This window comes from Pocillopora verrucosa, chromosome 13 (genome assembly GCF_036669915.1).
Source record: "Pocillopora verrucosa isolate sample1 chromosome 13, ASM3666991v2, whole genome shotgun sequence".
Taxonomy (NCBI): domain Eukaryota; kingdom Metazoa; phylum Cnidaria; class Anthozoa; order Scleractinia; family Pocilloporidae; genus Pocillopora; species Pocillopora verrucosa.
In genome coordinates this window covers 10,242,875-10,314,963 of record NC_089324.1, presented here as the reverse complement: position 1 = coordinate 10,314,963, position 72,089 = coordinate 10,242,875, and the positions used below count along the sequence as shown (strand labels likewise).

The 72,089-nt window shown below is 38.0% G+C and overlaps 2 protein-coding genes across 7 annotated transcripts in view; both read right to left on the bottom strand.

Annotated features, from left to right (window-relative positions):
- Positions 1-24,436, bottom strand: part of LOC131788618 (uncharacterized) — a 30,872-nt gene extending 6,436 nt beyond the window's left edge. For 2 of the 4 annotated variants that reach the window (XM_066160652.1, XM_066160654.1), the window contains exons 1-11: positions 24,239-24,436; positions 23,431-23,514; positions 20,237-20,467; positions 19,757-19,960; positions 18,726-18,887; positions 9,062-9,215; positions 8,241-8,464; positions 4,363-4,582; positions 2,959-3,215; positions 2,667-2,829; positions 1-1,532 (exon numbers count right to left, since the gene is read on the bottom strand). The exon at positions 1-1,532 is cut by the window's left edge and continues 729 nt beyond it. In XM_066160652.1, the coding sequence (XP_066016749.1) occupies positions 1-1,532; positions 2,667-2,829; positions 2,959-3,215; positions 4,363-4,582; positions 8,241-8,464; positions 9,062-9,215; positions 18,726-18,887; positions 19,757-19,960; positions 20,237-20,431 (3,111 nt within the window). In that variant the 5' untranslated portion in view covers positions 20,432-20,467; positions 23,431-23,514; positions 24,239-24,436. The other 2 variants (XM_066160653.1, XM_066160655.1) reach the window with 2 other exon arrangements.
- Positions 24,437-51,445: 27,009 nt separating this feature from the next.
- LOC131784213 (uncharacterized) lies at positions 51,446-71,264 on the bottom strand. Of its 3 annotated transcripts, none has more exons than XM_066160257.1 (15): positions 71,081-71,264; positions 69,487-69,718; positions 69,028-69,231; positions 68,565-68,723; positions 66,041-66,194; positions 63,003-63,211; positions 62,058-62,277; positions 60,841-61,100; positions 60,086-60,248; positions 56,957-59,193; positions 55,448-56,681; positions 55,159-55,254; positions 54,094-54,350; positions 53,207-53,474; positions 51,446-53,083 (listed from the first exon to the last, which is right to left on the bottom strand). In XM_066160257.1, the coding sequence occupies exons 2-15, from the start codon at positions 69,679-69,681 to the stop codon at positions 53,079-53,081; spliced, it is 5,661 nt and encodes a 1,886-aa protein (XP_066016354.1). In that variant the 5' UTR covers positions 69,682-69,718; positions 71,081-71,264; the 3' UTR covers positions 51,446-53,078. The 3 variants fall into 3 exon arrangements, with proteins under 3 accessions (XP_066016354.1, XP_066016353.1, XP_058956995.2); XM_066160256.1 differs by having other exon boundaries at positions 69,487-69,702; XM_059101012.2 differs by lacking the exon at positions 55,159-55,254 and having other exon boundaries at positions 69,487-69,702.
- Between the last annotated feature and the right edge of the window lie 825 nt (positions 71,265-72,089).

Sequence of the window (72,089 nt, the reverse complement as noted above, 5' to 3'; positions counted from 1 at the left end):
AGAGTTCCAAACATGTTTGAGGAGGTTTTCTTCCAAGATTCCTTTTTTCTCGAGTTTTTCCCAAAGAGGAGCAAAGTCTCTGTCTTCGTGATAGGCCCTGACAGTTATGACATTCTTGAACACGTCAATCAACCACTGGATATCCAAAGTAACTAACTCACTCAATTCCGGAGAGTCGTCAAAGTGAATCAAAACTCGCAGATCGTGCAAAAAGGTAAGCACTGTCTGTACTTCGTTGTCTTTAATGTTACAAAACTTGGAAGCGATTTTTTTCGCTGTCGAGAGAGAGATAAACTTGTGATCCTTTTCCTTAAGGACGCGAAGAACTTTTTCGTATCTTAACCACTTGATTGGAACAACCTCGTTTACGTGTGGTAACTCTTTAGAAACGACATATACGGTCTCTCGTAAGCGCATGATTTCTTTACATTCGGATTCATTGCCTGACTTAGTGTTATCAACGCAAAACACGTCAAACAAGTGAGCACCATATGGCTTGTTCTTTAAGTCGCCAAATATTTCATTGGCTAGTTCAAATGGATTATGATCGCAATAGGGCTGATCAGCATGTGTGCACACCAGGTAAACGGCGGGAAATTTCTTGAATGGCTTTAGCTTTTCGGGTTCCACTTGCTGGCAATCACTCACTAAGGAAGCCAAAGAACTCATCCAAAAGTCTAAATAATCCAAGTTCGTTTTCAAATTATATCTATCTTCAATTTTTCTATAAACTCCCTGCTTCACTAGCGACGTGGCTTTGTCTCTTGGATTTTTACTCAAGTCATAAACCAAAAAGTAGATTGCTCTTCTTGTGAGAAAGAGGGGGTGCGTCACGTAATACACTGACTGCCCAGCAAAGTCCCACATCATTGTATAGGTGTTTTCTTTGTCATCTTCCCCGCTGTCTCGGAGAAAATGGGAAATTAGCTTCGTAACATCGTCGAAATCAGGCAATTTTTCCAGCGTTGTGGTGAGAAAATCTTCATCTGGTTCTAATTCTGTAGGATTTCGTACTTCCCTCGTTGGTAAATGTGGTTCATCGTCGGCGGTATTGGTTGATACTGGATTTCTAGATGGTTCTGGAAGGTCTGCGTAACTTGGAGTCTCATTGGGTTCAATTTCCTCTGGGGTGTCAAATAGTTCAAAATCATAGCTAGATGACTCGGCTGAGCTTGTTCTTTTATCTTCAGCAATTTTTTCACGCGCCGTCAGTTTGTCTGCAATCCACCGTGCTGCACTATGCTCAAATGAAATAACTGTGGTATCAATGTTGGCCTCCTCGTCTTTTTCTCCTGTCTTCCATATTTCGGTGGTTACTTTAAAATGATAACGATCGACCTCAATTCCCAGGGTGCTGTCTTCATCAGGGTTGAAGCAAATTCCTTTCAAGGACTTCTTCACGCTGGTTTTACCAGACCGATCTTGCCCAACTATCATTAGGGGCACTCTCTTGACACAAGCTTGACCTTCGGCCAGTGCGTTGCTGTAGGCTTCTAAAGCTTGAGGACCGCGAGCACGAATCTCTGGAGGAACTGTAAATGTGACAATCGAGAAACGTATATTAAGAAATCCCAACGATCAAAATCGAATTAAGAGTGAATCAAACAAACAAGAAATCGGTAACATGTAAACAAACAAACAAGAAATAGGTAACATGTTAACAAACAAAACCAAATAATCAACCAACCAAGTCGAGTTTTATTCTAAATACAAATAGGTTATATCTCCTCAAATTCATTTGATGGATTAAGTAATGGGGAGAAATGATTGTTATCGATGGCGTGAGATTTTCCCTTTTAAGCCCACAAATTTGCAATTATTCAATGCATCGAAAAGATAACTCCATGTTTCTTCTGTACATGTGTAGGATCGATCTCAAAAAAGAGAATTACTTTTACTTGCATTGGGGAAAAAGGGTTGTTGTCTGATTATAACTGAAATTTAAACTTCTTTTTTTTACGTTTTATTTAAATCCTACAAGTCAAGATCTGTATTTGCTTATGGGAACTGTCGCGTTCTCGACTGCAATTGCGAATCAATCAAAATTAACAGCATTGTTTACATTTACGGAAGTAAAAGTGTACTGTAAACAACAACAGATGTTGTTGAGTTTAACTTGGCTGGTGGTAAGTATCGGTATAATACTAAGAAACCAAATTAAAATAGAAATTTTGAAGCTCAGGAAACTTTCCTTTTTGTGTGCCATTTGTAGACTGAGACAATTATTCATTAATTTGTTATTACAGCAATACCGCGCAAGTCTATCCCAGAAATGTATTATTTTTGTCAAAGGAAAAGTTAGAGTCGACGAAGTATATTCGAGTTTCAGATATTGCGTACCATAATCTATGACTTCATTAAACTGCAAAGAATCCGTGGATGAACAAAGAACCAATTCGCAGGAGTTAACCAAGTTAGCTAAAGGTAATACTGGATAGCGGAATCTGGTCTGGTGTTCAAATCCTCGTACTGAACTCAAATGTTTCTCTCTGTCTTACGTTCGTGGCAAAAGAATGGCAGCTTTATTAATTCATTTAATCGCCTACCTTTTCTTTTAAATTTTTTCTTTGTCATTATTATGACGAATGTCCAGCGACGATAATTCAGTTTATTTCACTAAACATAATTAAAGAATAGACTCAGAAAAAGTCCAATTTTCTATTTACCTATCCTTTCCAGCCCATTTCTCATTATCTTTCCGGCAACAAAGCCTTGAACTTCTTTGACAAATTCAAGAAAATCGGGTAACTTGCTGACAATCATCTCTGCTTCCCACTGCCCACTCCTGAGTAGCCTATCCCACTCGTCACAATGTAGATGTAGATCAGTCTACAGAAAAGAATGAAAATAAAAAGGATTCATTATATAACCAGCTGCTTCTTGGATAATGTTAAAAGAAACCTCCTTGCTTTCATTAAGCAATGAGGACTCGGTTTGTCTTTATCTAGTAGTCAATACCGATTCTCTGGATCTTTTATCAGTCACAACAAGGCGCCACGATCGTTCCCTCGATAGAATTACACTGAAACCTGGTTTGGACTTGTACACGATTCGTTTGGAAAACCGCTTGTGGGTCAAATGGTATCCTTCTGGGATCTCTTCCGGGAGTTTTAGTCCAAAGGAGTCGTCTTCCTTCAAAGTCATCTCAGAAAGATAATCTGCCAACACGTGTATGACATCTTCTTTGGGTACATGGTCTATATCTGTGGTATTCCCTATTTAAACACAAATGCACACACAAACTGCGAACATTAACAAATACAACAAAACTTGATTCTTCCAGAATTTTTTTTGGCAACGATCATTTTGAGCAGTTTTCCATGAAGATTAACTTGTACTTTTCATCTCCTCCACACGTACGGAAAATTCATAATTTACATCATAGGAGGGTCTCATGCACTCGAGTGATGGCTTTTACGGCTTACGGATAAGATTACACAAATTTAATGATTAATTTTCATTTCTCTAAAACTCATTTACTCGCTCGCTTTAACCATGAGAATCAAGCGACGAGGATAATTCCAGATAAAGCTGCTGTTGGGTTGATATTCAATGTAGAGTGATTTTCTGCAAGGCTGCTGATTTTCACAAGGCGAATAAACTTCAAGGCTTATTAACCCTAACCATAAATTCTTGTCTTGGTCGTTAAAGTCAAGAACAACGATCAGAATAAAATACTGAAATAGAGCGGTGTTCTTCTTGGATTTTAATTCGTGCCTTATATCTTCCAATTGGCTTTTCCTCCCCAGCTCGATACAAACTAATTACGCCTTTTAGAGCACCCATCACTCACAAACTTAGTGAGGAAACTGAAGATCCTAAAACTAGTCAACTTGCTTTCAACTCTTTTCACGCACGGAAAGAAGACACTCCTGCATGTCCTGGTTCGCGGAATATGACTGCGGGACCTGACTCGAAGGTCTTTGTTTTCGGTATCAGGATAGAATGTGTAATCGTCACAACCGCATTGGCCACAATTCAAGAGGCATAACATTCTGGGATTTTGACATTTTGAAATGACACATCGTAGATAGGAAATTTTCACGCCGAGTTAATTTTTTTTAAAACTAACGGTTAAAATTTGTAACTTTTCCACCATTTTCTAACCCAGTTGATACCTTCTCATAAAGCCTTTTGTGATAGTCGTAATTGGTTTCCGCGGTTTAAAGCACGTAAAATCCTAAACATCGCATAGAAGACTCCGACAAAGAGAAAGGTTGAAATTCCTCTGTGCTCTAAGGCTCTTAGGACTTATAGAAGCAAATTATTCCTTAGCCTTTTATGGCATCAAAATTTGCAGACCCTGGTACCTGACGTGATGGGAAACCAGCTATGCAACGAGAGTATTTCCACGGAACCTACCTGTTCGTTCACGTATGGTGAGTCTGCAATCAAATTCACACCCGGGAAATAAAATATCTGCTTGCAAATATCTTCGCGAGGGGAGAACTATCCAGCCTCGACTTCGTGACCGAGTGGTTTCATCGGTGAAGTGGATTTCCTTCAGGATGTTCTTGACGTCACTAAATGGTACTGGAATGCCTTCCAATTTTTTCTTGAGATCCTTTCTAGCCACCCAGACCTAAAAGCGCACATTTAAAAATATTTTGTTGAGCTATACAACTCAAGCTTTCATCGAATCCTTCTAGTTACGTCTTTAGAAATGAATTGCTTATGTTGTTGTTGTTATTCATATTCAAAACAACCTTATTTGCGATGGAAAAAAAAATAAATGCAACTCGTGAGATTCAACGAGAGTGCCAGTAGGGAAGAACTCAATCTTCAAGCCAAAATGAACCTGACCTTAACCCAAGAAATTACTGAAAATAAGATATTTTTCATGTACGTAATGATAAAATAAATTTCCAGAATGCCTGCGTCAGAGCTTCCTAAACTTGCAAAAAGGTTTTTGCTTCGACAACTTGGCGAGGCATTAAAATTATTGATGTGTCATAACCCTGGCAAATGCAGGAAGATATTTTATCGGGAAGAGGGTATTGCGGCATGATAAAAATGCAATATGAGTTAATGTTGTTACTCGTTTAACTGAACTGTTTCGGCCTCTCTCTGCCTACGCACTATATCTGCTGTGACAAATGAAGAATTTATCAAAAAATATATGGCTTTATGTTCGGAGACAAAGAAGTGGCTGAGTTTAGATTATTGTACTTTTTGAGGTTTTAAAAAATACCTCCATCGAGATAGCTACTTGGACAACCAAGATGGCGGGTGGTCGTGGTCTATCGGCTCCTCGTTCTGTCTGCATTGTATTGTATTTTTATCTCTGTTTTACCAACTACAGCTTTCAGAAATCTAAGCAACATCAAAGTCAAGCATCCTACACTCCTAGCGTTTTAGACTATCAAACACGAAACTTCGGTACGACGAGATCGAATGGACTTGTTTCAAACTCAACGCGAGTTCTCCTCGGTTGCCGGCTAATGCTCAAGGATAAAGAACAGTTTACTGCTACTTTGAAAGAAGTGCCTTGGGATTGCGCGTTTGTTTTCGATGACCCCAATGACGTTGTCGACACCAGGTATGAAATATTTAATGGTTTTGTTGACAGTTTTCTTCCTCTTAAAAACAAGCGAGTGAAGCGGAAAACCCAGCCCAAATGGTTTAATGACAACATCGTAGAACAAATCAAAGCGCGTGATGAACTTCTCACCAAAGCCAAGAAAAGCGGAACAGACAACGACTAGCTAAATTTCAGACGTGCGAAAAATAGCGTGGCTAACCAAATTAAGCAAATAAAGCAAGCATACTTCTCACTCTCTGAGAGCTGGCAAGACTCGCGGAAACTTTGGAACTTGATCAAAATTCCTGTCAGGGAGTGACAGTCACGATTTTAGTCTCCAGCGGCTAGTTGATAACAGTGAGATTATTTCGAACAAAGTGGAAATTACCGAGACACTGAACAGCTTCTTTGTCAACCAGCAAAACAACCTAAATCCCCAGCCAGAGCTCAAAAATGATTAGCACTGCCAAAACTACTAAGAATTGCAGCACCAGCCAGCGCTGATTCCCTCCGTCAGCTAATCAATTACTGCATCGACACACAGACATCCCCTACAAAGTGGAAAGTCGGTAAAGCGACCCCCACTTACATGGAGCAAGAAAGTTGTGATGACTAGAATAATTATCGACCGATAACTGTGCTTCTGATACTTTCTAAGCTATTTGAGAAGTATATTTGCGACTACTTGTACGACTTCCTTGAGAAAAATGCATTACTTCATCATCTCCAGTCCGGATTCCACAAATTCTACTCAAACGAGACCGCCCTCACTCGACTAGTCGATCAGCTGTTCCTAGACTTGGACAAAAACAGAGCAACAAGGCTAGTATTTATTGACTACAAGAAAGCATTTGACCTAATAGACCTTGATCTCCTTCTGACAAAACTGAATGTCTCTGGGATATATGGTAACGAACTAAACTTACTACGAAATATCTGAGTGGAAGCAAACAGTACGTAGTCATTGACGAATGTCGCTCCTCCCCAGCAGCTCAGCGTTCTACCGTCGACATCTATGCGGATGACACCACTCTCAGGTTCTCATCCGACGTGACAAATAGACTTTTTGGAATCACATCAGCCCTTCAAGAAGACCTAGATGACTTTTCGTTGTGATCGGCTGCCAAAAAGATGGTGACGAACGCCGCCAAGACGAAATGTCGGTTAGTGATCAGGAAACGCCTTGCAAATAAGATCGTCGATGGTTCATTAACTCTTCATGAACAGGTGGAGAGTCAGAAACTCCTAAGGCTTACCATTGACCCATACCTAAACTTTAATGTTCACTTTGAAGAACTGCGTAAGAAACTATCCTAAAGAATAGCACTGCTTAGGAAGATAAGAAGATTCCTCCCCATTGAACAGAGGACATTATACTACAGCACAATGATAAAACAACTAATGTTAAGTGGATCAACTGCTTGGTCGAACTGTTCAAGTGATAACATAACGAGAGTCTTTAAGCTTCAAATCGCGTTGCCCGAATTTTCTTGGAAGCTGATACAAGGTCGAACAGCGTGAACTCTTTAAGAAATTAGAGTGGCTTCCTTTCTATGACGAAGGTAAGTTAAATAAGAGTACTTTAGTCCTTATGCATTAAGGAAACTGTCCCACTACCAAGTACGATTTACTCAAATTCAATGCAGACCTTCACACACGAACTGTTTATTATAGTAAATTAAATCTCATCTGACCTCGTTTCAATCGCGAAACCGAGGGAGGGAGGACCTTTAGCGTATCTACCACGAGATTGTGGAACCAGCTATCCATTAACTTAAAGAAAGAGGCGACAACAGTAACTTCTTACAGAGAGGCCTTTGACAGACATTATTAAACGAGCTATGATGATGTAGAACATTTCAGTCCGAATGCGATTTAACCCGACCCAAGTGGCATATTTCATTTTATCTAGTTTTTAGCTTGTATTCTTATGGACCTGTCGACAAGTTTTATAATCCTCGAATACATTTTAATTCTAATTATAGCACTTTTAGGATCGAGGGCCACTAGTTCATCAGTTTGTTGAGTTTTACCCTCCTTAAATAAAGTTGTTTGTTTGTATTAACGTTTATAGCATAAAAAATGTGAATATAGAACCATTTAACACTTTGAATTCTTCGTTAACATAAATAAGAAAGTGAGATGGGCTAACAAAAGTAGCTAACCGACGATGCTGACACTCTCCAAAACGTACAGTAAAACAGCAGAATGGTCTTGACGTAAATGAAGTTAATTTGTACTGCTTTCTTTGCAGCTATAGTTACACCTAACTAAGCGAAATATTAATTTTTGATACAGTCTCTATCGGATGTGTCGTAGCTGGCTGTATCGGTATTGATAAGTTAATCATTTTTTGAAAATTTCGCATCTTGAGCCTGAACTTTCTATCGCCACATTGCTAATTTGTGCGAGTTCGGCTGGGATAATTGACATCTTGTCAGGTAAACCAAGCAAGTCTTGATAAGCGGGCTAGGGGCCATTTCTCGAAAGTTCGGTAACTTAACGGGCCCATAAAGCTGTTCTGTTTTGATTCAAGATAGCGGTTCAAAAGGTTTGAAAATTATGAGATAAAACTGTAAGCTAAAGAAAAAAATGGACTTGAGCCAGAATCTGCCTCGCTATTCTTTAAACTTTGATTCCGGGCTTCAGGCTCGTTAAGGTACCGGGAATTATAAAAACAGGCCCCAGTCACGTTAATCGCTACCGTAAATAGACTCACCTTACATCTCACTTGACGACTGCATGGAGTGAGAAATGTTAAGTCATATCTTGCAGCGTAGTCTAGGTATTCTTTTGGTGTTTTGTCATGATAATATCCACTGAAAATATCCTCAATGAAATTCACGCCTTCTTGAAAAGTAACCTTCCAGTAATTTCCTTCCTCTGACGACTGAAACATTTCTGTTGCATCATCTATGCTCCATTCCTCTTTCTCAATGTCCTCTGTAACGGATAACAATGCTTCTTTAGGCAAAACTTTTAAACCAACCAAAGATCATTACTCAGGTAAAAATCCCTGAATTTCATGGTCATTAATGTAGTAGGAAACGAACATTTTGTGTTAAGTTAAATATAAAGTAAGGAGGAATAAAGGGTGTTATAACGTATAAACAGGTACAAATTGAGGAATTTAATCGACGTTTAAGTATCGTTGTGACATCACGGTCAAGGTCACTGAGCAAAAAATGTTGATGTTATAAAGAAATGAAAAAAAATTAACATGACAATAATAACAACACTCGTGCTACTTGAATGTTAACCCCATACTGGCAAAAGGTATTCATAAAATATTGCCACATCCACGAGGCATAATGGTTATTGTTCTGTGAATTTTTGTAAGCCACAGAAACAGCAAAATCTTTTTGCTAATGGTGCACCAATGATAGCAAACTGTCCGTTGATTCGTGTAATTATAACGTGCCTAGGAGGCTATCTGATTTATCGTTCCACAATATGATGACTGCAATATCATTAATATAGTAATTAGTATTTTGTAGTGAAAGTTCCTTTTGACCTGAGCTTCCAGGGGTCAGGTGTTACCTTTACTGAGCCCACCAATAGTAGCTAGGCCAAAATGACACCACATGTCAGCTTCTAACTGGTTGCTTGAATCCTTTTTAGCTTTCAGATTCCGCAGCGATTCCAACGTGGCGTCTTTGAGTTTTGATAAATAGCCTGAGTCACTCGCACATTCCTATTCAAAGGAAGATACATGAAGAAGTTAAACATCATCTAACTATTTCACTGGATATCACTGACCTTTGACAAAGACAAAGTGCATAACAAACTTGGCGTGTTGTTCTTTATTCAGATATGCGCACGCCCTATGAGATGTTGTCACAGTTGCACGAGTAACCTATGAATAATTTACATAAAGGTGCGGCCAATAATGTTACTGGCTTTGGTTCGGTCCACTATGAAATGAATAAAGATTCGTAAGAGGGTAAAAAACTCAAAATACAATACTTGGGGTTCAATTTGCTGAGGACGCTCTTCTTTATCCCAGTTTAACTTTCAAAGTGCAAAGAAGTATACAATAACTTATACCAAAGAGTGAAAAAGCGATAAGTGAGTTGGAAAACAGGCTTATATTGCAGCCATGAGAAATTACGCGTTACCTTTAGTTGCTAACCACGACCCAATTTCGTTCCATTTAAATTGTCAAAGAATAAGTAGTACCCACTTGTTTAGACCTTAAATTATAATGTGCGCAGCGCGCCCAGCGGCAGCCCCATAATTATACGAAATAGTAGTAACTTATCAAGCCGAAAAAATTGGACTTATGACCGTGCGGGCATCCGTAGAGGGTGCTACTATTAGCATGCGCGGCCAACTGCACTGCGGGCTCTATCTTAGCTATTACATGATGGAAGGAAGAAGATAATGCGCTGGCGCGATTGCGTGCGTAGCTTGGATGCCCCATCAGTGTGCGCCAGGAGACACCACCAGATGACAATGAAGGGCGCATGCCTGAGATCCGAGCTTTAGTGCAGTGAACCGCGAGCACACGGTTAGATATTACACGAGGGCTTCACGTGGGATAGAAGCTTTGAAGCCGCGTTTTGAGCGGGAAAATGTAGTTGAACAGTAATTCTCAGTATTTTGCACTTTCTAATCAATTCGCAAAGCAACAATACCGGCAGAGGCAAACTGTTTTGTCAACCGGAGGAAATTGCTATAGTTCAAGTTCGTGGAGAGAGGGTTTGAATGAAAATAGGCCGGAAAGAAAGAGACAGAGCAACCAAACAAAGCAAGAAGTAATAGGCGTAAAGCGAGTCGAAAAAAACGCTCAAGAAAGTTGGAAAGGTCACCAAAATAGGCAGAATGCGACGAGAGGGACGCGTAAGAGAAAGAGAAAAGGCGTCGAAGATGTGTTGTTTTACCCTAAGAACGAAGTAATGGCCTTTCCCAAAATTGAAATAAAATGAGATTGAGTCAGCAATGTTGTTTGCATTAAGTCTGACGCGGTAAAAATTTGATTTTGACAATATTGTCAGGCGAGAACCCGTCAAACATCAGAGAATTTAATTACAGACCGCAAATGTGTGGTGCGAACAAACTCACGGATAACATGGAGTTAGTTCTATCACGGGATGAGTACTTTTCAGCGCCATGCTTTCATGCTGTATACTCGATTCGTTCGAACTTCAGGAAATGGTTTGTCTCACAAAACATGGAGCCACTTTCTCTTCGCTCAACATCTCAAGGCGTATTTAATGCACGGGTATTGATGAACATGCTTGCGATACGATAATTTTTTCTTAATGCTGGATGTCATGATATTGGTAAGCCTCCATTTCCGACCAGCGATCATCATATTAGTACCTTGGTCACTGCATATAAAATGTAAGCATTTATCACTATTCACGTGTGATATGATTAAGTGTAGTGTTCTTCTTGCTTCTGAATAAAACTTGTGTGTCTTACAATCTACGCCTCCTGTTCTTAAAACAAGAACCACAACAACTGAAGAATCAATCTCTGAAATTAATAGTCATCACATTTTGCAAGAAGCGTCCGAGCTGTGATCATGTAATTAAACGAGGTCTTGGCAATTTGAGCTCACACGCACGCCATTAAGCACATGTTTAAAAAAAAACTTTACGCTATTGACATTGCTGATCCTAGCAGTATGCAGGATGCGTTTCATATGAACTTCGTAATAAACCCCGCTCACCGAAGAGTGTCTGTGGCTCAGTGTTAGAGCATCGGAGCGCAAATCCGAAGGTCTGAGGTTCGATTCCTCATGGGAACTCAGAATTTTTTTCTTTGTCCCACGTTAGTGACATGACGAAAAAACATCTTTCTTAATTCTTCACCGAGCTCAAAACTTACCATCCCTACTATTTCTATCCATAAAACATAACGCTATCGACATTGCTGATCCTAGCAGTATCCAGGTTGCGTGTCATATCAACTTCGTAATAGATCTCGCTCACCGAAGAGTCTCTGTGGCTCAGTGGTAGAGCATCGGAAATCAAATCCGAAGGTCTTAGCTTCGCCGAGATCGAAACTTACCATCTCTACTATTTCTATCTAAAAAACATTACGCTATCGACATTGCTGATCCCAGCTGTATGCAGGACGTTTGTCATGTGAACTTCGTAATAAACCTCGCTCACTGAAGAGTCTTTGTGGCTCAGTGGTAGAGCATCGGAAATCAAATCCGAAGGTCTTAGCTTCTATTCCTCGTGGGGACTCAGAATTTTTCTTTGTCCCTCGCTCGTGATAAGACGAAAAACATCTTTCTTAATTCTTCACCGAGCTCAAAACTTACCATCTCTACTATTTCTATCTATAAAACATTACGCTATCGACATTGCTGATCCTAGCAGTATGCAGGATGCGTGTCATATCAACTTCGTAATAGATCTCGCTCACCGAATAGTCTCTGTGGCTCAGTGCTAAAGCATCGGGGCGCAGATCCGGAGGTCTGAGGTTCGATTCCTCGTGGGGACTCAGGATTTTTTTTCCTTTGTCCCACGCTCGTGACAAGACGAAAAAACATCTTTCTTAATTCTTCACCGAGCTCAAAACTTACTATCTCTACAACTTCTATTTAAATGATTGTTGTTTACAGTTTTCGAATTAAAGAGCAGTTTTTGAGAGTCCGTTTCTGTAACCTTCCTGGATATTATCTGTTGAACTCACTGCGGTATCTCGGAATTTCATAGGTGATTATGAACGATAAACTCGTATTGGCACCATAATATCGGGAAGATTTTTTTATTACATAAACTGCGGTGTTATACAGGGATTTCCGGCCGTGAGAAAAGCCGTAACAACACACGTGAAAAAATATCGTACCTGCAAACAGTCAGAGAGCACGAGGTTAAAGGCCAAAACATTCCTGGTTATTTCCACAATCATTTATGTTTAGTTTTATTGATGTTAAACAGACTTAAGGAAATAACACTGTTTAAAGTATAGCTTCCTCTGATTATTGAGGGTAAGCTACATTATTTTGCTTCATTGTTTTTTTCCACCTGTTGAAAAATCCTTAATTCATCAAGGCACATACATTATGAATGTTTTCTTCTTACACACAGGCTACATGCACAATCTTATTCCAGACGCGTGCTAATAAGCTAATTTATAGCAGTGTCTTCTCACGCCTATCGTTATTTGGAACTAAAAGGAATGCAAATACGAACACTTAAAATTAAGAAACGTACCTCTATCACAGCTTTTAAAAAAGTTTGCATCTTCATCTACTACCGAACCACACGCGGAGCAAAACATCGTGAGCTCGAATCAAAGTGCTCTGTGAGCAAACTCGTGAATTGACTGATGACTTACATGGTTTTTTGGATTATGTTTAATGTTATCTGGTTTAGGGAATTTTGTGATTGATTGTCATATTTAGAGTACGAGTAGTAGTTCACTGTTCGCTAATGTAGCAAAGAAACAAAGTAACATTGGGATAAGGAGGCATTGCAATTGAAATGATCATGCTATTACATTTGACAAGGGTGGATGATGTCGTGTTTTAAACATATATCATTTTTGTTTCTGGTTCAAAAGAAAAGGTTGGAAGTAAATGTGGGTGAAAAGTGAAATTTACTGTCTATTATGGTAAATATTGGAAAATCAACGCAATACTGTCTTAATGAAAACACTAATGATTCCCTCTTTATTAAATGAGACAAACGGGAACGAGGTTTGAGGGATATAACTAAGCCCAGATTGTCACCGTCATTTTGGATTTCCGCCTGGATAAATTTTGGTCACGTGCTAGGCAACGTATAAACGAGAACAAGATAGAATTTCATTTCAGGCCTATTTTTTTATTAATTTTGTGTTTAACTTTGGCATTTTTGTACGTAATATTTATTTTGAATCTTCAAATTGTCTTGAAACTTAAACGAAAATTGTTCTTTAAAAATTCACTGAAAATCGGTAGCCAAAATTATTTACAAAGGTCGCCATTTCGTTTGTTTACTGTTACACGACGTACCAATAGAGTGCAACTAACAACCGCTGACCAACTCGTTTTTTCTGTTTTGCCGTTAGTAAATTTTGTTTTGCCGTGAGTTAATTTTGTTTTGCCGTAAGTAAATTTTGTAGTACCTTGACTTTTTGTTTTGCCGTGACAGTTGTGGGCCACCGCATTAACAAGGCACCCTTTAAGGAGGAAGGGTAGAGTAAAATTGGTTTTAAGACCGCATATTACACCTGGCTACATAATTATGTAGATAATTGCTTAAAAAAATACCTATTGTAGCAGTATTAAGAAGAATAGTCATGAAGGTAATATGCTTCTGCTTTATTTTATTGTAGGGGGTTTCTTTTAATGTAACATTTATCTATCCTTTAATTTTATCCTTAACCTGCCTGCAACTGATTAAATTTCATGTTTTAATTTAAGTGTGAGAAGGTAAAACAGAAGTGTTATAGAGTTCTCTTTCCAGATTGAATTCAGATGAGAACATCAGTAAACTAGTTAATGTCATATGCTTCTCCTGAATCTTTAATTTTATAACCCTGGTTTTTTCCCACAAAGCCTCTTTAATATCTCTTTGTGCTAGCCAATGAATAAAATCTCAGTGAATAGGTATGCCATATTTTAGTAGTTTTTTAAATTCCATCCATAAGTTTGTGGTATTTACTATTTTAAAATTCATAAATGGCATTTCCTTTTCATCCTTGTAAAGAGTTATTACACATTTCTTTAACAAAAATCTGAATCATGAAGTCAACTTAATTTCAATAAGTTTGAAACTTCATTCTACATAAGAACACTTTACTGAAGCATAATGGTATATATATTTAATTGCTGTCTTTCTGGTACATATATGTCTTAAAATGGGGATTTCATTATGTTGTAAAGATTAAAATATTCTTATGCTTTCAAATGTAACTAAAAATGTGATGAGAAACTGATGCTATGATTTAAATGAAACTTTTTGGTGTGGCTGTTTTTCTTTGTCGATGTTAGTAACTTTTTTGCGCTAAAAATTGTATACAAAAATTTTTATGTACACGAGACACCCTCCAAGGTGGGAGAGTAGAAGACTATAGATTGATGTTTACTAGGCACTTGCACTTACTGCAATCATATATTCAAGCCATAATCTACTTATATTAAACTGATTACATGATGTCTTTAACCATTTACACCCAAAAATCAGTATGCATATTCTCCTTACTGTTCTCTACATATTACTTTATTTGTTGGCAAGGAGAATTTGTTTAACAATCAAGAGGTTCTTCTGTTGATTATCATTTCCATTATTCTCGTAACCTTTATGTTTGATTCAGGGGTGATGTTGAAAGGAGGAATTAGATGCTAGTCACTCTCAGGGATTAAAGGGTTAATAACTGTACACATTTTATATGCTCTTTGCATTTGTTGGCAACAGTAGTTCAGATTGTCAGGAAAGCAAACAAACAAATGAACAGAAAACAGTGAAGTGAGAGAAACTGTGAACTTAACCGTATGACAGAAAAAAAATCACAGAATTCATCAGAAGGGAAACTTAAATTGTGCTAGTTAATATCCTCTATTGCTCTTCATGTTTTTGATCAAATAAAATTTCATCAGTTTTAGGGTTTGCTTGCAATGTGTCAAATTACCAGAGAGAGTGGACCTGATTCTTCTCGGATGTCAGCTGGTAAAGATAGGTACTACAAATAGATGTCCATAAGAAAAAGAACACATTATCAAAAAAATCACACTGAATTGGTGGCATTATTGATTTGTGGTATTTAGAATGACAGAGGCAGGAAAACACATTGAGCTTTTTCCTATTCACCAGTAAGTTAATTGGATTTTGGATTCTACATTCAAACTGGGTGAGATTAAATTTATTCACATCATGCTTCATTGGGGTTTGTTTTACGTGGAAAGGTAATTCTTATTATAGCTTCACAGATGTTTTTGCCGCTGTCGCAATTAACTTTCATAACAAAGCTTCATTTCACATGACATGTTTCAAGAACTTTTTCCTTTCCTCTTCAATATCATTTACTATTTCTGGAGCACAATTAAAGGAAGCAGGTTATTAAAAAAACATTGATTCAGGTAATTATTTGAATATGTGAGTAACATTTGATGTTTTCATATGTAACAGGACAATCAAGCTGAAGACAGCCTCAAAAAGAAGTGAACTCCACTGTAACGATTACGTGTCTAATTTGGAAACTTGAGCACTTGGTAAATACACCTTGGCTTGCAATTCTGACGGTTACAGTTTGCTGAGGTAATTAAAATGTCAGTCCCCATGCAGGAACCTTCTTGATGACCTGTAACTTTAGAAAAATGCATTTGTGCTGGTAGAACTATTGTAAGTACAGTACCACCTAGTGACAAAAATTAATGATTTCCTGTAAGAATGAATCCTGATGTTTGGGAGAAGTTATGGTGGCAATTGACCCATTTTTGTGAGGTTGCATAGGGTCTAATGATTGCAATGTATATCTTTTAGCTTTCAGACTTTTACCTTTATATTAATTGTAACTGTTTACCATCTCTATTTCTCTGTACCCTAAGCCCTCAAAAGTTGAAGCAGGTGAGTCAATAACCTGACTTCCTTTGTTTGGAATTGTGTGACTATATAATTTTGCAGTATAAGCTACCACATTGTAACATAATATTTATTATTTAGATTGCATTTAATACTCTTGCTCAACCTTTCATTAATGCATGGTGTTTCTTGTCAATGCTCATACCCAAACTAAACATTGATAACAGGAATTGGTCATAAGATAAGTGAGTTTTAAAGAGTGGGATTCTGGAAAAGCAAAGATCCTCCATTCATTAGGACTGAAATTAATGGGGGCCCTCCTATTTTAATTCATGTTTTACTCTGACCTCCTTACTCCCCTGTAATGTTTAGGGCACTTTGATGAAGAGAACATTTTTGGTATTTTGACACATGAAAGTTAAATTTATTTGTGTCCACTTAATGCATGCATAAAGGAAGAATGTAAATGCCTTAGCTTTATAGATTAAAAAATTGAAGTAAGAGAGTTGTGCAAATCTGGATATTTATTCAAATAACATAGTGACTAGTGACTAGTGACTCCAGCATTCACTCTCACTTTCCACCGAGTTTGTGGAAAGATGATAACCCCAGTATTTCTTTATATGAAGAAAGGAAAGCCTTCCCTCTTATCATAGATAGTTCTTTTGTGCATGATCAGTACAAATCTGGTCTAATTTGTATATGAAGGTGATTGCTCCAGGTAGGCTAGCCTTATAAATTAGTTCTGGAAATTTCTTGAACCTGTTGTGGTATGAATGCGTGACTAAATTTAACCTCACTAACCTAAACTGAATAAATAGAAACTCGAAATTTACTTGTTGTCCTTTTGAGGTGTGCATTACAATTTCAAAGTCATCACCAAGCTTGAACAACAGGTTTATAGGAAATCTGCATATCCATGTGTTTTCAATGTATAAAACCGGGGTGATGGCAACTTAGAATGACTTTACTATGTGCCATACAGGTACAGGCAGGTGTTGTAAGAAAGTTTGCTTAGCTTTTACATTAGTACACACTTCATTTTCTAAGAATTTTGTTTATCTGGCCTATGCTGAATTCTAATTTTTCAACCAAATTTCCTTTTCTTTTGAATATTCTCAGATCTCCTAGTATCAGTTAATATTCATGTAATTAAAACAATTGTATGAAAACTTGCAGATATATGGCATATTATTTTTCCTCCAATCCTCCTAACATTTTATCATGAGTAGGGATTGGTATTGGCTATAAAAGTATAATCAAATTAAAGTTTTGTGCACAGCCTATGCATCAAACTTATGTAATGAAATATTGTATCCTTCTTAAAACTAGTTTATAATAATGAGTTACCAGGCACAACTATGGCTTTCACAATGATAGTTTCCGGGTTTGAACAAGGTCACTGCCTACTAAAATTCTTAGTTCCTTTGCCCTGACAGCTCAACCTTATCAAAACATTGGAAACAGGAGCAATTAGCAAAGTAATGATACAGACGAGAGTCTATTCCCACATACACCCTTCTCAATCCAGTAAGCTTATTATGGACATGGCATTTCAAACGTGGTGTATATGCCACAAATTTTCCATTTCCCTGACTAATTTTTATTTTGTAATGGTGTTTAAAAGTTGTGGAAAATTGTTGGGTTACAATATGATACAAAGACTTGCCAATAGATAGTCAAATGAAAACTATTTACACATCAATAAAATTTATTGTTGCGTCTCATCTTAACATGTTGCAACAACTTCACCTTCCAGCAAATTCAGTTATTTAAAAACGTGAGAAAATACCACCCAAAAATTTTCAACCTATTTAATATGGCCAATAACAACATCAACTGAACTTTTAAACGAAAGAGAAAACTTGCTTGATGTTTGGATTGATTTTTGTGATGTAAAATGAAATCCAGGTATTATCTCAAGTTTTCTAAAAGACACCCAAATTATATGCAGTTACAGCAGGTAACCGAACTAAATAACAGAAAAAATCTCGAAAAGACGCCGTGCATTTCCAGCCAGAGGACAATCTTGAAACAAGAGTATCAAAATGAGAAAAATGTTTAAAAAAACTACAGGTTCTGAAACGACTTGAAAATTGCTTTTCTTTTTAATTTTCTATGCTAAACAGAGGAAGTTGAAACGTTGGGGGAAAATGGTGGGGCAAACAGTCATACCTGGTAACTTCAAGAGAGGATATAGGAGAAGCCCATACGATTCTAGCGTATTGTTTTATTGACTCACCGTTCCTCCTTCCTGTATACTCTTCAATCGACCAGTGATGTATTAACGCGAAGTAGTTTACAGTCGTTTCTTTCAATTTGGTTCATTTTCCCAAACCGGAACTATGAGTAACACTTAATAAAATATAATTTCAACTGATGCTGACATCATACACTTCATCTGAAGAAGAAAACATTCCCAATCTTCGAAAATTTGCTCAAAACATCAGAAACAACAACGAAAGTCCTAGGCTATTTGAAGAACCACTGACTAGCATGCGTGTTGATCGCCTTGCAAGTTGTGAGGGCATCGTTCCCAGGTTGCAGACCTTGTCAATTCTTCTCCCCCTCCCAACCACCTGGACTGGTTCCTAAATCCCCTTAAAGAAACTCTTCTAAAGCCAGTGATAAAGAGTCTCGTTACAGTTTTTGTTCAGTATAATAAAGGGCTCGAAAATAAGCTAACAAGAGCTCCGCTTTTAGGCTTGGCTAAATCTATACATAATATAATTTCAAACCTGTAAGCTGGACTCTCTTGAAGACTGTAGTCGAAACTGCACCTGCGAGTTAGGGAAGACTCGCTCCAGGTTCAGTTTACAGTTCTCGGAAACATTCCAACCGTCGATAAAACAGCAGACTGTATAGCTGTTGTTCTTCAAGCCCCTGAGTCGTGCTAAAGCCTGAAAATGATGAGCTCATTTGTACACTTTTTAATAAAAGAAAGGGGATTTGAGGTGGTTGTCAAATGTTACACTATTCATATTTTGCACCTGCAGTCATCTTAAATATCTGCCAACACAGATATACATAGTAGATGTAGCAATAGATTAAAGAAAATAATAGCAAAGGGGGAAAAGAGAAAAAAAACGCACACGCATTGTTAAACCTTGAGGAAAATCCTCTCGGGCACTCAGATAGAAGAAATAAAGTGACTTGGTTCGAAAGCCGAATAATCCCATAATGAAGGTACGTAGTGAAATTTGTACTGCTCTGCGTAAAACCTGCTTTAAAAGCAATATATATATAAGTCTTCACCATGGCTTGCAAAAGATGAATCTCTATAAAACATCCACTTTCCTTTCTTCTTAAAATGACACACCATTATAGGTTGTCAAGCTTATGAGAGATTTTTGGAAGTTGCTATTGAGTAAAGTCTGTCATTTCTTGGAGCACGTGCAACAATTAAGAAGGAAACAGTTGTTCATCTCTTAACTTTTGACCTTGAGCATGTGCAAAAATATCTGGAACACGTACAAATAACACAATTGCACCTCCGGTAATGGTATTGCGAGAAAAATAATAACGACATTGTCGTAATAAACAAAATTGGTTAAAGCTAACAAAAAAGACACAAAGATGAGAATTTTCTACCCTGCGTAGCTGGCAATTTTTTTGCACTTTATCTGAGGAGTTGAGTGGCACACTTATGATGGTGAGAGGCTTGGAAGGTTGCCTTCACTTCTTCGGGCGAAAAAAAAATTACGCAGGTTAAAGAGCGACTCAAAACTTATTGACTGAGGGGAAACAAACATTTATCCAAACTACCTACCACTCTGCGTTTGATAAGCAACTTAACGTGATCCCTTTGTTGCTTGGTTCCCTGAATAATATGAACCTTTCCTCTTATACGGGTCACTTCTGCCCCTGTTTCTTTGCTTATCTCGAGAAGATTAGCTTCGTGCCTTCCTATCACCGAACCGTAATATTCGGTTGGAATCTCCACTTTCTGCCACCTGGTTAGCTTTATTTCCTCCTGTGAAGGAAAATCTAAATTAAATCGTAAATCTAAATTAGACAGCATTCGTGGACACTCTGTAACGTTCGAATGAACGAAACGAGTTTAATTATGTTCATAATCACCTGCGTTCATTAAAGAATTCATACGATGTAGTTACCTTTTAAACATCTAATCTGGAAAGTATATAGGCTATAGAAACTAATCTGGAACTAAACGGTATGGTATCCAGAATGTTTGTTTGGTTTTTTAATTTTTGTTACCGCATCGTTTATAAGTAAAACATCAACTCACCACTTTTTCTAAGATTAGTCTTTTTGCAGTTTCTCTCTGCTGGTCATTTCCACTGACAGTAAATCCTTCTTCTTCTCTATATCTGGATGTAATTATTGCTCCGGATCTCTGTCTTATACTATTCAACACGCTTCCATCCCTTCCAATGACACGACTCTTAAATTCTTCGGCTACTGGTACATATTCACTATCCATTTCCAGCCTCTCTCCTCTTGCGTTTCAATTGATCAACTGAAAACCAGAAAATTTCTAATCAGCTGACAATTTCTATAGCCTCAAGCAATGGAAGGTTTATTCGCGACAAATCAAAAAGTAATTAAACAACAAACAAATAAAAACGAATAACTAAGCTCTCCAATCGTGATTCCTGAGCGCCATAATCCTTTTACTAATTTTCTAACTTTTCCAGCCATGGTTTATTTTGATTTGACATAGACTAATAAGTAAATTATTACGTTGACGGTCTCCCGCGAAGGTCAATTCTGATCCAGCCATAAAACTGGGGGGAAATCCATAACAGACAGAAACTACCTATCTAATGCAGCATAAGAACAACAAGTCATGGCAATGTCTTCATCAAGAGATCTAAAAACATATCCTAGCATCCTTGATCGTGTACTCTGATCGTCATGGCGAGACTAGCCCTGGGAAGGACGTTTTGATTAGTAGTGATATTCTCACAATCAATCATTATCCTTTTGATAGCATCAGTATGAGTGAGACATGGCTAGAAAACAACTAACAAGTACCTGACCGTATGTCTCAATATCTGGATACGAGAATGTATTTCAAACCGAGATCAGAGAGAAGCAGGCGGCGGACATCAAGTTCAAGCGTCTTCAGGACATTAAGAAACTAAAGCCAGACATAAAGTGAGATCCCTGGGCTAAGTAACAACAGAGGTTTTGAACAAATACTGCTAAAGAGTTTTAAAACTATGCTAGATCATCTCTCTGTTCACTGAGATGGACTACTTGTGATAACAGTTTTCAACAAATACTGCTAGAGAGTTTTAAAACTATGCTAGATCATCTCTCTGTTCACTGAGATGGACTACTTGTGATAACAGGTGATTTCGATATTGATGTGCCTAACTCAGACGCGACATTACCTATGCAATACACTGATATTCTCTGCATACACGATCTACCGCCGGTAGTCACTCTAAGTCAACACGAATCACAGCCAAGTCGAAAAATCCAATTGATCACTTTATTACTAACTATGTAAACAGACTGACAAACACAGATGTGCTACCGCGACCACTGATTAGCAATTACTATGTACCGTACGTCTGCGGGAACGCACGATTCAACCGATTTGGACTGTGATACAGGTACATCAGGAATGAACGACGCTTCTCTGAATAGACTGAATATGCCTTTATTGAGGATGACAAAGGCCTACCAATGAGTGCAATATACGGTGTTCATGACCCAGATGAGAAATTAGAAATGTTCGACACAATGCTGTTTGACTGCATGGAAAGACATGTTCCTTTGAAGGGTACTAAGATAATCCGTCCTCTTACGTTATGGCTAAAATATAAGAACATACGCTTTTTTTCTGTTCTAGAAAGATGCAGCTATACATTGGGTAGGACATGCCCTTAGAAGAAAGTCTGAAGCTTCTTAATGGCCAACACGGTATCAAAGAAGATAATTTTCTTCGCTTACTTAGTGTTATAAGACAATGGTCAAGGACCCCTCAGAATGTTTTTTATTCGCAAATGATTTCCGACCCTGTCACTGTTTCAAACTTAAGTTTACATCTGCACCTTTAAATAGTCTAAAAATTATTTTTAATCGTGTTATTGATACATGGAATTATTTGCCAAAATAGATCGTTGAGGTGGACAATTTAACATTTATAGGAATAGACTCAAATACCATCTTACGGGCGCTTTTTGCGAACATTTAGTTACCTTAAGGTTCGACGTATTTCTTATTTCAAAACAGATACAAATTTTTTTATTACTTTTACGAGGAGATAAACCAGAAAGCTATAACTTCTTTTATCTCCTTTTCGCTTTTTGGTTTAATTGTGAATAAACAATAGTTATTATCATTGTTATTACTATTATTATCATTATTATTATTATTATTATTATTATTATTATTATTATCATCATTGTCCATAAAGTTCGCTTAGATTTAAAAATGAACTATAAACGCGGAAAAAATATATTCAAAAAGTAAAATCAAACGTTTTCCACGTTAGGTCATCATCATCATCATAATCGTGATTCATGATGACTTAGCTGTCGAAAACGTTTGGTTTTTATCTTTTAGATATATTTTTTCCATTTAAATTGCTCTTTTTTAGTTGTTATTATTATTTTCATTATTATTATTATTATTATTATTACCATTAACAGTTCGAAAAGACATACTTCTGCCAAAGTCTTTAATAGCCTCCCTAAGGACATTAGGAACATATCAGACAGGGACTGTTCAATTAGGAGAAGGAACCATTATTTTAATACTGTTGCAAAAGATAGGCAATGATTCATTTATTCCATTATTCTATTTTTAGTAAATTACAGGACTCATATAGAAATATATTTATATACATTATCGCTTTAAGACTATCTAAATTGTATTGAAGTTATTTTTAACTAGTAGTGAACTATGACAAGTCTAGGAATTGTGTGACTTTAGATTCTGGATGAAGAGCAAGAACTCATGGTCTGGAAAACATAAACAAATCATTTTTATTATTTTCATTATCATTTATACTCAATTGGCGTAAAGCCACTTACGTCTTACAGGCAGTAACTACAAGCCAAAACTAACCAATCAATTTACACTAGGCGGACTTATAACACTCGCCTGACAACAACTCTACGCTCGACTTTGATAAGGACTTCCGTCGTTGGAGGAGGTTGTCGAAAAGTCAGTCGCTACTACCAATATGGTCCTTCTTAGAATTACCCAAACCACACGGTCAAATCATATCAAACCATTTCAAACCAGTTCAAACCCTTTAGTGTATCAAGACATGTACACTTTTAAGAATGATTTTTATCGAGTACAAACAAACGTGGTGAGTGTAAATCTTTGAATAATAATCTTGACAAGCAATGACCCAATCGAAAACAACTGTGATGTTTCAGCTGAAGTGCTAAATCGTAAGTTATAATGCTTCTCAGGTTATATCGAGCTTGAAAAGAGAATAATTCAAACAATTCTTACCGGAACTTGATTAAGCGTTCGAGAAAATTTGAGTACTTCCGGGAGGGCGAACGATATTATTCAGCTGGTTGATTCTGCAAATAACTGGAAAAGTAAACCAAAAATTGGCAAGTCAAATATTACTGCCCGTTTCAGTTGCATGAATAGGTAGCTAAAATATTGGTAAACTTACCTATTCACCGCAACTAACGAAAAATTACAAAACATGACCATAAGATTTAGTAAATCATTGCTTGATCATCTTCGATTAAAGTTAACCTGTCGATCGCTAACAAGTACAATATTTTGTTATGATTTAAGATTTTCTTAACTAGAAAAAGTCGCTCAGATGCGAGAGAAAAAAACTTCAGTGATTTACATATACGTACATTCATCACAAATAAAGCAGTTGTGAAAAGCCAATTGCGTGATCACAAATGTTATTCATGCTGCCTAATTTTTTTTTTAAATGACATCATTCAGCGACTAATGCTTTACTAATTCCATTATCATCAAGTTCGTTTAAATATGAAAATAAAAATTGTCGAAAGATCAGGCGCTTAGTAAAACTCAGAAATCATGTTTTAAATATTTTGAATGGCGATGAAGATCTGAGCGTCCATCGTTAGAGAAATGTTCTCAGTTATTCATATTTAACAACGCAAAGGAAATGCTGTTCGAATGTCAAACACATCTGTGTATATTCCTGTTTTCGTCAATGAGATTTTTTTCTCCATGGTTTTAAAATACGAATGTGAAATGATTCTAGGTAAACAATGCAAGAAGTTATCATGCCATTTCCTTATCCTTAAGTAAATTTGTAACTTACCATTGTCTCTGGTGGTGGTTTATGTTTCATTCACAAATCGTTAATTTGAAAACGGCTGAAAAAAGCTCTACGGTCGATCGGTTTTCACTATAACCTTTTGTAGCTTAGTTTGCTGGGAAACGGATTTTTCAGAACTGAGATGTTTGAGAGAATCGAGCTGTGTCGCAACCAAAGTACTTTCGTCATGGCCGATGTTGTGCTGGATTAGACAGCAATGATGTCTGGCGATCGCAAGGCATGATGGAATTATTGCATTTTGTCAGCAGGAGACAGTTATGTCGGATTAATATTTATTCCTCGGAAACACTTCGAGCTCAGTTTCCCAGGAACAAATATTGATCCGTTATGTCCGTGCTCAGCGTGATTTTGAGTTCACCTTAAATAGTCTGTTTTATTTTCATGAACTAAGAAAAGGTCCACGCAGTGCCTTTTTTAAAGGAGTTTGCATAGATCTGTCAAAGACATCGATCATCGCCTTAGTGGGATCATTTACAATACTTCTAGCACGTTCCCCGGAAGAACCTCCATCATCCACTACAGAACTACCGCGGGCTCCGGTGAATAGGTGCATCAGGAGCTCTGACTAATTTCCGGCTTATTTTATGTGACTTTCGCTTTCGCGGTTTTTGTATTTTCTGCACTGCAGGGAAACAATGACAGAGGATAAAGATGGAAAGATGATAGATCAGATGCTGTTTGCTTTATGAACCGTTCAGGATCTACCCCAGGAAATGGAGACTTAGTTTTTCGTAAATATTTGTTTAAAACACTCAAGAATTTCTCAAGCTTATCTTACGCAGATATGTTGTCATTATTACATTGTTCACGTATTTAATTTCTTCACTGTCGACATTACATTTGTAATTGATATGTACAGATCTGCCATGAGGCTAATTAAGTAAAGAAATGTGTTACCTCTTCAATCGATTGGTGTTGCTTAAAAGAGAAAGGTTATCTGCAATTTCTGTCTCTCATCTGCACGCCAAAATTTCATGTGCCTTTGGAGGGGACATTAGAAGTTCACGACTTACCACATGTATTTCTCATGTTCTCTGCATGCTGCCAACACAAAATTAAATAGGCTGATGCAACGTATATTATCAACACTGTGAGTCGCTCTTTATGATATTTGCTGATAAAGTCTATTGGAATGCACATGTCTACGTGCCAAAGAACATACTATAAACATAGGTTAGTTAGAATTCAACAAATACATGTACGAAATGAAGTCTAATTATTTTTTAATGGTCAAATCAAGGAAGGACAATGTCCTGAATTAGTTAGGTATAGACTATATGATAAGCTTAACTTTACTCGCATTTTGATACAGCTGCATAGTATAGTTGCCCTGCTTCTGTTCAGTAATAAATCATGGAAGAATGAGGTAAGACCATCTGTGAATCCATTCGTCGATATGAGACCTGGCAAATTTATTGGCAAAATGGCCAACTAGCAAATTTGACTCGTTGAGAGTTCAAAGTTACGTGGACCGGCAAACTGAAATTAGTATAGGACATGTTCCTGATGACGCTTATACAGCGTGATATGACAAAGTACTCCCAGCGGGTACTTTATGTTTCATGGCAGACATAGCTTTTAAAAACGCATTTTACGTTTTATTCTCTGAAATTTGGCGGCTTAAATTAAGATTGACGACTGAAAAAAACAGTGAACGACTTAAATACTCAAAGACATTTAAATAACATTTCCCACTTCGTTTTCGTAAAGTTATTCTGCAATCAAGCTCGCTTCTGGAAGAAAAAATGTCAGCCTGTAGAAATCTACGATGGAGGGGTCAGCCATCCTCGACACCGCGAGCGTGTTTTTTAATCTTCGAAGTAAATTTCTTCGAATATATTTTTGACGTCGCTAAAGGGGACTGCCTTCTCTTTCACTGTTTTGTCAGAGTCCTTGTTCAATACACATAACAAAGTTCATGTTACGACATGTTAAGGAAGCAATAGTAAGCAAGTAAGTAATGTCCTAACTTAATGAAGGTGACACAAAAAACTGATAAACTAGTGGCCCAATAACTTCCGGTAAATCATTCGTTCGATTCATCTTAAATTCCATAATTCATGCTTTAGGTTACCATCTCAAACAGAGTGTCATTCTGCAATCATTCAGCCAAACAAACGTGGGTGCTTACATCCAATGCAAGGGTTTGAAATATCTTCGTGAATTTTGAAACGAGCGTAACTGAACTGAACTATGTAAAGGCTGCTAAAAAGTGGAATAGTTTTCTCTGAACCATGAATTTAGTCAAACGTAGGTAGTTTTGAGAGATGAAAAATCAACCATTAGGTCCAAATTGGGGTTGAAAATCAATCGTTTCATATTATCACTACTGCAGGTTTAGCCGGGGCCGATTTCAGATCTTAATGATTAGGACGCCACCAGCGAGTTTTGAGTACATTTTGATTATTCTTATCATCATTTAGATATGTGATCAGCAAAGCTGGGAGGTAAGTGCAATAGATTTGACTTTATGACAAATCAGTGCATATTTATTACATTTAGGTGGATACTTTCAAACAGAAGATTCAATACTCATAATAAAGAGAGAACTGTAATGGTCTTTTGTAACAAATTATAATCAATAAGTTAACCTACATCAAGTCCGCGGATAACTACTTTTCCGAAATGACACCACATGTCGGCCCTCGACCCCTTTTCCGTTTTAATTCTGCGCAGAGATTGCAAAGCATCTTTTTTTAGTCTCAACTCGTATGCCGTGATATCACTGCAACTTGACTCCTTGAGCAGAGAAAACAGAGGAAAACTTTTACCGATTTTCCCTAATGATTAAAAACTATTCACCTGAGTGGAGGTGGTTAATGGGGGAATTTACCTCACCTCTTCGAGGCTCGATAGATATCCACCACTAGCCATCGACACCGAGGCGAATAGTTGTTTTAGTATATACTTGAGGTAAAGTAACACAAAAAGATAATTATAACTCACCCATTCCTACAACAGTTACGATATTTTCGGGCGCAAATACGGCGCGAGCAAAGGATATCATGAGTTTGAGTAGCGAATCAGAGCGCCTCTTCAACACTATCCGCTCTTTTAGTATATACTAATAGTATTTAGTGGCCCTCCCTGCCATCCAAATTTCCGTTGTAACTCTAAAATGGTGAGTATCTAAATCGATGCCCATAGTGCTTTGTTCTTCTTTGTCAAAACCTATGCCGTTTAACGAATTCTTCAAGCTAGTTTTTCCAGATCGGTCCTGTCCAACCAACATCAGCACTGCTCTTCTGTCACAGATTTTTTCCTTCACTCAAGACACGGCAGTAGACTTGCAAAGGAAAAGGCCCTCTTGCAAGAGGTAGAGCGTCTGAGGTACAGAAGGTCCGAGGTTCTACTCCTGTTAGGAAAACACAGATTTTTTTTCTAAGAGCATGCCTATTTCATTTACTGAAAAACACCTTTCATCACTTACATCGCCAGGATTAAAATTTACTATCTTCATTCATATCATAATTACGCATAAGTATCACATATCGACATTTCCATTCTCGCAAGATACAGGAACATTGCCACCATGGACTTAAATGACTTAGCTTGCGACGAGTCTCCCATAGCTTAGTGGTAAAGTGTCTGAGGCACTAATTGGAAAGTCGTAGGATCGAGGCCTGTTATGAGCACTCGGAGTTTTTTCTCGGAGTACGCTAATGACATTCACTGAATAACATCTTCCCTCACTTAAATAGACAGGCTTAAAATTTACCAACTTCATTTAAATCATCATTGCGCATTAGCATCACATATCGACATTCCTATCCTCTCATTATGATGGAAGTTTGGTAGCATAAATCCATAATTAAACGGCTCAGCTAGCCACGAGCTCAATTGTAATGTATCCTGTAATGAGTACTCAGAATTTTCTTTTTGCCACGGGCTCGAGGGTTGGGGGGGGGGGGGGGATTGGAATATCTCAGTCCTCTACAAGGATTTAAACTTCAGATTTTAGTATTTGATGATTCAGGCTCTGAGCTACAGTTTTGTATTCACTAGTAAAGCACAGGAAAAGAAAATCCGAAAAACCGAGTAGCAAATGTCGTTTTATTATCAATTTATTTTTTAGTCTTTTTGTCTAGACTCATTTCGAACGAAAAATAGCCTCCTTTGCTCGATGACTGAGATTAGAACTTGCCAATCTGCTCTATCTTAAGATTATGAGTGCTTTGGACCGAAGAATTCCAAAACGTTTTCATTTATGCTAGTTATGCTGCATCGCAGAATAACTTCAATAAAGCATAATTATCCGATTGGCTTTTAATTTCGAAAACATTTCTCATCATCTTTTCAACAACAAAGCTTTGAACTTTTTTAATAAACTGTTTCCTCTTTGGGTACATAGTCTGCACCTGTTGCATTCTCTGTTGCAACACACATACAAACACACGTAAGAAACATTTTTTTAGATTCCCATTTGTAATTAGCAGACCGCCATTAAAACGTATAAAATGACATTTGCAATTGTCTCAAGCTAATTATTCTTAGTTAAGGAATCTTACGTCCTTGAATTGAAGTCTGAGAAATTTACTAGAGTTTCGATAGGAATTGAACCTGTGCCTTCTGTGTACAGGTATAAGGGTTGCATTGGTTCAGCATAAGAATCCGCTTTAAGCAAAACTACCTGTAGATTTCTTCGGTCGGATATGAACGCTTTACTATTTTACTGAAAAGAACTCCCTTCACTGATCCACTATTGTCGCAGCCTTTATGTACTACTGCAATAATGATCTTATGATCATGGTTTAAATTCCAAATAATATTTGTCGAAAGATCACGGGATCTATTCTTTAAGTACTAAATATCACAACAGAAAGGAGACGGTAGAGCGTTGTTGCCCATGATACATGCCAAATACCGCGAAGGAAATACAGCTGTGGTGTCATAAACCCAAGGGCACTTTCTTATTGACACCAATTATTGACAGTATATTCGATTGTGTTATTCAAAGCCGTGATGTTCGAGAGGATCGAGCTCTAAAGCAACCGGAGAAACTTTCGCCATCGCCGATTGCATGCCCGGATGGTAAACGATTATTTCGAACCTTGTGCCCAGGGGTTTCTCGGTCAGTTTTCAAGACGGAGGGGCCAAAAGAAACCTCCAACAGACACCTCTCTCAAACGACTACCGATTGGTATCTTTCTTGCAAGACATTTCATTAGTTTAATTGGTTCAATAAGCCCGTCAGAAAAGCGTTAATGTAACAAGCCTCAAATTCAGAGATACTTTTCAAGTTTTGTAACCTACAGCAGTATGTTTTTACGGTTAATACCTGCTGACGTATCACAAATCTATCCGGTCATAAGATATAGAGCCGCCTCCTCCTCCACTCCCACCGCTTAGACAGCAGAAGGCCAACTTCGAGTCTTTATGCCTTGTTATCATAACTGATTACGTTGGATCTCTACGTTGGAAGATACCTCTTTACCTTAAAAATGTATTTTATTGCGTGAGGTATTTTCTTTATTTATCTATCTATTCTTTTTTGTTGGTCTTTTTTTTTGGGGGGGGGGGAATCTTATTAATTAGCCTTTGCTATTAAGATGACCCTAAATCGCTCACTATCTAGGTTTATTTTCTTATTTAGAGGGAGATTTTAAAATTCTTGTCTGCCTATTTGTAATTTGTATTTGTTGTAGACTGAACTGAGTTGAAGTCGCAAGTCTCCCTACTAAAATATGACTGCTTACGATGTGATGAAAATGTGTTCGCCCAGAACATTTAATGGTTTGTTAAAAAAAATTATTAAATGAATAGAAACAAGTCAGATTATCTTTAATTATGACAAAGTACAAAATAGAACAGATTCCTCGAGACACTTATTTTGTCCATTATCAATAAATGGTAAACAGTTTATGATATCCTGCCATTATTTCAAACTTTGGCGTTTAAAATTATTTCAACAAGAATATTTAAATAGTACTCTGGGAAAATGACGTGATAAGGAAAAAGAGTAGTTTTTATTCTATTTGCTCAAAGATATGTCCTCTTACAAGATCCATATATTACCTGAGTGATGTTCCTTTCACTGTGTCCCATGGAACAAAAGGGTTTCGTTACCGAAGTCATTTAATCTCTCTAAAAAACCAAGATCTTAATCGCAGAGATCCACGAATTTTGGAAGGTAACACAAGATTTAATTATTTCCGTCCTAATTAAACCAAAACAACAACAATAAATGAAAAAGCCAACAAACATAGAAACTAAATACAACTTGCGCTTACGCTTTATTTCGTAAATTTGACTCTGAAATGAAGTGGAGGCATTTCTTTTGCTACAATTTCCTTTGTTATGTTGTGTGAACCACGCGTCCATGAGAACAGAATGGACATAAGAAACACTCCACATCTAATAGATTTCACCAAGAATAAATTACTCCACACGCAGTCTATCATCAAAGTTCGCTGGCTGCAAAAAGCTTAGATTTGGGCCAAATTATCCGTATCGATATCCCGTTTTCCTTTCGTTATAATAATCTCAATCACGGAATAGATCACGGAAGAGCGGCAGAGGAGAACCATTAGGAGGCTTGAAACGGAAAGATGTAAAATCTGGTGAGACAATTATTAAAATTTGGGCAGTGCTAGACGAGGAAATTTTCATCTATACCGTAGAGAGAATTTGATGCAAGTCTCGGAATTGAATCCGAAGAGACCCGAATAAAGGGGTACGTTGTGTAGATTCCACGAGATATCTGATATGGTTAGGTGAATACGTTTGCAGCAAGGTGTAGAAATTGACAAGTTTTAACCGTTAACAAGAGATTATAACCCGTTTATTTTCTCTTGCGCGCCGTTATTCATCAAAAAAGGTTAACCGTAAATATGTTTCTTATACCGGAGCAGAAGAAATTAAACGTTAGCCGTGATTTTTTTCTAAATTTTTTAACCGTAAGCCGTAAAGGTCATTACCCCATCGAGACTCTTAACCTACAGATGTGCGTTTAACTTTTCCCGGCAGTTTTGAGAGCTCAGGTTGAAATTTCAAGTGGCGAAGTTATTTCACTTTATTACACGCAAAAAAAAATTAAAACCGTTTTCTGGATATATGTTCTATCCAATTTCCGTTTAGAATGGACAATGAACGACTTTTTCAGGCTGTTCTTGTGTCTTAATTCCGTACGAAAACGCGTTTTATAATCACTCACCGCCTCAGCTTGCTTACCTGCTGTCCCTGCCGGCATAATTCCTCTTAAATACTCAACAACATCAGTCTTGTCATGATCTTTAGCATCCCTCGTGAGGCAACGGATCCATTTCTCAGTTTCAGGTTTTGGATCTTCCAGTGAGGCATCATCAAGTTGTAGATTGTGAAGCAATTTATCTACAACTTTTTTCGGGGCGTCCGATGTTAACTGGAGAGATTCGCTAACTTTGTGAGGCAAAACAAGAGATTTGTATCCATTCCCTAAAATATCGAAAAACAACGACATCGATAAACAAAATGAGCCACAAAAAAATCTAACATTATCTTGTCCTCGACCTAAAAAGATAATGAACACGGGGGAAAAAAGGGGCAACCTGATACAGAAATGGAAGGAACACTATGAATGATCAGCAAAGGGGGTAATGCACATTGCACTCACCTTAAAATCCGCAACGAGGGTAATGCACGTTACACTCAACTTAAAATCAAACAACCAAAACGGTAAAGAAACAAAACAAAGTAACCTTTTGAAAAAGGAACTAGCATTCTGTCGCTCTCTTGAAATGCATCTTGCCGTGAATGGGCAGCTTCTAATTGATTTCCAGCGGATGTCTGAATTTGACCATTTCCGACAGGAGTGTTACAAATGAAGGTGTTAAGGTAAGTAACGATTCTGGGCTCTCACGAAGTTAATGCAATATAGTTTCCTTCATGGAATGTGATGACTTACGATATTTACGCACGAGTTTGTTTTCACAAAACGAACGAGCGAGGCTTTTCGAGCGAATGAATCAGTTTGTTTATAATATACAAACTGAGATTTACTTGAAATTCAAGGGGATTTATTAAATCGTCTTTACAAGTATCCATGTAGTTTTGAAGGCTTTCTAGGAAACTTACAAAAAGGTGCCTTACAAGTTAAATCAAGGCTTGAAATAGAAAAATAAAATGCTGAATTACAGCATGACAATTTCATAACGAATTAGTTTTTGGTAAGTATTCATTCAAGAATATACTGAATAAAATGGAGGAAAAGCTCGACAGAAATAAGTATTTAGCTTTTCAACGAAGCTGACTCTTTCTATGTCAAAGGTGGACTGTCGTCGTCGTCTGAGGAATCAAATACCTGTTTCATTCTTAAATAAGTTTGTTGTTCATGTGCTTCTGTTGAAGGACCAGGACGGGTTAATGTTAATGGTGAAATTTGAATGAAATTTGAATGAAATCAGTCGTAAGTTTGGACGAAACGCTCTACCCACGTGAGAGAAAGCAATTTTGCTGCTCTGATTGGCTATCAAAATTTTTTTAGGTGGGTTTTCTTGTAAAGAAAAGTGTGAGTTAATCTCAAGTATGTATTTTATAAAACACCTTTAAGCGCAGTGAGGATGAAATAAATTTACAACCTAAAAAAGATAAATGGAGACTAACTTTGTGCCAAAGGAACCAGTTTTCCGTCGCTTTCAGCGCCGTCTTGTGGTTGTAGCTGAACAGATTGAGAGGTATCACAGGTGTCTTCTCGTTTCCACCTAAGATAAAATTACAAACAATAAATTTTGACTGATAAAAGTGGTCAACACCGTAAAAAGCAAATGAAAGGAAAGGAAGATAGATCAAGGATTGTCCTTATCTAAGCGATGGTTGATGTACTGTGAGAGACACGGTGTGCTAAGGGTCCACACTCTGTAGTCTGGATCGAGTGGTCTGGGCTCGAGCCCTGCTCGGCTTGTTATTTTGAGAAGGACAATTTTCTCCCCATGGGGCTCCCTCTCTCGCCTAAGTATTAATTGTCACCAGCAAACTGCCGAGGGAACTATATCCAAGTTGAGGAGGGGGGGGAGAGGGAAGGGGGATACCCATAATGAGTCAGCAGCCCATCTAGGGTAAGTGGTAACAATGACAAGCCCTGGCAATTATGAACCACTGAGGCGGAATGGACGTTTAATTTTTATCTGTTAAGCCCGCTGGTGCATATTCTCACAAGAAATTAACCACATTGGTTCTATCATAATCCTTAGCATCCCTTATAAGACAACGGATCCATTTTCGATCGTCAGGAGCTGGAGCTTTCAGCGATGAAAGATTCAGCAGTTTACAGGCAATATCTTTTGCAGGGACTGATTCGGACTTGAGAGATTGGGAAACATCGTGAGGTAGCGCAAGAGATTTTTCTCCATACCCTAAAATGCGCAAATGTACCTATTACTCATTATTCTGCACGGAAAAACGTTTTTATAATTATTTCGATGACAAAAGTCCAGTAAGAATACCCTATAAAGTGGTGGCTAACCTGTCCAAGCTGAGGCCCCCCTCCACGTTGATGATTCGCCGTCTGCTGTTGATAAAAATAGCAGCTAATATGAATAAGGGCTCTTTTGGGAAAATTAAGCCGTTTTCATTCGTTCCCACTCATTTCGGCGAAATGAGTGGAAACGATTGAATACGAATAATTGCCAATCAGTCAGTGGCGTATCTGAGAGGAGAAAAAATCAATTATTTCCACCAGGATATACCCTAACAAACCTTATACACATCTCTTTTCATGGTAATTCGACGGAATATGGGGTTTGCAGTCTTACTCTGTAGAAAGGGCAGTCTTCATGTGACCTGACATCAAATGACCTTAAAAAAGAGACTTTGGCAAATCTCCTCGGCGCTGAAGACAAAAAGGGCTTCGAGAAACACTTTCAACTATTTAAAAAATTTTATATAAGTCTTATACAAGTCTCGAAAAGCAGCCAATATTTGCTATTTGCCGTTTAAAATAATATAATATAACCATGTAAAATTATCGATCATGTTAATGCTAAGAAGGATATTTTGCGTATCTCTTGATGGTTTTGGCAATCTAATTCATAATGAAATAAATATTGTAGGAAGAAAGAACGCTGTAATCACATATAATTCAAGCGAAAACGCACCTGCCTGTTTTTTGTAAAATGTTACAGACGCATCACCATACACGATCAGCTTTTTCTTTCCTCGTGTTCAGAATTGTTGAGAATTTGACAACGAATAACAGTACTGACAATCTCGCTGTCCAAACGTCCTTTCTAATGAGTATGTTACTAATTCATGCATGCCAGGAGAAAAACATTTTTTCTAACCTTTTCCTTGCCAGAAGAAATCCAAAGAGCAAACTGTTCGGCATGAATCCTGTTATCCAAAGCGGTTGCAGAATTGGTACAAACGGCCTGCTTTTCATCGCCTAAATCGGACTCTGAAATGAAGTGAAGGTATTCCTCTTGCATACAGCTTTCTTTGCGATGTCGCGGACAGAAGCTGACCACGCGTCCATGGGAACAAACGGGACAAAGGAAACTCACTTCGCATCCAACGTTCTTCACCCAGAAGAATTTTTTGCACACCCGTTCAATGATCGAGGTTAGCTGGTTGCGAAAAGCTCGAATTGAGTCCACATCGACCACATCAGTAGCACTATTTACACTGAGGACAACCACCTCAATTGTAGAAGAGTGGCAAAGGAGAACCAGGGAGAGGCTTTGATTCGGAAAGATGTAAAATCTAGCAAAATTGTTATAAGTATTGGGCAGATCTACGCCGGGAAATTTCTCTCTACACCACCGAAAAAATTCCAGCACAAATCGGGGAAATAGGCCAGGCGGAACCTGACCTGTATCAAATTTCAGAAAAAGAGAGGGGAGTTTGGCAGAGCATACTAGATCACTTATTTTGTTTGGTGGAAGCGTTTGCAACATCGATGGCACCAAGTAATGTTTGTTGCACAAGTCATCTGATGATGGCCAAGGACACATCAAGCTGAATTTTTCCATTATCGCAATAAGACTTTCGTGTGATTTTTTCTGAAGAACCAAAGAGTTCCAAACATGTTTGAGGAGGTTTTCTTCCAAGATGCCTTTTTCCTCGAGTTTTTCCCAAAGTGGAACAAATTCGTCCTCTTCGGGATAGGCCCTGACAGTTATGACATTCTTGAACACGTCAATCAACCACTGAATATCCAAAATAACTAACTCACTCAATTCTGGAGAGTCGTCAAAGTGAATCAAAATTCGCAGATCGTGCAAAAAGGTAGCACTGTCTGTACCTCGCTGTCGTTAATGTTACAAAATTTGGAAGCGATTTTTTTTCGCTGTCGAGAGAGAGATGAACTTGTGATCCTTTTCCTTAAGGACGCGAAGGACATTTTCGTATCTTAACCACTTGATTGGAACAACCTCGTTTACGTGTGGTAACTCTTTAAAAACGACATGACATGACATGACATGCATAGGTAGCATATAATGAAGCAACAAGATATAAGTTTATTAATAACAATAACATCGACTAACGGTAATTAAACTTCCGGCGAGGAAGAATGTACTATTGTTTGAATAAAACATGGCAATTCTACCGATTGATTTCAATAAAACTTTTCTTGCGGGTAAGAAATTGCAAATCAGTACCTTAATCAAAGCGTTAAGCTACTCCTCCTAACGATTTATAAATTTAGGGAACGGAAAAGCTCTTGACGGCTGTAACAAAACCTTGAAAACCACTCCAATATAAACGTCATTTGTTCAACAAGAGACATGACATGCATATGGAGGTGTATAATGACGCAACAAGATATAAGTTTATTAATAATGATAACATCGACTAGCGGTAATTAAACTTCCGGCAAGGAAGAATGTACTGTTGTTTGCCCAATAAAACTTGGCAATTCGACCGATTGATTTTAATAAAACTTTTCTTGCGGATAAAAAATTATAGATCAATGCCTTAATCAAAGCGTTACGCTACTCCTCCGAGCGATTTATGAGTTTAGGAACCGGAAAAGCCCCCGGCAATTGTAACAAAACCTTGAAAACGACTTCAATATAAACGTCACTTGTACAACAACGCAGAAAATCTGGGCAAAAAGTGTGCTACAAAGGTACATATGTTGAATTTACACATTTTGGCACTTAGAGATTATGAAAAACATGGCTGGATTCGAAATCGATCACCTGGATATCATTTTAATCTCCAAATCTCACGAAACAACGGAACATAGAAATTTGCCACTAGATTGATAGCGAGAATAGATTCTCCAAATAAACTTTGTGCGATTCTTGGAGTGAGTTACGAACCTGTGGTAGTAATGCGTTGACTCCTTGTTTGAAGCTTGTTTGTTTTTCCAATCTCCATGCAGAAGAAAATAGTACCGTTCCCTTTGCGAAAACACCAGATCGAAAGGTATTATTTTCTGCCTGTGACAAAAGTCGTCCTTACACCCCTTGCATGTTTTCGCATCAGAAGGCAGCATGCATAAGACGAATGGACGTTCATTGTGATAAATTTCATTGTAAACGTATGTAGCATTGTTAGACAATTCTTCTGACTGCATGGCATTTGCTGTAGAATCATTTGCGTTAAAGGGGCGGCAATTGAACTTGTTTCTAGACCCTTTCTTTCTGGCAATAGATTTATTCACAAACGCTTCTTCTAAAGCAGTTCGCGAGACTCTTTTTTACCTAGGCCCTTGCAAATTTGTTCGAGGTGTTTGCCAAGCATTTCGTTTTTCTCCGCTACAGCAACGGAGTGCTTGCAAACTTTATCGGCCTTGAAACTTGGGCACCGACACGATACGTGGTTAGCGTGAACAGTGCACTATACTCTTCCGTGCTTAGCGGACTTCGACGCCACTTTAAACTTATTCTGGGCCTTCCTTTCATCAAGGATAGGTAGCCTTTGGATTGCCGATGGACTATTGAGTAACGGGAGTGCTTCTTCTTTTACAGCAAGGGCTACTTCTTCCTTCTATCCTCGCTCAGATACCAAAATTTTACAGAATTCCTCGGATAACTCATGGAACTCCCTGTCTGTACATCTCTTGGCAATTGTGTCATTCACCGTGATGGTTTTCTTGTAAAGAGCGTTGTCGACTGAAATCGAGTTGAACTTTGCAAAGTCCTCTTTTCTTTGCGCCACACTCCATTCAAACTAGACCTCCGCGGGAACGGCTACTTGCGCCGCTATCTTTCATAATTCATATTGGTCACTTAAACCGATGACTGCCAATGTTAGTTCCTGTTGTTGTTTCCGGTGTACCTCTTCAAAGATGTTTTTTGTGAATTCTAGTTTAGAGAGCTCCGTCGTTTCTGACTTCTTTTGCTCTCAAAGATAGCTTTCTTTTGTTTGAAGCAACACATCGTTAATTACTTCCGAGCCATTGGTATATGGTCTAGCAGGTTTGCTTGCTTGCAAACTCATTTTTTTCGCAATCATTCTTTGTCTTTCGTCGAGGAATTTAGAAAACAGCGGCCGATAGGAAGATTCCTTTCTCAGCAGTTCCTTTTCTTTCTCGTCAAGCACTTCTTCTGCATTTCGAAGCTGTTCTTTTACTTCGGTCTTGTTCTCTGCATCCACAATGCCATCAATTTTCTCTGGAATTCCGAAAACTTTGTTAAGGAAAACTTTTTGTGCCTTGGCTTCTCTTATACCTGTCTCGCGGAGTTTTTCTTTACAGTTGCTTTGGAAATGATGGATACACCTCAAATGGGTTGCTTTTGGAAGCTCTGTTTTCCAGGTACGGAATAGCTCCTTTTTCCGTCGGTGATGAAACCTTTTGCTGCAGTTAATCCCTTACAACTACTAACACAAGTTTATGCCAATACTTTGTACGTGTCAAAGTTCTTCTTGTGATGCAGCATTGTTGGAACAAGGAAGACTGGATTTTGACCGTATCTTTTTGTTCTCAGGAACAATTGCTTATACACTACTAGTGTAACTGAACAATTGTTTCATACGTCAGCGTGCGTCCATCGAGATATGAAGCACGCGGAAAGTTTGGAGGGCACAAAAGATGCGTTGAGAATTGCTCGAGGCGTAGCCGAGAGCAACTCTAGCTTCTTGAGTGCTCTCCAAACTTCCCAAGTGCTTCATATCTCGATGAACGCACAACTGACGTATGAACCAATTGTTTTATAACATTTTCAACCCGATGGTTTAAATGTTGTAAAAGGGTCGATAATCCCTCTGCTACGCTTCAGCGTGTTGATAATTTTATTTCAGGAAAACATTTCGCTACGCTGTAAACGATCTTGTCTTAGATTGGTCAAAAAACTGACGGGTGAATTCATGCGTGTAAATGAACTTTATTTTTTGACTGAGTACAAAATTCTGGAGGGATTTGTTTGCTGACGTCATGAGCATGCACAATAGGAATAGGAAGCACACTCGCGCATTTGAAATTGATTAGACAAATTTACTAGCTATGTTAAAATTAACAATTGGTTCATACGTCAGCGTGCGTTCATCGAGATATAAAGCACGCGGGAAGTTTGGAGAGGACGAAAGAGGGAAATGTTTGCTGACGTCAGGAGCGCAAATAGGAATATGAAGCACGCTCGCTCAATTGAATTTGATTAGACAAATTTACGCGCTATGTTATAATTCATATTGACCCATGTTAAAAGTGGGGTCAATTCGGATGGGATGACTCAGACTCTCTGAGCAAGAAAATTTTACGAGATCGCTACACATTATGTCTGTGCTAAGAACCCACAAGCTGCATATCTTCATGAAGCAAGACTACTTTCTCGTCTTTGTGTAGAGCGGTACACAACCAGATCTTCAACGCGATCCATTTCTCGTTTTGAACGAGCTTGAACATCCTACACTTGTTTCCGGGATCGGGGCACTTCCCCTGCTGACTTTGCTCCAGTTGGTCCTCCAGTCATACTGGATACAACGTTGAAGGCCTGTGATGGAGGCTTTTCTTTTAGCGGATCTCTTATCGCCTGCAAAGTACTTTTTGCTGTGGGGTAGATGGGAGTGTTGGTACTCTTCTTCCTATTTCCGTGTGACTAGACTTGGAAATGGACTTCTTTTGCTTCGCAGGAAATGTGATATTGCAGCAAAGCCACCCCATTAACAATTTCACCATTCGCATCCTGGAGTACGAAAATTGACCCCCCAAGATCGGGACACGCCTTGTTGCCTTTCGAGTGAGTTATCATGTGATACTTGTTATCACCGTCTAATTCAACTCTCTTTTGGAAATGATCTCTACCATAACGTGATCGGCAGACAAGACATCACACTCAACAGTCCACACTCCACAACGTAGAACCCTGGTGTATGCGCCGTTCATATCATCTTTTACGTCCTTCCAATTTTTAAGTGACTTGACATCAACGAGGAAAGCTGCATTTTTGCGGACGCGCCATGGTCGCTCTTTACATAATTTCACCTTTTTGTCGTGACACATTATGATTCTAATGGCCTCTGAAACAGTGTATTGTGCTTTTCGTCCGTGTCCAAACAACTAAAGATTGTGATTATTTTCCCAATACAAGTCAACCTATAAAGAGAATAAAGTAGCCAATTTTAATATCAGTCATTATCATCATCATCGTCGTTATCATTATTATTATTATAATTGCAATTACAATTTGTTATTACTGGAAAACATATAAGGTATAAGGAGTCAGTTGCTCTTTTGTTCTTTGTTTAGTGATAATTATAGTGAAGGTTGAATACTTTCATACCTTCGATACATTTGATCCGTCGAATGTCCCTCTTTCTTTTGGAGGTTCTAGGTAGATAGAAAAGATCAGATAGTTAGGGGATTAGCTATAATGCAAACTTAACATCATTGAGTTTAAAAATCAATAAAAAATGAAGATGGAAAAAGTGAAAATTAGTTGTTTTTCAAAGAGAAGACGTTACAAACCTGTTGACGATGTTCCCTCCCTTTCGCTTTCACTGTCTTCTTCTGATGTCTAAAAATGACTTTCCACAGTGGTATCATCATCCTGTACGAGCAAACGGTATGTCACGTGATAAACTTATATAAGGACTGGACATACTTTAATTTTTTAGACTTTGCACTAAGACTATGCAAAAGCGAAACTAATTTGTGAAAAGTTAAGGAAAAGATACGAAATAACATTCAATCTATCAATACCTTTTAGGGATTTCTTCAGTGTGATTCTTTCTGTCCCTTAATGATTTAAAAATTTCACCTTATCACGTTCCTCGTTGCTGACGGTAAGGTCAATGTAGCACGTCTTTGAGATGTTCTTTGGTCCTCTCTCACTTGCATCGGCATTTGTGCCAGCACCCTAAGTATGATAAGCAAACGGCATTTAACCCAATAAGCTGGTTGGGGACACAATTTAGGGCGATATTTCGGGCATTGTTTGTTTAGGAAGGGCTGGGCAACAATTAAAATATATCTTGCATGAACTTTCTATTTTCAAAGCACTCTCTTAAGTTTAAAATTAGTGGCACACCCAGGGCAGTGGTTTGCCACAAATTCTTGATCATTATTTTCTTTTAAAACAGTGATTTTTCCCATTATCAGTACAAACCGGGTCTAATTTGTACATGAAGGTTATTGGTCCAGGTAGGTGAGATAACCTAATACATGTAAATTAGTTGTGAAAATTTCTTCAACCTGTCATCATATGAATCACGGGGTTGGGATCAATTTTACCTCACTAACTTAAACTGGATAAATATAAACCTGAAATTTATTTGTTCTCCTTTTGAGATGTGCATCAAAATTTTGGTCATGGTAGGCTTGAACTACAGGTTTATAGGAAATCTGCGTGTGAGTTTTCAACATTAAAACTAGGATTATGACCACTTCAAATGACTTTACTACATGTCGTACAGGTACAGGCAGGTGTTGTAAAAATAATTGCTACACTTTTTCATTACAACATATTTCTTTTTCTCAGAATCTTCCTTATCCGGCTTATGCTGAATTCTTCAACCAAATTTTACAGTCTTTTGAATATTCTTAGATCTCCTGTTTTCAGTCAATATTCATGTAATTAAAGGCGCAATTTTTCCTCTGACCCTACTCACAATTTATTATGTGTAAGGATTGGCATTGGCTATAAAAGCATAGTCAATTAAAAGTTTTGTGCACAACCAGGGCGTGAAATCGCACCTAATACGGGCGCCAATTCGACTAAATTTTCACTTTGGCGACCAAATTGGGGACTAGAATACTTCATCAAAACCTTACCTGGAGATATATTGAATTAAAAAGATTTGCAAAGATAAATCCGCGGCAACCTTCCTCGTGAAGTTTGTTTCCAAAATGAAGCACATGCATCTCGATCGATGACCAGAAGCCGTCTTGGATTTAGGTGAGCTTGAACGTTGTATATCATCCATCCTAGTGTCCACTTTGTAGCACGTTAAATTAAAGATCTTTTTTCCTAACTTAATTTTGGAGGGTCTATCTAGAACGCTGACAGCGTAAAGAAAAGCTTTGTTTGTCTTCAAAAATGGCGACCAACTTTTTTTGAATTGGCCACCACTTTGAAAAATTTAGGAGCCAAGTGGCTATCAGAGAAAAAATTAATTTCGCGCCCTGACAACCTATGCATCAAATTTATGTAATAAAATATTATTTCCTTCTTAAAACTAGTTTATCAGAAAAAGAATGAGTCACCAGGCACAAGTATGGCCTTTCACTATGATAGTTTCGGGGTTTAAAAAAATTAAAACCCTGCTAAGTCCCTCTTCATCGTCAAGTTTTAATTATGATATTCTTGCTCTTGCTGGTCTTCCTTTAAATCAAACTTTCACTGTGCAAGAAACATGGTAGATAAATTTTGTATTTCAGTAGCTATCTTAGTAGCTTATCATTAATTCTTGTAATTTGGGCTCATCTCTCCAAACCGAAATTATCAGTCATGCTCAATCAAATATAATTTCGACTGATGCAGAAATCATACACTTCATCTGAAGAACAAAACATACCCTATCTACGAAAATTTGCTCAAAACATCAGGGGAAATAACGAAGTTCCTCAGCTGCTTGTATAAAATACCGCTGACTAGCATGCGTGTTGATTGCTTTTTATGTCGTGAGATCCCTAGGTTCCAGACCCCCTCGATTATCCCCCGGACTGGTCCATGACTGAATCCCCTTGAAGATATCTACATATTGAGAATAGACTCAAATATTATCTTACGAGCGTTTTGTGTGAACATTAAGGTGAGACATAGTTCTGTTTTAAAACAGATATAAATGTTTTATGTTTTAACTACTTTCAGGGGGGGATATAAACTAGAAAGGGATAACCTGCTTCATCTGTGAGTTGTGAATAGACAGTTACTGTTAATTATTGTCTATAAAATTCGCTTAGCTTTAAAAATTAACTATTTACGCAGAAAAAATATTTTAAAAAGTAAAACCAAACGTTTTCGACGTTAGGTCATCATCATCATTATCATCGTCATCATGATGATCCTGTTGTGAAAAGCTTTTGGTTTTTACTTTTTGGTTATATATTTGCCCCCTTAATAGCTAATTAAGTAGTTAAAGGGTTAAGACTGCGTAAATCTTATTGGGATTATTTTTAACTAGTAGTGGACGATGATAACTTCATGAATTGTATGACTAGATTCTGGATGAAGTACAAGAACTCATGGTCTGGAATGCCCAAAAAAGTTATTTTTATTATTATTATTATTATTATTATCATCATTATTATTATTTATACTTAATTTGCATAAAGCCGGTTAAGTCTTACAGACAATAACCTCATGGCAAAACAAACCAAACAGTTAAGACACAGCGGACTTATAACACTCTACTGACAACAACTCTACGCTCGACTTCGATAAGGACTTTCAGTAAAGTTGTCGAAAAGTCAGTCACTACAACCAATATGGTCCTTCTCAGAACCACCCAAACTACACGGTTAAATGATATCCCTGGGTTCAAACCATTTAGTGTATCAAGACATGTACCTTTTTAAATGTGATTTTTCTCGAGTACAAACAAATGCGGTGAGTGTGAATCTTTGAATAATAATCTTTGCAAGCATTGATCTAATCAAAGACAACTGTGATGTTTAAGCTGAAATGCTACATCATAAGTTATAATGCTTCCCAAGTTACTTTAAGCTTTAAAAGAGAATACTTCAAACAATTCTAAAAAATTCGAGTACTTCCGGGAGGGCAAACGATATTATTTAGCTGGATGATTCTGCAAATAATAGGAAAAGTAAACTGAAAATTGCAAGTCAAAAGTTACTGCTCGTTTCAGTTGCGTGAATAAGTATCTACAAGTTTGGTAAACTTACCTATTCACCGAAACCGATTGAAAGTTACAAAACAAGACCTTAACATTTATTTAATCTGTGCTTGATCACTTACAGTTAGAGTTAATCTGTCGATCGCCAACAAGTACAATATTTTGCTATGATTTAAGATTGTCTTAACTAAAAGAAAGTGGCTTGCATGTGTCAGAGAAAAATATCATAGATTTAAATATGCCTACATTCATCACAAATAAAGCAATTGTGAAAAGCCGACTGCGTGATCACAAATGTTATTCATGCTGTTTAATTTTTTTTTTAATAACCTCATTCAAGACAATCGATCATTTGGTAACGACTAATGCATTAATAATTCCGTTATCATCAAGTTCGTTTAAATAAGAAAATAAAAATTGTCGAAAGATCAGGCGCTTAGTAACAATCAGCAATTACATTTTGATTATTTTGAATGGCAAATGAAGATCTGAGCGTTCATCGCTAGAGAAATGTTGCCAATGATTCATATTTGATAACGCAAAGGAAATGTGGCTCGAATGTCAAACACATCTGTGTATTTTCCTGTTTTTGTCCATGGGGTTTTTCCTCCATAAATTTAAAATACGAATGTGAAATGATTCTACGCAAATAATGTAAGAAGTCATCATGCCATTGCCTTATCCTTGAGTAAATTTGTATCGTACCATTGTCTCTGCTGGTGATTTATGTTTCATTCACAAATCGTCAATTTGAAAACGGCTGAAAAAGCTCCCTGGTCGATCGGTTCTAACTATAACCTTTTGTAGCTTGGTTAACTGGAGAATAGATTGTTCAGAACTGATATATTTGAGAGAATCGAGCTGCGTCGCAACTAGAACTACTTCCATCATGGCCGAATGATGCCTGGCGATCGCAAGGCATGATGGAATCATTGCATATTGTCATCACCTGGACGTATTGGTATATTCTATCCCAGGAAATGGAGATTTAGTTTTCCGTAAATATTAGTTTAAATCACTCAATAATTTCGGAAGCTTATCCCCCGCACATACCTTTTCACTGTTACATTGTTCGCATGTTTTGATGAGTCTTGGCTTGAGAAGGGTATAAAACACTGAGTGTACCAGGAATTTATGGAGTAACCGACAGTGAACGACGCAATTTTTATTTCTTTAATAATTTCTTCACTGTCGACATCACATTTGTAATTGATATGTACAGATCTGCTATGAGGCCAATTAAGTAAAGAAATGTGTTACCTCCTCAATCGCTGCAGCAGTGAATATATTACACTTTTTCGAGGCAGTTTGAGTCACGAAAGATACATTCGATCAAATAATTGATTGATGAAGTATTAATTATGGTACAATAACTTTCTTCCACATGCTATCCTCTTGAGAAAATAACATATCTCATGGAAGAACAGCTTACAGTTGTTAATGATCTCGTGATTTGATGCATCGTATCGCCTAGAACAAGCTGATTAAATTTTCAAGTGTCAACGTTGCTGTGGCGCAGTTCACTACTAATAACACTCTGAACTTGTTTAACAAATTGAAGAAACTCAGGTAACTTCGCAACGATGTCTTCAGGTTTCCAAATTTCATTCTTTTAATTGTTCGTCCCAGTCTTTGCAGTGTAGATGCAGATCGACCTGCAAAAAGGACGTTTTTATCAGTAAATAGGTTTACACGCTGAAAATAAAATTTGAGGGGCAGGGAGATTTGGTCCATTTACTTCATCGTCTTCAGTGAATGTAAAAGTTAGCGTGGACAGATATGACAACAGAACTTGTCTTTTATTTTCAGCTTGTAGAAATCTACGCGATAGAAGGGCCAACCATTCTCGACACCGCGAGCGTGTTTTTTCATCTTCGAAGTAAATTCAATTTATCTTAAATTCCATAATGCGTGCTTTGGGTTACCATCTCAAACAGTGTCATTCCGCAATCATGCAGCTTGGGTGCTTATATCCAAGGGTTTGAAATATCTTCGTTAATTTTGAAACGAGCGTAACTGAACTTTTTTACATATATATATATATATATAAATGGTCTTACCTCCATCCTAGCATCAGCACTGCACTGATGAGGCCCAGAAGGCCGAAACAGTACTGTCTGCAGTTAGATATAGCTCTTTGGCATACAAAGCTTTGCTTTCATGTCCAAATTGAGCACTCTACTAGGTTGAGTCATTGCTGCTAGCATTATGCATGCTCACTAGTTTTTCTAGTTTGAGCACTCTGGCATGGCTTAGATGATCCCACATATGTGAGATCACTTGGGGTGGCTATATGGTCTTACCTCCATCCTAGCATCAGCACTGCACTGATGAGGCCCAGAAGGCCGAAACAGTACTGTCTGCAGTTAGTTATATATATATATATTATGAGAGGAAAAAACGACGCAACTACATATCCCGACAAGCCTGTTTCGAAACAGGCTTGTCGGGATATGTAGTTGCGTCGTTTTTTCCTCTCATAATATTTATTCTGCTCTGCTTCAACGTATTGAGCACTGTTCCACGCGAAAATCGACTTGCAGACTTCCTATATATATATATATATATATATATATGCCACTAAAAACTGAAAAAGGTTTTCCGTGAACCATGAATTGAGCCAAACGTAAGTAACTTTGAATGATGCAAAATCAACTAGAAGGTCCAGAATCTGACGAAGTTAACTGGCTTAAGTTTTGAGCCAGTTAAATTTTCCTCCCTGCACCCCTTCTACGTACCTTGCCCCTAAATTTACGTCCATTGGATACAAAGAAGGTCAAGTCATGTCGTGCATGATATTCTCTAGAGTATTTCTGACCGAAGTTTTACTCTAAGACTTGCTGATCAACATTAACACCTTCTTTAAATGCAATTTTCCAGTAATCCTGTCCTCCCTAAAGTTGAAATTGTTTCGTTGCTTCTTCGATACTCCATTTTTCTTCACCTGAAACCTCCGCTGTAATCAATCCGTCGTTTCATATTATTATTACCGCAGGTTTAACGGGAGCCGATTTCAGATTTTAATGATCAGAACGCCACCAGCGATTCTTGAGTTAATTTGATTGTCATTCTCATCATCATTTAGATAAGTGATCAGCAAAGCTAGGAGATAGGTGCAATAGATTTGACTTTATGACAATTTATTAAGGTTTATTACATGTTAATGTAATGGATGTTAAGTGGATACTTGGATGGATACGTGGATGAGTCGTTTGTACGGTGCCGGTAGTGGTTGACACCTGTTGAGGGGAGTCTGTTCCAAGTTAGTAAACCAGCTTTCCAGAGTCGGTCGTTGAAAGTAGTTGGTGCTCTAGGCATTGGGTAGAGTCCCAGTCAATAGTGTGGTTCGTAAGTCGGTGATGTTCAGCAATGTGATTGTTGACATCGCTTTTCCTCGTCGCTCATTTGTGTTCAGTCAGTCTAGTTACGAGGTTTCTGCCAGTCTCACCGATGTAGGAGGCGTGGCAGTCGGAGCAATTGATCTTATATACTGCTCCTTGTCTGTTCCTCGGTTCGTCTCTGTCTTTGATGTTAGTCAGTAACTGACGTAGTGTGGTAATAGGTTTGTGAGCGACGCGGATATTGAATGGTTGTAGGATACGTGAGATGTTCTGTTATCTGAGAACATCTCACGCATCCTACAACCATTCAATATCCGCGTCGCTCACAAACCTATTACCACACTACGTCAGACTCCCCTCAACAGGTGTCAACCACTACTGGCACCGTACAAACGACTCATCCACGACATTAACATTACAAACGAACCGAACAGAACGACCTAACTTCACTAACGGATCCAAACCGACCAATCACGACTGACCTACGCCTCTTGAGTCTTACAGCCAATAACATCACGGCAAAACTGACCAATCAGTGCACACAAACCGGACTAAGTACATTCGACTGACAACAACCTTTCACTTGACTCTGATGATGACTTCCGCTCAGGTTGTCGAAACGTCAGTCACCACTACCGACAACAGTCCTTCTCAGGACTACACTCACCCGGACGATCAAACTACACAATTACAGTATTTAGTGGCCCTCCCTTCCCCACAACCCAAAGCAGGTTTGCGCCAGGATGACTCGTTGCATATATAACCTATGGTGAACAAGTGCCCAGTTCTTTTTAGAGCTGTGCTACTAATTTATCACTAAAGAAATGTGATAAGTGATAGAGATTGATGATTATGAATACGATAGTTTCAAGGTTGGTGCTGGCATGTTAAAGCACTCTACAAGATATATTTGAAAATAGAATAACCAAGAAAAAGAACTAAACAACTATCTCAAAACCAAAACAAGGCATCATCATCAAAACAGTAAAAATAAAATAACAAAAATCGCTGAGAACAAAAGCAAAAACAAAATCAAAAACGAAACTCAGAAAAAGGAAAAATGTCTTTTCCGTTGAATTGTCGTCTTCAGAATAAACAAACCTGCAGAGATTCATATTGCTCAGTCGGTAGGTGAGCAATATGATAGCAATGAATGAAAGTGATCTTCGCAGTGATGTGCACTACTTAGGCAGTAGTGAAAATAAGGCCTGAAAAAAAATTCAGGCCTGTACGGGATTTGAACCCATGACCTCTGCGATACCGGTGCAGCGCTCTACCAACTGAGCTAACAAGCCAACTGGGAGCTGGTCATGATGGTGGTTCTAAATAAACCCGTGAAATGATGAATAGACGGTTAAGAATATATGAAGGTCATATATTTGAACTGCGGATAAAGACATGAATGAATTTTTTTCAGGCCTTATTTTCACTACTGCCTAAGTAGTGCACATCACTGCGAAGATCACTTTCATTCATGTCTTTATCCGCAGTTCAAATATATGACCTTCATATATTCTTAACCGAATATGATAGCAATATTATGTTTTCCCAGGAGACCCATCCAACTATTCAGAGGTTTCAGCATGAACTCAGAGTTTTCTGGAAGATTCCAGCTACTCATCGATGTAGCAACAAACCTTATTACATGGCTTTTTAACTCCCCTTAGTTTTGCCCTTGCCTTCAGATAAAATAATCGAAGAGTTGAAATAATAAAATTTACATTGAATAAGAGAGATGGTAAGTTTTGGGATCGGTGAAGAAATAGAGAAACATGTTTTTGTCGTACAGTCACGAGTGTGAAACAAAGAAAACATTCTGAGTCCCCATAAGGAATCGAACGTAAGAGCCTTCGGATTCCGCGCTCCGATGCCCTACCATTGAGCCACAGAGACTCTAAAGTGAGCGATATTCATAACGAAGTTCATATAGGACACGCCTCCTGCGTTTCTGCTCGGAATCTGGAGGTCTGAAATTCGATTCCACATGGAGACTCTCACGCTCGTGACAAGACGAAATAAATCATTCTCTAGATTTATATTGGATACAAGGCGGAATATTAAATTTTAACAGTGAAAGGTCTGCAAGATTTAGTGCTTTTCCCAAAATAAATATATCAACGATTATGGTTGAGGACTGCACTGACTCAATTAAAATTGATGAATCGATCCTCTCAGGGGCCTGTGTTGCAGATATACATCTAGCACCACTCAAATAATCAATTAGATTGCACATTTTCATGCTGATAAACAGATACATGCCCTTGACTGGCTCCTTTAAATCAATTTCTTGGCAAAGACAAGACGAAAATATTTCCTTCATGGAAAATTACCCACGAAATGGTATGATATTTGTTAATGAGTCGGCAAATATTATAAAAATCATACCAAACAAAAGGTTTTTCACTCGGGAAATGTAAAATAACCACATACAACTTATCCTGCCCCTTTCCACTTAAACGACCCTCATTCAGCGATTTTTCCATGTAGAATGGCATACTCTACAATAAATTATAAGTGGAAGAAGGATTGTATAAGTTTATCCAACAATATGCAGGTCACATCTAACGGTCTAGGAAGTTAGATTCGTTATGTCATTAGCAAAAGTAAAACTAAAATTGGAGAATAACCCTTCTCGGCCAAATGTGTATAACTGCTGCCAGAAAACTATCCAATCCGAGAGGTAGCCTCAGATTCTGTGCCATCCCATTCGTTCAACTCATTACCTAGTATCTTCATCTGTAGCCAGAGTAGATTGATTGCAAGGGTGTACTCTTACCACAACATGCATTACCATAAAATGCTTAATTGGCCGACATCAAGCGGATAATATTGATATGCTCAAAAGATGTCTTATGTTCTCAAGTTAGCGGAATCCCTGTTGTTAGTTCAGTTTATCTGTGACTAGCTCTTTCTAGCAACCAACCTTCATCTGTGCCTTTTTCCACTTTGGTCGTCAGGCTACAAAGCGTCTCTTTAACCTCCTTCATTTCAATCCCTATCTTCTCAGTTGTGTCTCTGAGTTCGTGTCTCATCTTTTCTAGCGAATCTGGAAATGTAAGAGAAATAAGCGCAATTATATAAGCACATTTACGTCACACATTTACGTTTAGGTGTTGATGAAATAATGATCATTTCAGTAGAATCATTTTTAGGAAGGTTCAGTTGTCAAAGTTCATAGACACTGGAGCTAAACAAATTGGTTCATCTACTGCATTGTGAATAACTATTCCATGCTAAAGATAACTAAATTTCCAGTTTACATAATTGAATAGGACGAACAAATCAAGAGCTAGCCCACCCTGCTGCTTAAACTAAAATTTGTCATTTTTCTAATTTTTGGATTCATCCATACTACCTTCAATTTCTTTAGCTTTCGATCAACTTTGTCTTTAAGCTTTCGTCGTCTTTCCTCCATTGTTTCATCAGGTTCTAATGATGCTTCTCGACAATCGGATCCATGTAGTCGTGTTCAAGATCGTCGATTTAAGTTCTAAAATGAGATCTTCCCAGTCTCACCAAAGCTTCTCCTATATCCTGCCAATAAGCACTGAAACTACTGTCATCCACAGAGGCTTGAGAAAAATGGCCGTATACAATATAGTAGTAGTCCGAGCAGCCGACAAGACAAAGCGCGAGTCAAGAGTTTAATTTACGACCAGTTTTTGGTATATTTAGAGAAATAAACTTATTTTTTGGTATTTGTGGTAAAGGTTTGTTATTGAAAGTACCCGACCATCAGACCCAGATATTAATATGATAAGGGACGGTCAAGTAAGACGGTCCGACCAAAGGTTATTCAAAAATGAGCGTTCGGTTAAATTTAAAATAAAATGGGCTTTCGGTATAATTTAAAATAAGATGGGTCTGCTTGGCGTGCAAACGAATGCTTTATCAAGTCTGGGAAAACTCACGTCAACAAAATACTATTTCTCCATTAACGATCTTTTTCTGTTGACATCTTATGGCAAACAAGCACACATACACCTGTAAAATGAGGAATCGAGCACCGTGCAGAGAAGAGTACGACGCATAAATTATAAGTGACGCATAAATTATAAGTGATTATGCAATAAGTGATTATGCAATCGGAACCATGTAATTACTCAGTAGTTGTCACGCAAGATACGGCTTCGTCGAACTGCGTTAGCCTTTAGTTTCAATTTTCAGCAATCATCAAGAGTGACTTTTAACCAAAAACAAACTGCAGCAAGACTATCAAAGCACCCAGTGACTGGGTACGATAGTTGAGTAGAAATCCGCCTCGCTAAATTACACTTGGCCATTTGTTGTTCAACTTGCACCACTTTTTAACACAATATTCATCTCTTGAATTTTAAGAATGCCAGGTTGTGAAAATGGTAACAATAAGGGGAAGATAAATTGAATGCGTAATAACTATCATTACCAGTGTGGTTGCCGGTGATTACCAACAAAAATTACCAAAGTCCCGGTTTTGGATCCCGGGATGGAGTTTCTCGAGGTTGTTGTGGCGCTTGAACTGAAGGAGTTAAGATTTCATTTCGGCGACGTGTGTTAAAACGTTGCCGTTCTGTTGAATTCAAAGTGAAAACGTGACTAAATAGCTGTCGAGGTTTCATTGCTAAGAGGGCGTAAAAGTTATAGTTCTATATGGGACGGCTGGGAAATTTACAATGCTTTAAAACACACGTGTTTCGCTATTGTTTTGCTCATGCGATCTCTTTAATTTATCATTATTGCAGATTCACCCCACTAGATTACAAATAGACAAGAAATTAAATTTATCACCACAACAAAGAGACGTTGTGGAGAAGGAGACAACCAAAAGCGCCCAAAGGGATGTCTTACTAATTAAGTCGTAAGAAAAGTACATACAATTATATAAAAATAAAAGTTATTATTCTTAATAAATTTAAAACATTCTTTTTCAAAGCTGCAATACCATTTGATTCTCTGGTATGGTTAGGTAAACTATTCCATTCATTCATTAGCTCAGATCCAAGTCCCGGAAAGAGATTGGAAATCGCTATGCAGTTGCATAAGGAGCTGGTCAAATCTGATTTTGTACGACAAATGATGTTTGGTGAAATATCCAAGTCCCTGTTCATAACCGTTGACATTGTTATTGTTTGATTCATAACTGGATTCCGAAAGAAAAGTTGCTGTTAATTTCTAATAAACCTTTTTTTCCTTCGTAAGTGACAATGAAGAAGCCAATCAAGTGAAATCTTATCTTCACTTGAGGAAACCAATGTCGATAAACGAGGCACAACGCACGAAAAATCTCGCATAAGCGAGAACTGGAACTGGAACTGCACATGCGAGAGACGAGGAGCGCGTTGCAAGACACGAGAAGGCACGCAAGAAGCTAAATATGACTCCATGACTGTCTTAAGGGTTTATAGTATAGTTATGACTGTAGTTACGGCGTTAGGTTGGGTTATCGCTGTAAATGCTCTGAAATCCTGTTTGAAGTTGAACGTAAAGAAGAGAAATTTAATCGTTATGAAACTTGGCATCAGTTGGACCAGAAAAAGGCTGCGGCCTAACCTCCAGCGAAGTACCATTATTTGGAACGTTTCCAACTCACTCAGTCCAGACTGGAGTCTTGAAACCTTGAAATCTCGATTTTCTCATTTTAAATTTTAATCAGACGGACTTCTGCAATCTATCTCAATTATCGACTGCCCTCTAAATGTAGGGAAAAGGCATACTACTGTAAGTGCTGTTTATTCCATGCATTGCTGAGATCATGGTGCTATAGAGCCTAAAGAAATATTCTGATCGCACAGTGTGATTTAAACCGTGATTGAATGTGCTATTGTTTCATTGTATAAAAATTACCTCGATTACGTTTTAGAAGTATTGATGTATGAAGAATACTCTGAATAGCTCGCTAATTTACTACAATTAAACATAGTTTTCATTCAGTTATACATACAGATGGTACGTGGCAATAAAATCTTTTTGTCGGTCCATTAAAAGAAAGAGTAATCGAGTTCATGTTTCGAGCCCCTCTAAATGAAGTTTCATATTGGTGATAGTGTTTTGTTTCCCGAAGACATGTACACTTTTGTATAGTTACGATAACTTCTCGCGGTGTAATGTTTTTTCTTTAAACCCCTTGTCATTTGGGTTGTTTTTCTTTTCATGTGATACATTGGAAAACTAATATAATAGAACCTCTGAAATTAAATCTAAGCTTTTGAAGTTCACATTGGATAAATAAGACTGAAGGAAACTCTAGTTGGCCAATTTGCATCAATGGTCTGTATGCCTATGTAGTCATTCTGCAAGGCTGGGCTTTTCACAAGGACCGATCAAAGTAACTGTAAGGGCTTGCCATTTTAACCTGTAAACACAAAAATCAGAACACTGTGATTAAACGGCAAGGTAGAAGATTGAGGGCCCTAGGTCAAAAATATCACTATAAGACAAAAATTACATTTAGTTGGAGTAATGTATTGCGCTGTACCTTGCACGGGTTGAAGGCTGACATAGTGCACCTCATGAATATGTCCCAGCACAAGAGGTTTGCTTTCGTCAACTGGAAAATGTGGCGTAATGACTACATCATTGCTATTGGATAGACTGCTGACAACACGAATGCACGTTTTAAAGTAGTTTGCTGCGGCCCACAGAATCACGTGATCACCCCAAGCGCCATCTTGTTCCATGCATACGAGGTATTCAGTCCATGTTTGATGTCCATGGACGAAGTGAAACAGATCTGTTCCATCCGGCTGTAAGAAAGATCAGCGAAAGAAGGAAAATTAAAAGGATTGTTGATAGGAACTTGAGCGCGTGAAGTACGAGTCAGGGAGTAATTTTGTCGGAATGGTACGAGACGACCGTTAATTGGCAATTTATTGTATAGTAACAAATTTGAGGATTGAACCGTCTTTCAATACCTCCGTGTATATTCCAAAGATTTTATAAACAACAGGAAAACAATAAGAGAGATCCATCATTGAGAGAATGACTATAATTTTGTTATCTGATGTAGGTTTCAAGGAACTTTTATGAAACTGAAATATCCAAATGACTTAAAACCGTGGAAGCCTCCTTCTTCGGACACCACACTAAGTGATGGATTAATTTCACTTTAACCAACATCACTGTGTGGCTTCTTCAATAATAAACTAAAATCTTTTAAGTTCCCCTTTCAACCAGGGGTACCAGCTAGTATCAGAGCTCCTGGAAAAGGACAATAACAGTACTTCTGGCCACTTCACGTTGTGAACACTGGGATAGGTTCTAGTAGTGTAAGTCAAGTGGCCTGTTTTATCACTAAACCTTTATCGTACTCCTTATAATAACATCACGTGACAAACTCTGTTAGAAATACATACATCAACTTACAAGTTTTGGGTTACTCCTGAGGTACTGGACTAAGTTCTGTCTTAATTCGCCATGTGGGATTTTGATTCCCTTAACAATTTCCAGTTGTTCGGACAAGGCAAAGAATATGCAATTTCCTAATCCTTCATTGTCAGATATTCTGAAACCCCTGTCGGATGCAATATTCCTCAGCCCCAATGATAGATCTGTTCTGCTCTTGACTTTGCTTGCATCGAGTTGTATCTGCTGAAGTTCCTGAATGATTCGGTCGAGAGAACCTAGAAAAGACAAGGTTTTTATTAATCTAAATGCATGAAAAAAGGGAAACCATCGTCTAGTAGACTAAGAGAAACTTTGAGGTAAAAAGGAAAAGAAGTGCTTCAACCACCAGACTACCGCTGTTTTCTCCAACAACTCAGCCTTAAAAAGGATGCTCCAGCTGTCAATTAAGTAACTTTTTAAGTTCGATATCTGCTCGTGAATGAATACACTGATAATTAAAAGAGAAGAAGCAGAGAAGAAAAATTAACGACGAAGTCTGTTCTCTGACAGATCCGAGTAACTGGAAAAAGGAGTCCAAGAAAAAAATTACAGGCTTCAAAAAATGAACTGATGTATTTTTTCTATCTTATGAATATGTAGTTACTTCAACATTGCGTCGAAAGACAATTGTATTGTGGATAGAACATAGACCGGTTTTGATAGGAACAGCATTTAAACTTTAGTTTCGTTTTGAGACAAAGCAAAAGAATGCCCCAAGTCTACCTGTTTCGGGCAATCTAGGGTAGTTTCTAATTAAAATTGGATGAAAACTTCAAATGACTAAAAGAAATAAATAACACTAAGCCAATCTGTCTGGATCAGAAAGTAAAAGAAAATCAAATGCACCGAAGAGTGCAGGGGTATAAATAAAAAAATGCGTCATTCGTAAGAAACATGATCAACAGTACTTCACAAAGTTTTCACGAAGCATAGCTGGCCTGAAGTCGTACGTAAAGGAAAGGAAACTGTTAAAGCTCCTTGCAACCTGCCTGTACTTCTTTGGGGATGTCAATTATCGTGTGTTATCACTATTTTATTACTCACCTGGGGTCATTAATGAATCAACTGTTAGGTGTTCGGTTGACGTGTCAACAACTTCGACCTGCCGAGTTTTGAAACCTGTGTCTCGTCTTTTAGAAGCTAAAAAGATAGAAAGCAACTTTTGTTTAATATCACAGCAATCAACAAGAGGATAACACAACTGATTACTATTCATGTTTAACATATTTTTTATATGAAGTATTCATGCTTTCCATCACAGTAAATGAGAGGCGGAGTAAGCCGAGTAGCCCCCTAAAACACTTTTTGAAGGACATTCAAAAAACATTCTCACCATGAACTATGTCCCTCATCTTCTCCAAGAGAATGTCATACTGTTTCTCCCAACTAAACTTCTCCTCATAGGAGCTCCTCAGTTGCTGAATATCTTGAAGTCGAACCGATCTTTCCCTCTGTTGGATGCCAGCAATTGCCTTTGCCCACTCCCCAGGGTCCTCAGACTCCACCACGAATGATTTGCCTGATGGTACGGTGCACAGTGCTTCACCAAATCCTGAGTTGCCACTGACAAGAATGGGAAGACCAGCAGATAACGCTTCTAACGCCGTCAAACCAAAACCCTCTGTTCTGGAGGGCATGATGCAGAGATCAACTTCACAAAATAATTCTTTCAATTTCTCTTTGCTTTGAACGAACTTTCTCACGATCAGCTGGCTTTTATCAATTCCACTCTTCAGCAAATTTGCTGCAACCTCATCCTGTTTACCTTCAGGTGCACCCACGAATATGAGACTGTAAGACCTGTCTTTTAACTCAAATATTGCTCTGGCAGAGATATCGTAGCCTTTAAGACTAAAGTCCTCTGGATCACCACGGCCGAACGTCAGTACCCTGAACTTGTTACTCTCCTTTTCGGCCTGTTTTACGTCATAGAACTCGCGGAAAGTTCCAGGAGTCAGTTGAAGGATGTCTTCCTGACTCTTGCATGAGCGGAGCTGAGCAGAGAAAGCGTCTGTTAGCTTTGGTCCAACTGCTAGCACAGCATCTGCCAACTTGCACAACTCCACTTCGGTTAAATTCTTCTCTTCACCTTTGGAAATAGCCTCAGGATAGTTTTTGTGCATTGCAAGTTCTTCGGGTGCAGTGTGCACCACCTGAATCCACTTACAATTGTGAGAATTTCTGATAACTTGGGCTTGCCTACCAAGCTTTGCACCATGACCCAGCACAAAGTCAATGACAAGGTCTCTTGGTGGGAAACTCAACCAATCAAGAGGATCACTAAAGCCAACCAGTTTCTTAGCTTCCTGGATGGAAACATTGTGACATGATGCCATTCTCTTCTCGTCTTCAGAACAGGCAGATTGTGGGACAAGGAGAGTAACATCCACTTCAGAGTGCTTGGCCAACAGAATGGCAAGCTGTCTGTTAATGGTGGACAAGCCCCCCATCGACGAACTCCACTCACTGCCCAGGAGAGTCACCTTCAATGCTGTGGCAGACTTCATTCGACTGATTTGACTTGCTTCACCATGTGATCTAGCCGCTACATTTGAAGAAGACAAACCCTGAAGAAAAAAAGGGTCAAATAAGATTATGGTAATTACATTAAAAAAAATTGGATGCAGTCGTTTAAATTTATCTTGATCAACACTTTACCAAGGAAAAATAAGAAAAAGTATAAAATTAAAAAAACAATTCTGTCTTATTATCTGCATACCATATCTTGATCAATTAAGGGATAATTTTAGCAACTGCAGATAAGCGTGAAAAAATTCAGGCTTCGACCAGTGCACGGGCTCGAATCCCATGGAAGCCTGACTTTTTGGTATCGTTTTTTTACCTTTTGTTCAGCACAGGAAATCCATGGATAGAATTTCTTGACCTGAATTTGGTTATTCGCAGCGCCTACAGACTTGGTGCAAATGGCCTGCGTTTCATCGCCCAAATCTAACTCTGAAATGAAGTGAAGGCATTCCTCTTGCTTACAACCTCTTTTGTGATGGAGTTTACACAGACTGATCACGCGTCCACGGGAACAAACAGGACATAAGAAACACACATCACACCCAACGTTCTTCACCCAGAAGCACTTGTCCCGAACTTGATTAGTGATCGAAGTTAGTTGGCTGCGAAAGGCTTGAATTGAGGCCATATTCACCATATCAATACCACCATTAGCACTGACAAGAACAACCTCGATTGTGGAAGAGTGGCAAAGGAGAACCACAGAGAGACCTTGCTTCGGAAAGTTGTTAAATCTGGCAAAATTGTTATAAAGTTGTGGCAGAGCTAAGCGAGGAAATTCTCTGTCACACTTCAGAAGGAATTCTATTACAAATCGGGGAAATAAGCCTAGAGGGACCCGACCTGTGTCAAATTTGATAAAAAGAGAAGGTATATTTGCAGATTCAACGAGATCACATATCTCCTCAGGTAGAGGCGTTCGCAACATAGAAGGCACTATGTAACGCTTCTTGGGAAAATCTTGTGATGATGGCCAAGGACACAACAAGCTGAATTTTTCCATAATTGCAATTAGACTTTCGTGGGTTTCCCTCTGAGGAATCAAAGAATTCCAAACATGTTTGAGAAGTTCGTCCTCCAGGATTCCTTCGATCTCGAGTCTTTTCCAAAGATGGGCAAAGTTTTTCTCTTCACGAAAGGCTCTGACAGTTATTACATTCTTGAACACATCAATCAACCACTGAATATCCAAGAAAACTAACTCGCTTAATTCTGGACTGTCATCAAAGTGAATCAGAACTCGCAGATCGTGCAAAAAGTTTAGCACTGTCTGTGTCTCGTTGTAGTTAATGTAACAAACTTTGGAAGCAATCTCTTTCGCTCTCACGAGAGGGATAAACTTGTAATCTCTTTCCTTGAGGGCTTGAAGGGCCTTTTCGTATTTCAACCACTTGATCGGAATAGCCTCGGTTACGTGTGGTAACTCTCTAGAAACGCCATGTACGCCCTCTCGCAAGCGCACGATTTCTTCACATTCTGATTTTGTGCCTGACTTAGTGTTATCAACACAAAAAACATCAAACAAGTGAGCACCATATGGCTTGGTCCTTAGATCGCCAAAAATTTCATGGGCTAGTTCAACCGGATCACGTGCGCAATAGGGCTGATCAGCATGTGTGCACACCAGGAAAACGGCGGGAAATTTCTTGAAAGGCAACACCGTCTCAGGGTCCGCTAAAGCAGCCAAAGAACTCATCCAGAAGTCTAAATAGTCAAAATTCGTTTTCAGATTGTATTCATCTGCATTGAACGCTTTGTAAACTCCTTGCTTCATCAATGGTGTGGCTTTGTCGCTTGGATTTCTACTCAAGTCATAAACCAAAAAGTAGATGGCTCTTCTTGTGAGAAAGAGGGGGTGCGTCACGTAATACACCGACTGTCCAGCAAAGTCCCACAGTATGGAGTAGATGTCTTCTTTATCATCTTCCCAGTTGTCTCGAAGGAGCGTGGGAAGTAACTTCGCAACATCGTCGAAATCCGGCAATTTTTCCCGCGTGGTGGTAAGCAAATCTTCATCTGGTTCTAATTCTGTAGGATTTCGTACTTCCTTCGTTGGTAAATGAGGTTCCTCATCGGTGGTATTGGTTGATGCTGGATTTCTAGATGGCTCTAGAAGATCTGCGTAACTTGTCTTAGTGGGTTCTCTTTTCACTGGGGTGTCAGATACTTCATAGCCAGCTGACTCGGCTGAACTTGTTCTTTTGACTTCAGCAATTTTTTCATGCACCGTCAATTTGTCTGCAACCCACCGTGCTGTATTATGCTCAAATGAAATAACTGTGGTATCAATGTTGGCCTCCTCGTCTTTTTCTCCTGTTTTCCATATTTCGGTGGTTACTTTAAACTGATAACGATCGACCTCAATTCCCAGGGTGCTATCTTCGTTTGGGTTGAAGCAAATCCCTCTCAAGGACTTCTTCACGCTGGTTTTACCAGACCGATCTTGTCCAACTATCATCAGAGGCACTCTCTTGACGCAAGCTTGACCATCGGCTAGGGCATTTAAATAGGTTGCCAAAGCTTGAGGACCTCGAGCACGAATCGATGGAGGAACTGCAACAAACAGAAATGATTCTCGTAGTTTAATTATGCAATGTGGACCAGCCAACTTATTAAAACAATCTATTTCCAAGGTGTACTTTTATAGCCATCAATGAAATTGTGATGTAAATAGCGATGGAATAAAAGTGCAAAGAAGCCCACGAGAAACCACAACGGGTTCAGATGATAGGCTTCTTCTAAGTCATACTAACTCGTACTTATTAATGACTAAGTAAATGAACAAACAAAACAAATTGGTACAAAAAGAAATAGACTCATTGAAAACCGTAAAGGATAACCGGGCTCAGAAGAAGTGAAAGAAATTTAAAAAAAAAAAAACATTAATTTACATCAAAGGAACATTTTCAGTTCAGTTCAGTTATATACACATGTGGTACCTATGGGAAACAGAAAGTTTTCTGGATTTGTCCTACCTTTACGTTGAGATTTACACTGTCTATTGCAGATTTTAGATATCATTAACGTTAAGTATACTTGATTCTTATAAATACTGAATTAATTTTTCACAATATGATTGCAATTGCAATGCTCACTTTGCGTCCCCCGAAATTCTCAGGCGAGCAGTGCCTTGGGAAAAAGTCCTCTTGTTTAAATATCAGTCTTCTATTGACCAGTGATTCTTCTTCATAACGAGGCATGTTTATGTCTCATGAGCAAACTTTCAATAGTCTCTTTGTTAACTGTTTCAGTTCCACCTCATTTTAGACATACTGAACAATTACATCAACGCCAAAATTACAACCAACGCAAACTCTCGCGATTTGTATATGAATTTCTTTCTTTCCAACGATATAGTTAGGCTGTTACTTATGCAAGAAATGTATTTAGTTTTGACGATTCCATCGCCCATGCCTTGAAGTCCATGGCATTTCATCAATTTTACCTTTTCTTTCTACTCCATTGCTCTTTAAGGCGGCAACAACAAAGCATTGAACTTCCTTGACAAACTCGAGAAACTCTGGTAGCTTTCTCACTAAATTCTCTGGTTGCCACTGCCCACCACTGAGTAGCCTGTCCCACTCTTCGCAATGGAGGTGTACATCAGTCTGCGAAAAAATCGAAGTGTAAAGAAATCATAATATAACCTGGCACTCTTCCAAGCAGTGCCTTTAATAGGGTATGAGGGCGCAGATTGTCATGGGTAGACAGAAGGAGAAACCGTTTTAATAGCCTTGTTTTATAGTGTTCAGTGAATAGCAAGCTACGTTAGTGAAAGGAATATACGACGATGATGATAAATGAACTTCAAATCAACTCGAATACTGTCATAAGAACTAAACTTTGGAAAAGTTACATTCTACATAACTGAGTAAATTTATATTAAAACAGTGCTGAAGTTTCACAAAAAAACAGAATTCATTGATATAGCATGAAAGCATTACATGGCTTAAAAGTAAAATCTGCAGCGCATATATACAAAGCTCAGTTATAGAATTGCCTGTACTTGAAAGTAAAAGAACATGGTTTCGCCACCTCAAAGTTTCTTCGCAATTTCTTTGATTCTGATGGATATCCACTCTCGTTAAACAATTCATTTAATCGCTGTTTTAAAGTTATCAAAATATTTCAGGAGTGAGTCAAGAAAGTAAGGCGAAAATTATGGAAATCATTAGTTACGGGGAAAAATGAAGTCTCTACCGATTCTCTGAATGTTCCATCTTTCATATCAGCGGTCCAAGATTTTTCTTTCGACAGGATGACACTGAAACCAGGTTTAGACGTGTACACATTTCGTTTGGAAAGCCGCATGTGAACCAGATGAAATCCCCTGGGCATCTCCTTCTCAGGGAGTCGTAGGCCAAACGTGTCATCATCTGTAAAAGTCAGCCCACAAAGATATCTTGCCAACACACGTATCACCTCTTCATCGGGCGCATAATCTACCTTGTTGGCCCTTCCTAATCAAATATATACAGAGAAAGAAATTTACAAGAGGCTAATTAATCCTTTTTATTACACCCATTTTGAAAATCACCATTTTGAAATCACTGGTGGTCCCTGTAATCTGATTGGCTCTAATTGGTGCGATTTATTTACGAATCGCACCATTTTTTTGCTTTGAGGAAGCTACACTAAAAACAAAACAACCAACCAGATTTCAAGGCTTCTACTGCTCAAGTAGTGTTCATTACTGCGAAGATCGCTTTCATATTCACGTGGCAACTTTTGTTTTAAAAACTCTTATCTTTTCCCCTCAAAAAATGGATGAATTTAATTTCAAACCGGCTCAGTACTGCGTCAATTAAATATTTGAACTGACCAAATCCTGTATTTGCACGATTTCAAAATGGATGTAATAAAGTGGTAATTGAACCTCGTGTCGCGCAATTTTGGTCTGAAATCATATTTGTGATTTCAAATCAAACTGGCGCTGCGCGCTCGTTCAATTCTAAAATCACGCGAATGATTCAGCCCAAATTGCACTCCACTATATATCCCTCTGGCAGGCCTTCTTTTGGGACCTTTTCGAACAAAATCGCAGAATTGATGATTCCACGATTATTCCGATTCCGTAAACCCTGACTGTTGTACTTAAATAAGGACAAAAAAATGATTGGGAGGAAAGAGTGTAGTAATATATTAAATTTTGTGGTGATATAAGCAAACTACAAAAATGTATCTCGCAATATATCGGGTGAGAGGAAAGAAAAACTGCATATTCGTTTTTTAAAATACGTCATTGAAGAAAATTTACGTTCAATAAAATAAATTAAAATGTGGAAAGCTTGGATTAATTGGAGTCTTTATTTTTTCTCGATTCAGTGTAGATTCCAAGACTGCAAGATATTTGAGATGAAGTAGAAGGTAATCTATAAACTTAACATTTTTTTATTCTAATTACGCAGCGAAAATACCTGCATGTTCATTGATTATAAGTCTGCAATCAAACTCGCACCCGGGAAACAAAATATCGGCTTGTAAATATCTCCGTGATGGGAGAACCACCCAACCTCCACATCGTGACCGAGTGGATTCATCGGTGAAGTGAATCTCCTCCATGATATTTCTGACGTCAGTGGCTGGGGTTGGGATTCTTTCAAACTTCTCCTCAACATCCTTTTTCACTACCCAGACCTGAAAAGAATGTATGATAAGCTTTGAGAAAAAATTATTGCAACTAATAATGAATTATTTCAGCTTTCCCATTCGAAATGTTCTGTTTTGTTTTTGCCGTGGCTTGATAAGTAGATATTTAACATTAATGGCTATATGATAATAGCATTAAGCTCACTTAAACCAAAGTTTTATCGTTTTGACACAAGGCAACTTGGTGTAGTCGGTGCTTATTCAAAACTGTTAAGGCCAGTTATGCTAACAAGGTTTAGCCGTTGTTTAACAAAACGGCACTCCAAGCCATCTTTAATGTAGAAGATCCTTTTATCTGAACATTTACTTTTGTGAACAGGGTAAAGAGAGCCGATAGCTAATAGTTAAAGGACAATTATTCAATGGAATCAACGTTCCCTCCAGAGGAGAATCCCTGAGGCCCACTGTCTCTGTAAAATTGCGGTTTGGGTTAGGCCTATGTAAGAAACCGGCCCTTACGGTTTGGTTCAGCTTTCTTTTGATGTGCAAAGAAACAACTTCGAAACTGCCCACAATGTACAACGATAAGAACACCTTAGTTCATTCGACTTTTATTTCTTTATTTACCAGCCATTATTTTTAAAGTTTTCGTCCTGTAATGAATTGCTTTTAGCATCATAAAAGCCACTGACTTTGTGGAAAATTTAACCAAGCCTGTTGTTAAAAATTGGGCGAGTCGCCGCCCATGTAATCAGACCCTTGAACTGACTTACCTTGCATCTCAATTGATGACTGCATGGAGTAACGAATGCTAAGTCAAATCTTGCGGCGTAATTACGATATTCTTTCGGCGTATTTTCATAGAAATAATTCTGGAATAAATCTGCTATGAAATCCACGCCTTCTTGAAATGCAACCTTCCAATAATTTCCATCGGCAGAATATTCAAACCTTGTTGTTGCATCATCTATACTCCACTCTCCTGATGGGAAACAGACTTTATTTGAGCTTAGTTTGTATTGTTGATAATCACAAATTTGAACATCTTTGATTTGAATGCTTGAGTGTGTAAGAAGAAGGGAAGATATTGCATTTAATAAGTTAAGAATGATGATAATGAATAATTACATAGCGCTGAGCGCTTAATGGTAATATCACACTTTATTACATCCATTTCAAGTGAAATCACTGGTGATCTTTGCAAATTTGGTTGGCTCTCATCAGTGCAATTTAATTACGAATCGCACGATTTCGTGCTCTTAATCGCATCTTTTTCCCTGCCAATGACATAACTTAACTAAAACACAACAAACCAATCAAACTGCAGGAAAGTGAAAGGCAACTTTTTAACTTTTTAAAAACCAGCTCAAAACTAGATCAATTAAAGATTTGTTAAGACTAAAACAACCTGCACTTTAGCAACAAATTTTGACGATTTTAAAGAAGATGTAATAAAGTGGTAATTAAACTCTGTGTCGAGCAGTTATGGTCTGAAATCATACTTGTAATTTCTACTCAAAATCGCCCTGAATTATGCAATTGCCAAACGAAATACAATGTGACCTTCATATACCAATGGAAAAAAGAGCAAAACATAAACAAAAGTGAAATGAAAGTAAAGTTATCGAAAAACACTTTTATAACAAAGCTTTACAAAAGCGTGCGCTCTGATTGGCTGATATGCTCGCTCCATTTGCCCGCAGGTTGCATGCTGACGCAGGGGCTCTTGGCTCTTTTTTTTTTTTTTTGTACACGAAATGAAAGATGTTTGAAAGTCTCAATGCTACAAAAGAAATGGTCAGCGTGCAGCGAGCAACCATCGAGTTATGGTGCACGCGGGAGGTTGCTACGCACGAAAGAAGTGTAAGAGTCGCACGAGGCGAGAGAGATAGACAACAATACAGAGGCGCGCGTAGATATGGAATTTCTCTTCAAGTGTTTAACTCGATAGCCCACGAGTGAGCGCAGCGAACTAGTGAGATGTCAAGTTGAACACGAAAGAGAAATTTCATTTCTACAAGCAACCATGTTTTACTTTGTTTATCACATAAACGCAATAGCCCTTTACTGACAAGAGAAGTCCACTTAATCAATGAATGAAAATAAAAAGATCGACACTTCGAATAAAAATCGTAAAGTGCGATGGCGCACTCAAGATGAAAACATGCATTGAATCACTACAAAAAAAAAAAAAACAACGGACCTAGTTTTCAAAATTCTCAGTTATTAAATTGGTCCTTACCGACAGAAGAATTCTCTCAGGTACAAGGTCAAAATCGGCCTGTGGCAAATCTTTTAGTTATTGACTTTCGTTCTCAGCTACGAGATATGCCATCACTAGAGCAAGTTACTGTTTGTAAGCAATATGGATTTTTCAGTGTTTTAGCAGCCATAGTCCTAAAAAATTCCGAAAGGCGAGAGACGTGTCAGCAGCTGATTGGCGATATCAAACGTACGTAAAAAAATATCGTTTTTTTTTTTTCACGTGTATTGTCACAGCTTTCCTAAGGGCTGAAAAATCCTTGTAGAATACCGTAGTTTATATGATAAAATGATAGATTTAATATCATTTTGTGATCTAGTCGCTAATTCTCATGAAAACCGTCAGAACGTGCGATAAACCAATTAAAGCACCGGAAACTGAATGAAATATCGGCCACAAAGGCGAAGCTGTAATTAATTTAAGGTTGAATGAAAGCAATGGCACGAAGAAACTAAGCAGAAATTGTAAAGAAAACCATCGAGAAAAAGCGATATGTGAGATGAAGGCACAAACTACATGGTGCTACTGAAGATTACTTCAACTTGGATGGAGAAAACGCTATTTTTGTGGCCAGAATTGGCCTACCACTACGATTGCAATCTGATAATCTGTACGGAAAGTTTTTAAAAAGTTTGCAAGTCTAGGAAGCAGCTTTGAAAAGTTCTGAAAGTTTTTCATCGAAATGAAGGTCGGGTGTACAGTTTCAACTGGTAAAATTTATTTCGATTATTTCGGTTAATAACATTATTAGCCTGCACCACGACAAAAGCGGCAAAATCGAAGACAACAACATAGAGCCGTGTGTACTGATTCTAATACTGTCCAGCTAGCTTGCCTACTCGCGGTACACTATTTTCCTTAAGCCAATTTTATTTCTATTGCCTCAGTTTGAATAAAGTGCTTTTATGGAGTCCTCGTTAAAATGTACAACAAGTGCTTAAAACGCTTAAACTTGGCAAAAACCATCAAATGAAAGCTGAAATCGTAGACAGGAAAACTGATTTCTCAGAAATCTTGAATGTACATTTACTTTGCAAGTGGTTTTTTTTCTCGTGTAAATAAGATTTTCAGTAGATTTTCGTTATTTTTTAGCAACAATTTCCTAGTAAAAAAAATGCCAACTTTTTCTTATGGGGAATTCTAGTTGATAATTTCTAAAGTTCTTTCACTTTAACCGCGAAGCGCCGGGTAAGTAAAGGCTTCAAACGGAGCTAGCAGCTGTTAGTTAAACTTAACTCTGAATAGAAAATGTTTATAATGCAAGAAAAATTAAATCTTTGTCGTTGTTTTTTGCGTTCAAAGTGTTCTCATTGTTTCCTCCAAACCAAAGGCCTTTAGCAAATTCAAATCCGAGAATTTGCCCCGTGTGGTGCTTGTTCACAGGAAGGGAAGATGTTTCAGTTTTCTATGGGTATACAGGCAAATATACAAAAGATTTTTGACCAACCAGAGCGCATGTTGTGTCTGGCTAGGTTATGTTATGAGCGTATATGATATATTTCAAAACTTGAAACGGTCACGTGTTCCTATGTCCTGCCGGTCACTTACCTTCATTAGGTCCGCGGATCACAGCCGATCCAAAATGACACCAGATATCAGCCTCTAAAGGATTCTTTGCTTCTCCATGGCCTTTCATTTTACGGAGTGATTCCAACACAGCGTCTTGAAGTTTGGACAGATAACGCGAGTCGCTCACAGATTTCTGATAACAAAAGAGCCCAAGAGTTTTTTTTTTTTTAATTTATTTTTTTGTTTTAATAAAGCATTTCTTACGTTCACATACAAAATAGAAATTAAGAAAGAAAAAAAAAAGAGAGAAAAAGATACACACATGCACTCACTTATATAGTACAAATAGAAGAATATCAAGTTAAACACGCACAAAGCTATTACAGCAATACAGTTACCTTGTATGTAAGTTACCATGGCATCACTTTAAAACTAATCATGGAAATTAATCATGACTTTACTCATTCGTAAAAACGCTTATTAACTTTTTCCACTTTATAAAATGATTGTCTAATTTGTCTCTTTTCCCGGCAATATGGAGTTCGATATTGTAAATACGCCTTGTCCTGGCTATAAAACCTTGAAGAGAAGGTATGCCATTCTGGTATTTCCGAGAGTAAATATAAAACTTACCCAGAAACAGAATATGGTTAAACAGGAGAAAATATTCTGCAATATCGAACTAAATAAAAATGACATCTTCCTCTTCAAGGCTATCAACAGAGATGTTATAGTCGCGCAACCAGGACAAGACATGTTTCCAAAAACTAGATGATACACTACAGGAAAAGAGTAAATACCCTACGGATTCAACCTCTGTTTGGCAGAAAACACAGGACGGCGAATCAGCCATGCCAAAACGAAACAGTTTTTCGTTTGTAAAAAGCATACGGTTTTAAATTTTAAACTGATGTTGTGCAAAACACAGCGAATCAACACTTTTCCAATCAATGTCAATGTTTGAATACTTTGCATCTAACTTTACTTTAGCAGTAGGCGTTGTTTGTTTTTTCTCCTGTAAAAGCCGGTAGATTTGCTTTGAGGAAGCATGAAGAATTGGAACCAAATTGTTACTTATTAGAATAGCAGGTGAATCCGGAAGTGGCAATAGTAGCCCTTTTAATTGTCAAGCGCCAACTGGCAGGCATAGAGTTAATAAGACCCATAATGAAGAAACCTTGCACTGGATTGAGATTTTCTTTAGTTGAAAATAAATCGCAATTTTTTTTAAAACCCTAAATCTGCAATACCTCGACGATACACAGATTTCTTATTGATGCAGAAAAGCTTGTTATTCCAAATAACTTCATTTGCAATTTCGTGTAGCAAGCTGGGCGTTTTTGCGTTTAATTCTGATCACGCATCGAAACACTGTTTGTAGAAACTTGGTAGAAGTTTAGCCCAAGAGTTACCAGCCTGGCTTACATCGGTATACAACAGTTGGCCAACAGTCGGCCGACAGTTGGCCGACAATATCTTTCGGGAACTGTTCTTCACTTTTACCCAAAATTGGATGCTAACTATAATAGTCTTCTAAATTAATTAAGATTACACGAGAATAAGGAAGATCTAGCAGAAAATTTAGATTTACAATCGGCTTTTCTTCGATATGGTCTGCCTGTAACAACAGCATTGCTTTGCTTTATTCAGCATCTTCAAAAAGAATATTTTCTGTGAACTTATTAACGTCAAAACGGTTTTTGGATGAGGATTTGTAGCTTCATTAGCTTCGTTTTCCCCCAATTTTAGGCTGATCATCAGCACCACATATAAGACGTCTTTAAAAGAGAAGCACCTCACGATTTCAGGCAACACCTGATATTAAGAAACGGAAACCGCTGACGAGACCAGGGGGTTATTTTTGGACTGTATATAGGTTTCCTTTTTCGCGCTGATCGGAGACTTATCGACAAAAACATTGAACGTATATAAATCGAGCCAATTCTCAAAAAGCGAAAAAAAAATGGAGAAGAAAATGCATTGATCTTTTGAATTATTTCGAGAGAAAATGATTTTAAGGAGGCCTTCTTCGTGAGCCGGTTTGATGGTGGATAACGATGAATTTTGAGGGTTTGGGTCTCTAGACCAGATTTTTTCCGTACAATCAAATTTACATATTAACGGCGACTGTGAAATCTCTTTCCAAAACCTACATTTCATTTGGCTGGTACCATGGAGAAGGAAGGTCCTAAAAAGGAGATTCCACCAGATATCTTTTGTCGGTAACAAAACTTTATAATAAGTGTGGCACAGATACTAGTGACTCAGTATTTTTCGTTGTGACCCTTGAAGAATGAAAAACACCTAGTCTACATACATTTAATTGATAGCAGACCAACGGGCAGGCTGTGTAAACGCCGCAAAAATGAATTCATTAAGAAGAAGGGTAGAGAACGTAAGCCCGCGACCATCAGATCACATGATAAGTTTACATTATCTTGTTATAAAAAGATATTAAATCAAGCCCATTTCAAGGTCCTCGTTTATGGCCAACCAAAGTATATAGCCCTACACAAAGTTGTCATTATTTTTGCCAACGATTAGTATATTAAGGACAACACACCTGTTGGCCTACTTCACTTGAAGGTCTCAGTCGATACTGCTCTTCTTTTTCAGGGATCAAAACCAACTTCAGTTTACAGTTTTCAGAGAGATTCCAGCCATCAATGAAGCCACAGACTTTATTAAATTCGTTTCTTACCCCTCTCAGTCTTGCTCTAGCCTGAAATTGAAGTCTTCTTTAGTAATTTTATAGATCATTCTTTGTGATTAAGAAAAAACAACTGTAGATGGCTGCCTCAAAATCTCCCCTTTCCATTAATGTCCACAGCATTCGTGAGTAAGGATGATGTTACCTAGCCAGAAAAACGAACATCACAACATTGGCAGTAAGTGCCGCACGAAAATTGAAACTTGATGATATCTTGTGATGGAAGCAAACGCTTTTATGGGTAAACACAATGCTCATGATGCGACAAAAACGTACTCATTGCGATATTAAAAAATTGATATTAAAAACTGCTTACAATTTTTATTCCAATGAGCTGTTTAACATGTTTCCTTTGCTTCTTTGTTCCTTTCGTAATATGCACCTCCCCTCCTTTCCGCGTTACTTCTGCTCCTGTTTCGTTGCTTAACTCATGAAGATTAGCTCCGTGCCTACCAATTATTAAACCTTTATATCTGGATGGAATTTCCACCTCCTCAAAAGTATTAATCTCTATCTCCTCCTGTGAAGAAATTGATATAGAAGTTTTAAACTTCCAAGAAAATAAAACTGAATTGTAATATGTAGAGGGAAAGCTTATAACATCCTTACTGATCCCCGCTCCAATTAGATGAAACGGATTTTTTTTAATTAAAAAAATTAATTTGTTTTAATTAAACATGCATATGGTTCGTCATAACCATCTATCTATGTGATCAGAGCTAGTCTTATCCGAGAGTGGACAGTCTTTAGATCTGCATTTTTAAAAAAAACTTACCACCTTTTCCAAAATAAGTTTCCTTGCTATTTCTCTCTGCTCTGAATCCCCAAATATAATAAATCCTTCCTCGTCTCCCTCTGTTGAGGTGATTGTCGCCCCAGACGTCTGTCTTATTGTATTTAAAACGGCTCCATCCCTTCCAGTAACATGACTTTTGAACTCCCTCGATACTGGCACAAATTCACTCTCCATTGACAGCGAGATTCAAATGATCTGAAAACCATGAGTACTTAAATAATTTGAAAGTTCCCGTAGTTAATAATGCTAAAGCAAGCATGTAGGCCAAGAAAAAAATAACAAATCAACACAAGGTAAGAAAACCGAAACAAACAAGCTTAATTATCATTTAATTATCAAAATTTTCAATTGGGGTTATTTCCATCACCAACACTATTCATCTTTATTATAGTATGAATGATTTAAGTTTTCCAATCATGGTTTAGTTTGATTCTTGATGAGCTTGTCTTATGTGGAGTGGACAACGGAATGGAATTACGGAAACATTCTTGACAGGGAATTACTCATCTAATAAAGTTTAGGAAAGGAAGTACAAGCAGTGTTTCCATCATGAGATCTACGCTGAGTTATAACATAAATCGACCAGCACCGATAATTTGGGCAGAAACTGAACCAGTGAAAGACAAAGGCTCTTTCGACTTCCTTCTTCCTTCGTTGGTTTCAATATACTAATGCCCTGAAAGCCTCCATGATGAAATGAAGAATTTATAAAATAGGAAAGTAAACTCAACATCGAACATTGAAAATTTACCCTGAACCACAGTAGCCTGCGGAAGAAGATATGTCAAGATACAGTCGACAATTTCAAAATTCAACCGAATGTGCTTCCACGTAAGTTATATGCCATTTCCGAGTGGAAATTAAGTCAGGGTTTGATGGCATCTTACTTTCTCTAGGGAAGCTAACAATTTCCCTTAGTTGGCACCTGGCCGTAAGAAGTCTTAAACAGCTACCGTTCTTGAAAGTAAACACTGTATTGATAAAAACCATCCAAGCGGAATTTGAGACATTAATCAAGAAAACAAGGCGGCTATACCGAAGGACTTATCTACGCTCCATATAATCTTCACGTTAATCTTTCGTTTACTCACTTAAGAAACACAGGCTTCTTCCTATTATTTCAGATTTTCTCTTTAAGAAGGAGTCTCTCATATAGGAGAAGTAACTCATCGATGAGCTTCTGTGCAAAGCCTATTGCGCAATTACAGTATGGGTTCCGATACGTAGTGAATTATAACATTCCCTATTTTAAGACAACCGATTATTTTATAGCGACTGGTACATTACTCATCTCATAATCATCATGTTTGTTTGAATCACATACTGAAACTTGTTGAAAGATCAGGCGCTACGTTACTATTATCGATCTACACGGTACCTTAAATAAATGCCTGCTGCCACTGATTGATATCAAATGGTGCAATGAAAAATAACCTTGATGTCATACACAACCGTTTATTTTCCTGTTTAGGTTCACTGGGTTTGTCTTACTTATTTAAGGCGAAAGTGAAATTCTATGACGAAAGAGGGTTATCCTGCCATTGTCTGAGGCTCGATTACATTTGTGTCTTACCATTGCCTCCGCTGTTACGTGTAGTTTCCTCCACAGATCGTCTTTTAAAACGGGCTGGAAGAGCCCGTCGGTCGATCGGTCGATCGCCACCACCTTTTGTAGCTTAATTAAATGAAAATAGTTTGGTTTGGAGCCGAGATGTTTGAGAGAGGCGAGCGCGTTGCAACCAGAAGTACTTCCGTTATGGCCGATGTGGTGCTCGGTTAGACAACAAGAATGCCTAGCGATCGCAAGGCATGATGGAATTATTGCATATTGTCATCTCGGAGACTGCTTTGGCCTAGATACAAAAATCCCGAAAAATGGTCCAATATTCAGTCCGGAAAAATATAAATCTCATTTTAGAGAAAGATGTTTTTACATCTTGTCTAGAGCGTGGGACAGGGAAATAAAATCTGAATCCCCTTAAGGAATTCGGATTCCGCACTCCGATGCTGTACTACTGAGCCACAGAGGCTCTATGGTGAGCAAGGCCCATTACGAATTTCATATATGACACACATCCTGCATTCTGTTAGGATCAGCAATGCGTAATGTTTTGTAAATAGAATAAGAAACATGGTAAGTTTGAGTAGTTTGACTTTCTATAATCTCTAAAAATCTCGAAATTTTCTTCAAAAATCCCGATTTAACCCAAAATTTTTTTCCGAAAAAATCCCATAATTTGAATGAAACGCAAGATTCCTATGATAAAATCGCCTGGAAGCACCTTCAAACTAATTCAAAATTACAACTTTTTTACTAGACAATGCAAGTGGTTCGTTAGCTTAGTCTCCTTGCATATTACTCTTCTAAACAATTAATAACGACAATAAACAGTTTGAATATGAAGGCGATCTTCACAGTAATGAACACTTTCCGAGCAGTAGTGAAAATAAGGCCTGAAAAAAATTCAGGCCCGTACGGGATTTGAACCCATGACCTTTGCGATACCGGTGCAGTGCTCTACCAACTGAGCTATGTTGGTTCCAAATAAACTCGTGAAGTGATGAAAGGTGACCAAACTCTA

Bases quoted from the DNA above. Each gene is read 5' to 3' on its own strand.
- LOC131784213 (XM_066160257.1), bottom strand. From the start codon at position 69,681: ATGGAGAGTGAATTTGTGCCAGTATCGAGGGAGTTCAAAAGTCATGTT. The intron at 60,249-60,840 runs GTAGAGACTTCA...ATTTTTTCGCAG, and splicing joins ATGGAACATTCAGAGAATCG to ACTGATGTACACCTCCATTG. The intron at 56,682-56,956 runs GTAAAAAAACGA...TTTTTTCTTCAG, and splicing joins TTTCCTGTGCTGAACAAAAG to GGTTTGTCTTCTTCAAATGT.